This window comes from Lactuca virosa, chromosome 9 (assembly GCF_052849685.1).
Source record: "Lactuca virosa cultivar CGN04683 chromosome 9, Lactuca_virosa_CGN04683_v6, whole genome shotgun sequence".
Classification (NCBI taxonomy): Eukaryota; Viridiplantae; Streptophyta; class Magnoliopsida; order Asterales; family Asteraceae; genus Lactuca; species Lactuca virosa.
Window position 1 is genome coordinate 186,342,741 of NC_136434.1, and position 72,089 is coordinate 186,414,829.

Below are 72,089 nucleotides of genomic sequence, written 5' to 3' on the forward strand. Positions count from 1 at the left end.
GTAGGTTAGGCTAAAAAGCCTAAGACCTCAGACACTTCCAGCAGGGGCCAGGAGGGCCGTGGCCGGTGTGCCAAGTGCGGCAAACCGCACAGTGGGGCTTGTCGAGCGACAGGCTCAGGATGTTATGCTTGTGGCCAATCAGGCCACGTGATCAGGGATTGCCCCAAGAAGGGCTTGATTTGTTTTCACTGCAACCAGACCGGCCATAAAAAGGCCGATTGTCCGAAGTTGCAGGGAGGGGGAGGAGCAGTGGTGGCGCCCGCGCCCGCCACAATGAGGATCACAGATGGCCGCCCAGCTAAGGCGGATGCTCCAACAGTGAGGAGCCGCGCCTTCTACCTGACTACCGAGGAGGCTCGGGTAGAGCCAAATGTCGTGGCTGGTATGTATTTATTCTTCCCTGCTCTCTATTTATTTGTATTGCTTATATATACATTCTGTTTATGTATAGGGACCTTTTTGGTCAATGGTGTGTCAGCTCATGTTTAGTTTGATTCGGGAGCTACTCGATCATTTGTGTCTCTTTCACTTATGAAGAAGTTTCGGGACACGCCGGGAACCTTGGATTCCCCGCTTGAGGTAGAGATTGATGACGACCGCGATGTAAGTGCTGCGAGGGTGTATCGAGACTGTGTCCTGAATGTGCTTAGAGAGAGGTTTCGCGTTGATTTGGTTCTGATGCCGTTGCGAGGGCTGAAGGTGATTATCGGGATGGATTGGTTGGGGGCCAATGGGTCCATGATCGATTGTGAGCGTCAGTTAGTGAGGGTTCGAACCCCAAGTGGGGGAGAATTGGTTATACATGGTGAGAGGGCCTCGCATGGACCGACCCTCTGTTCGGTTGCGAGGGCAAGGAGATTTCTGCAGCAGGGATGTACGAGATTTCTGGCTTATATCTCAGATACTAGGGTTGAGACCAAGACAAATGTGGGTTGTGTACCGGTTGTACAGGAATTTCAGGATGTTTTTCCCGAAGAGTTACCAGGAGTGCCTCCCGGGAGGCAGGTTGAGTTTCACATTGATTTGGTGTCGGGTGCCGCCCCGATAGCGAAGGCACCATAGCGACTAGCACCGCCTGAGATGCAGGAGCTATCTACACAGCTTCAGGAGCTGCTAGATCGAGGGTTCATCCGTCCGAGCAGTTCCCCGTGGGGAGCTCCGATCCTGTTTATGAAGAAGAAGGATGGATCACACAGGATGTGCATTGATTATCGAGAACTGAACAAACTGACGGTGAAGAACCATTATCCGTTACTGAGGATCGATGATTTGTTTGATCAGCTACAGGGTGCGTCTTGGTTTTCCAAGATTGATCTTCGATCGGGATACCATCAGATGAGGATTCAGGATGAGGATATACCGAAGACAGCTTTCAGGACTCGGTATGGGCATTACGAGTTTGTGGTGATGCCTTTTGGGCTCACCAATGCCCCAGCAGCGTTCATTGATCTCATGAACAGGGTGTGTAGACTGATGCTGGATCGGTCGATGATCGTTTTTATTGATGATATCCTGGTCTACTCTAAGACTAAGGAACAACACGAGCAACATTTGAGGGAGGTATTGGAGACTATGAGGGCGTAGAGGCTGTATGTCAAGTTCTCCAAGTGTGATTTTTGGCTGCGGGAGGTACAGTTTTTGGGGCACATCATCAATCAAGAGGGTATTTCGGTTGATCCAGCTAAGGTTGAGGCAGTGATGCAGTGGGAAGCACTAAAGAATGCTTCAGAGATCCGTAGCTTCTTTGGTCTAGCGGGCTATTATCGGAGATTCATCCAGGATTTCTCCAAGATTGTTGTGCCCTTAACCCGCTTGACCAAGAAGAATGTGATTTTTCGATGGGGTGCAGATCAACAGTTGGCTTTTGAGACCCTGAGACAGAAGTTATGCGAGCCTCCGATTCTAGTACAACCCGGGGGTTAGATGATTTGGTGGTGTACTGCAACACGTCGATTTCAGGGTTAGGTGCGGTACTGATGCAGAGGGAGCATGTGATAGCTTACGCCTCGAGGCAATTGAAGTCTCATGAGGCGAATTACCCCACTATCGACCTGGAATTAGGGGCAGTGGTGTTTGCCCTCAAGATTTGGAGGCACTATTTGTATGGAGTGTGGTGCACCATTTACACCGATCACAAGAGTTTGAAGTATTTGATGGATCAGCAGAACCTCAATATGCGACAGAGGAGGTGGTTGGATGTGCTGAAGGATTATGATTGTAAGATCCTATACCATCCAGGGAAGGCTAACGTGGTGGCCGATACGTTGAGCTGCAATACGGCGGGGTCCTCAATTGGGAACATTTGTATGAGGATGAAGGTGCTTTCTCCTTTTTTGGATATGATCAAAGAGGCTCAGGTCGAGGGGGTGAAGAAGGAGAATTGGAAGATAGAGCGGATTCGGGGGCATTATCCTTTGTTTGTTAAGGATAGTCGTGGGCTTTTGACACAGTGCAACCAGTATGGGTACTAGTGACTGGGGGGGGGGGGGTGAGGCAGAAGATATCGGAGGAGGCGCAAAAATCCAAGTTCTCTATACATCCAGGAGCTACGAAAATGTATAGAGACCTGAGACTGAGTTATTGGTGGCCCTGCATGAAGCGGGAGATCGCCTGTTTTGTGGAGCGGTGCTCGACCTGCAGGAAGGTCAAGGCCGAGCATCAGCGGCCTCATGGCAAGGTTCAGCCACTACCCATTCTCATGTAGAAGTAGGAAGAGATCACCATGGACTTCATCATGAAGTTACCGAGGACGGCGAGGGGTGTGGACGCGATATGGGTGATCGTGGATAGATTGACGAAGAGTGCCAACTTCATTCTGATTTCCGAGAGTATATCTGTTGAAAAGTTGGCGGATATTTATGTGCGAGAGGTGGTGGCTAGACACAGGGTGCTTGTATCTGTAGTCTCTGAAAGGGATGTTCGGTTTACATCCAGGTTCAGGAAGAAGTTCCACGAGGAACTGGGCACTCAACTGTATTTTAGTACAGCGTATCACCCTCAGACAGATGGCCAGAGCGAGAGGACGATTCAGACACTAGAGGATATGCTGCGAGCATGTTTGTTGGATTTTGGAGGAAGCTGGGATACGTACCTTCCACTGGCATAATTTTCATACAATAACAGTTACCATGCCAGTATCGACCGACCTCCATTTGAGATGTTGTATGGCAGGAGATGTAGGACTCTGATTTGTTGGGACGAGGTTGGACACCGGGTCATGGGGAGGACTGAAGTAGTGCTCAAGACTACCATGTTGATTCAGCTGGTGCGCGACTGGCTGCGGGTCGCGCAGAGCCGTCAGAAAAGTTATGTTGACTGATGGCGATCGGACCTTGAGTTTTAGGTGGGGGATTTTGTGTTACTGAAGGTGTCGCCCTGGAAGGGGATTATCAGGTTTCGGAAGAGGGCAAGCTGGGGCCTCGGTTCATAGGACCGTTCAGGATCACGACCCAGGTGGGAAAGGTGACATATCGCTTGGATCTGCCAGAGGAACTTAGCCAGATTCACAACACCTTCCATGTGTCTCAACGTTGGAAGTGTGTCATTGACGAGTCCGCAGTCGTTTCACTGGACGATATCCAGGTAGATGGGAGCCTGAAATACATCGAGAGGCTGGTTTCCATCTTAGACAAGAAGTGAAGCTTGTAAAGGTGCAATGGCAGCATCGAAAAGGCTCCGAATGGACATGGGAGTCGGAGGAGGAGATGCGGGAGCATTATCCCGATCTATTCGCAGCTATGGACTTCGAGGACGAAGTCTAGTTCAAGTGGGGGAGAGTTGTAAAACTCTAAATCAGGTATGACCTTATATCCCTTGAAGTATTTCAAATATGACCTAAGAAGCCCTTGAAGTATTTCAAAAATGACATAAGAAGCCCTTAAGTACGCTGGGCGTACTTTTGAGTACGCTTAGCGTACTTGGCGAGTGGATCGTGGAGGGGCAGCACGTACGTTGGGCGTACGTGCCGGATGTTCAAACCCTAAAATCCGGACTTGAGACCTATTTAAACACCCTTAACTCATTTGAGCCTCACCCTAGACAACCTCCTTCACCTACAAACTTTTCTGAAAACCCTAATACCATTTGTGAGTGCATTTTGAGCCATAAGAGTGCATTTGTGGTCCTTATAGTGTTCATTCAAGAAGGAGAAGTTGTCAAGGAAGCTTGGAGTATCTTTTGGCTTCAAGAATCTACATATAGACGACCTTGAGGAGCTTCTGGAGATATAAAGCTTAGACCTTTCCTTCTTAGTCTCTAGATCTAGCTTGGGTTTTCTAGTTTTGTCCCTTTGGTTGATTTTGGACCTCCACTTGTGAGTTAAGCAACTCTAGAGGATGGAAATGTCAGATCTGAGGTCCCTTTGTCGTTTTTCAACATAAAAATGGAGTCTTGGTGGGTGTTTTGACCTCATGCATGGGTTAAGAACCCTAGAAAGGTCTTAATGGGAGTATTGGGAACATATGAGGCATGCAAAGGCATAAAGTTGCCAACTTTATGCCCTAGGTCATCTTAATAAACTTCGATCTGACTTTTAGACGTAAAAGAATCGAGTATTAATCACTTAATGGAAAAAGTGCTTAACCTATTAGTACGCTGGGCGTAACCCAGTGTACGCTGCGCATATGTCCCAGAGCCCCAGTACGTTGCGCGTACCAGGGTGGTACGCTAAGCGTATGCATCAGATGAGCTTGGATCTGTTTTGGGCCTTTCATCTGTTGGTCCTCATTTGGTTGCTGGACTTGGTTGCATTCTGTGACTTGTGGGCCATTTTATCTGTATTGGGCGATTGGTGTTATGGTAGGGTCTTATTGGGCCAAGAGGCCCATTAATTCTTTTTGGTCATGGACTTTGGGCCCATTAACAAAGAAATGATATTTTGTCCTTCATGGAAGGACTTGGGGTTTGGGTTCCCTTTGATCAAATGAAGTCCTTACATTGGTTAATGTTATTATTCAGTGCGGGTTGTTGCGGACCGTTAAGAGAGCAGCTTTCGGATTCTTCGGACAGAGGTGAGTCTCCTCACCATACCAATGGGTCTTAGGCACCAAGGGCGGGCCATTTTGTGATGTGTAGTATCCTAGCTGAGATTGTATTATGTGACATGTTAGTTGGTATGAGCTAGGAAGTATGCTATTGATATATGTGGTATGTTGTATGGAAGACCATGGGAGATCCCATGGCACTTGGATGTAAGACCATGTGGGGAGCCGATGGCTTTCCTATCAAAGACCATGGGAGAGCCCATGGCACTTAGGTGTAAGACCATGTGGAGAACCCATGGCATCCTGGTGTAAGACCCTGGGGATGAGCCCACAGCATCCTTATCGGTTGTATGCATGGCTTATGTGATATGTATAGCTGATATAGCTAGTATGATATGGTGTATGTGGTTTGTGTGTGGTATGCTCTGGGGAACTCACTAAGAATTAGCTTACAGTTTGTGGATTTGTTTCAGGTACATCTAAACCCAAGGGCAAGGGCAAGGGCAAGGCATGATGGCGCGACTTGCACTCTCACTCGGAGATTTTATGGGACACTCTGATATTTTGGAAATAAAGTTGTAATTGATATGGTTTTGAAAACAATTGTAAATGGTTTTGTGGATGAGAAACATGCATTTTGGATAATTATAAATGAAAATTTTCTTTTAAAATTGGGTCGTTACAGTTATAAGTGGTTGAGTTCGTGGCTGGGATTCGAGAGCTTGATCTTATCACTATAGTTCGGCATTTCTGAGGTGAGTTCTTCTCACTTTATCAACAGGGTCTACGTCACCAAGGCCGGCCCTTTATGATTTGTATCCTGGTTATAGGATGGTTGCTATGTTAGTGATCTGTTAGATCGGTATCCTGGTCATAGGATGGTTGTTATGTTAGTGATCTGTTAGATCGGTATCCTGGTTATAGGATGGTTGCTATGTTAGCGATCGGTTAGATCGGTATCCTGGTTATAGGATGGTTGCCATGATTAGTGATCTGTTAGATCTACATGACTATCTGTACTTGCTAGCTAGCGTATGATATTTATGTGCACATGTTTGTTGGATTGAGGGATTGGGTTGAGGAAGGTCCTGCTTTGTGCTGTAGGCCAAGATACCCAGGGCAGACCGGATAGACTACAGACCCGGCTAGGACATACTAGTTAGGCCGAAGGCCCGAAGAGCGGTCCGGATAGGCTGAAGGCCCTGAGAGGCGGTCCAGACATGTCGATGGCTCTGAGAGCGATCCAGATAGACTGATGGCCTGTGAGGTGGTCCAGTCAGACTGATGGCTCATTATGCATGTTGTGTTTGTTTATATGATATGGTTATATTTGTATGGCGTTGGTATTTTGGGGGAACTCACTAAGCTTCGGGCTTACAGTTGTTAATTTTGTTTCAGGTACTTCTGATGATCTCGGGAAGGTGAATGCATGATTGTACACCTCCTTATGTTTCATGATTTGATTCTGGGATACCCTGAAACTAAACTATTTTGAAAACAAGTTTTGTAATAATTATTGATTTTGAAATGTTTTAACAAGTTTAAATTTGGCATGATTTTAATGGATGTTACAAGTTGGTATCAGAGCCTTGGTTTGATTGAATTGGAGGAAACAATCGTGTGTATCCAATCTCAAACAAAGGACAAGATTTTAAATGAGTTTTTTTAAATGGTTTTCAAAATACTAAAGGAGGATGCAAGTGTACGATCAGCCGGAGCTCGCGAATAGACCCCAACATACCTTACGGATTACTTGATTTTGTGATGTGTTAGAACATCATGCTAGTACTAGGCTAGGGATCTTCAGGAATTTGCATGATAGAACTCCCTGATTGTATGATGCCTGATAGCCTAGGGTTTTCCTTATATGAAATTGACATCATTACTATAGTTGCTTAGTGTATGCATCACGGCCGTACATAATTAAGATCTTATAGCCTGAGAATGGTTGGTTTGCCCTTATTTCCTGTTTGTTTGATGAAGGGTTTAGGGTAGGATCAGGTATTCGAAAGTCTATAGGGTCCAGCGTTATGTATGGCTAGCATACACTAGTGTTGCAGGGTTGTTGGAAGTTTTACGGATGAGTTGTTAGGGATTAGTCCGCCAGTTATGAGATACTTAGCCTTCCTCTAGGGGCAAGGATTGAGCGTATGACATGCTTACGTATAATGCTAGGGCGTTGTGGTGATACTTGAGACAAATATGGGTAGGTGTGGAAGGTAGTATGGGCCCGTACTACTGAAAGCACAGGACCCATACGGGTAGCAAGGAAGTCACAACCCCTAGGGTTTTGTTGGGAGTTGGTTCCCAGATTGTTATATGGAATATCTGATATCTTCCTGGTATATTTTCAGCATGGTGGTTACTCGACGATTTTTGACTGGATCCGGGTCAGGATCAGGAGGCAGCGGACAGGAGGTACCAGCAGTGCTAGAGACTATCGGCTATATGGGGCCATACGAGATGGACGCCAGGATCCGGGAGATCGTGCATGATGAGGTTGCTGCGCTGTTCCGGGCTCAATTACCGTAGATGTTTGGGTCTATCAAGACCGCCATTGTGGAGTATTTCGATGAGCGCTATGCAGCCCTCGCTGAGGCGGCTGCCTCAACAGCTTTAACAGCGGAAGGGGGATGAGCTAGTTGGGCTTTTTAGTATCGAGACTTTAACAACACGAATCCCCCTACTTTTGATGGGACTTAGGACCCCATCAAATCCATGAGGTGGCTATCTGAAGTGGAAGGGTGTTTCTTCACGTGTTCATGTCCTACTGACCAGAAGGTCAGATGTGCCCTGAACCTGCTGAGGTCTGGGACAAAGGACTGGTGGAGGTTGATGACTGGATCGTATTCTTATGATCAGAGAGCTGTGGTTACTTGGGAGCAGTTCAGGGATATATTCCGCGCTCGCTACATTCCACGGGTCGAGCGAGAGCGGCTAGCTCAAGAGTTTCTGGATTTGAGACAGGATGGTGAGATGGTGACAGAGATCACTCGTATGTTCACAGAGAGGGCGATGTTCTACCCTGAGTTTGCTTCTGAGTAGGCTCAGATGACACGTTCTTTGACCATGCTCAAGACTGAGATTCGACAGTTAGTGGCGACCCAACGTTGTGATACGCTTCTTAATTTACAGGAGGCCGCTAGGTGGCGTGAGTTAGAGATTGAGCTGCAGTTGAGGGAGCAGTGGCAGGCCCCGACACAGTCACAGCCGGCGCCAAAGCGATCTAAGACCGCTAATTCTAGGTCGGGAGGACAACAGGGCCGCACTTGTGGCAAGTGCGGGAAGGGTCACTCTGGGGTTTGCAGATCGGGTTGCACGTGCCGCAAATGCGGCAAGGAGGGGTACTTTGCGAGGGATAGTCGCCAGCTAGCCCCGGTTCAGGATATGAGGATCTGCTACCACTGTCATCAGGTTGGTCACGTGAAGACCAACTGTCCACAGCTTGCTGCCAGGCCGACACAGGCTCCAGCGCTAGCTACATTGAGGATCACTGATGGGGGTCAGGGTAGAGCAGCGCCCCAGAGGGCTCAGGGACGCGCCTTCCAGCTTACAGCAAAGGAGGCCAGAGCAGCACCAGACGTGGTTGCTGGTATGTTTTTATCCCTTATCTTACCGATTATATCTATTTTATGCTTATATGTTTGTACCTGTAATTAGGTATGTTTTTAGTGAACTCCTTACATGCTTTGGTATTATTTGACTCGGGGGCGAGTCGGTCATTTGTCTCTTAGACATTTAGTAGGGAGTTCGGTTTGCCAGTAGGAGAGCTAGAGTGTCTGTTGCGAGTCTCTATCGCCAACGAACACGGGATTTCCGCTTCTTCGGTCTATCGGGGTTGCATATTGGAGATCTTCGGGGTATCTTTCCCGATAGACCGGATCCCGATTCCCATGGGGGATGTATGTGTGATTGTGGGTATGGATTGGCTTAGTTGCTTCGGTGCCATGATCGACTGTGAGGGTCAGCGGGTGGTAGTTCGAACCCCAAGTGGGGGAGAACGGATTGTCTACGGTGAGGACACCGAATTGGGATCAGGGTTTTGTTCGGCTGCCAGGGCTCGACAGTACATTCATAATGGGTGTGCGGGTTATCTAGCGTACGTGGTGGATACGCGGGTCAGGGACCAGATTTCAGTTTCAGAGGTTCCAGTAGTCAGGGAGTTTTCTAACGTGTTCCCGGTGGAGTTACCCGGAGTGGCTCCTGAGAGGCATGTCGAGTTTAGGATGAACCTAGTGCCCGGTGCGGCCCCTATCACCAAAGCGTCATACCGATTGGCACCACTAGACATACAGGAGCTGCTGGGAAAGCACTTCATTCGTTCTAGCAGTTTTCTATGCGGAGCACCGATTCTCTTCGTCAGGAATAAGGATGGTTCACACCGGATGTGCATTGACTACCGAGAGTTGAACAAGTTGACGGTGAAAAACCGTTATCTACTCCCGAGGATAGATGATCTTTTCGATCAGTTGCAGGGAGCATCTTGGTTCTTCAAGATAGACCTGAGGTCCGGGTACCATCAGGTCAGGGTTAGGGAGGAGGACGCGGAGAAGACCGCGTTCCAGACTCGTTATGGACATTACGAGTTTGTGGTGATGCCGTTTGGGCTCACCAACGCGCCAGCAGTATTTATGGACCTGATGAATCGGGTCTGTAGACCGATGCTCGATTGCTCGGTCATCGTGTTCATAGATGATATCTTGGTGTACTCCAAGACTCGAGAGCAGCGTGAGGAGCATCTTGGAGAGCTATTGGGAGTCTTGAGGCGAGAACATATTTATGCCAAGTTCTCGAAGTGCGAGTTTTGGTTATGGGAGGTTCAGTTCCTTGGGCATCTCGTTAACCAGGAGGGGATTTTAGTCGATCCCGGCCAAAATCGAGGCGGTTATGCAGTGGGAGGTTCCAAAATATCCCTTTGATATCAGGAGCTTCTTGGGATTGGTAGGGTACTACCGGAGATTCATACAGGATTTCTCCAAGATTGCAGTACCCCTCACTCGTCTGACGGGGAAGGGGGTGGATTTCCTGTGGGTCCCCGAGCAGAGGGCGTTTGAGACCCTCAGAAAGAGTGTATGTGAGGCTCCAGTCTTGACTCTCCCGGAGGGAGTTGAGGATTTTGTAGTGTTTTGTGATGCATCCATCATAGGACTGGGAGCAGTTCTCATACAGAGGGGACGGGTTATAGCATATGCATCCGCATGAGACGAGATATCCTACTCAGGATCTGAAGTTGGGGGCGGTGTTGTTCGCTCTCAAAATTTGGAGATATTACCTCTATGGGGTTCGCTGTATAATTTACATGGACCACAAGAGTCTGAGGCACATCACATATCAGCCAAACTTGAACACGAGGCAGCGCAGGTGGCTTGACGTGGTCAAGGACTACGACTGTGAGATCCTTTACCACCCATGTAAAGCGAACGTGGTTGCAGATGCTCTGAGCCGCAAGTCAGCTAGGTCTTCTACCCTAGTGGCATGCATAAGGATATCAATAGATTCTCCACTTGTGAGCCTGATCAGGGAAGCTCAGGCAGAGGTTATGCGTCAAGAGAACTGGAAGCTTGAGAGGATTAGGGGTGAGAACACCCAGTTTGTGTAGGATAACGGGGGATTATTGACTTGTTGCGTTCGGGTCTGGGTTCCGATGTCTGGTGGGGTCAAACAGACTATACTGGAGGAGGCTCATAAGTCTCATTTCTCTATTCACCCTGGGGCCACCAAGATGTACCGAGATTTGCGATTGACTTACTGGTGGTCGTGCATGAAGCGAGAAATCGCTTGGTACGTGGAGAGGTGCTTGACCTGCAGGATGGTCGAGGCCGAGCACCAGAGGCCGCATGGAAAGCTGCAGCCTCTAGAGATTCCCATGTGGAAATGGGAACAAATCACGATGGATTTCATCACCAAATTGCCGAGAACGGCAAAGGGGTTCGACGCTATATGGTTCATCGTGGATCGATTGACCAAGAGTGCTCATTTTCTGCCCGTTCGGGAGAGCTCATCGGCCAAAAAGCTGGCCGATGTGTATATACACGAGATTGTCGCTTGCCATGGGGTTCCAGTCTCTATCGTTTCAGACCGTGATGTTCGGTTCACCTCCCATTTCTGGCAGAAGATCCACGAGGAGTTGGGCACGCGACTGCACTGCAGTACAGCCTATCATCCGCAGACAGACGGCCAGAGTGAGCGGACCATATAGACTCTCGAGGATATGCCGAGAGCCTGCTTATTGACTTCGGTGGGAGCTGGGACTCCTACTGTGACATCCCCATTTTCACGGCCAGAAAAGATCGATTTTGTTTATGCTTTATAAAAATCAGAGTACCTCTTTTAATAAAAATGTTGCGGAATTAGTTCCCAGAAAAACATGATAAATACGTTATCAAAGCATTTCCGAAGAAATGTATTTTTATTCGTTTTAAAACATTGGGATGTCATCGTCAATACAGAAACATAAGCATAAACAGAACTTACATTTATTATCACTAGTGATTTATATCTCCTTAATCCCTCAGTGTAATGTAACATCATATCGACACCTGATACAAATAAACTGAGTGGGTCAGGTTGGGAAACCTGGTGAGTACATAGGGTTTTCAACCCACAATAATATAATTATTATGTTTAATCATCAAACAGTTAACCCAATTACCCATCCCCATTATATTCTTTACTCCTAAGGATTTACCCTAAGAATTAGCTATTCCTCGTTCATTCTTACCTAAGGATTGTCCTAAGGAATAGGCACGAAATCCATCGTTGCCAGGATTTACTCAACAGGCACTAAATCCATAGTTGTCAGGGTTTGCTCATCAGACACTAAATCCATAGCTTCCAGGGTTATCTCGTTTATTGACAGTATCGTTTCCGAGAATCCACTCGCAATACATGTCAATGGGTCTTTATCTCGTTTATCGACAATATCGTTTCCGAGAGTCCACTCGCAATACGCGTCAATGGCTTTTTAGAGTACAGCTGGTGAATACACAGTTCAAAACACCTATAGGTTGCGAGCATGCTAGTGTCCACTGGACTGTCTAGAATAGTCCGTGGTTGTCATCCATACTCTGCTGAATGACGGGGCCAACACATGGGTAAAAGGCTTCTCTCATGGTTTACCTCTCACCCTTATCTCATGGTCTATATCACCTCTCATCATTTTGTTTTTGTCACACATCAACTATTTCATCTACCCATGTTTTACCCAACACATTTTGTAGATATAAAATACATATACAGTTTAAATCATTTAAAACATGTATAAAATTGGTCATCCAGCATAGATAGCAAGTATACAGATAATATTCACACATAGCACATAATTTATATTAAATACTTCATATCTATGTGTAAGATGAAAGTAACTATGCACTCACCTGGAAAGGTGGTGACTGGATACTCGGACAGCACTTCGTTATCTCAAAACAATTTCCCTCGGACAAAACCTAGTATCATTACCACTAGAGTTTAGTCTATCGTTAACCGAGACTAATTAATAGTCTAGCTATTATTACTATTATATAAGCGTTGAGCAAAACTCTTATATAACTCATAATAATAGCCCAAATAATTATTTTAAGGTCCTAATAATGTTACTATATTAAAACATAAGCTATACTAAAGATAGGGTAGGCATAACTCACTCACAACGGGTTTTTCGCAAAACCGGGCTTCGCCGGAGCAGCGTTCCCGAGCCGAAAGGCTCCTTTCTCGGGACTCCGGGAGTCTCGGGGCTTCCTTCGGGTGCTAAGGAGGTTCCCTAGGCTTTTGGGGGGGGGGGGGGGGTTTGGGGCTTAGAGAGATGTTCTAGAGAGAGAAAGTGAAGTTGGGAGGGTGTGAAGAATGACGGAACCCGACACCTCTATTTATAGGGGGCTGGAGGCCGTTTCACGTCGTGAAACATAAATTCACGTCGTGGCCCGCTGGAGACAGCCAGGCACAGCCTGGTGCTGACACGTGGCATTGCATACATGGTGGAAATCAGCCGATTTTCAAAAATTCATAACTTTCGCATACGAGCTCCGTTTTCGACGTTCTTTATATCCACGCGTAGGTAAAAATAAGATCTACAACTCTCATTTTGACTCCGTCGGCTAATTCTCGACCGATCTTAAATTTAACAGTAGGAGGAGATTAGACTGTTAAATGACCGCGAAGAATTCGTAACTCCTTCATACAGACTCCGTTTTCGCCTGTCTTTTTACCATTGAGTTCCTATTAATGAGATCTTCAACTCTCATTTAGGTCGCGTAAGCCAAAAACCGCTCGAACTAAAATTCGAGTTTCGGGTCGTGCACTACTAAGCCGAATCTTAGAAAAATCATAACTTCCTCATACGAAGTCAGATTTGGGCGTTCTTTTTTTGTATGTTCTCGGTTTGACATATACTACAACTTTTGTTTAGATCACTAAGGCTAAAAAGTCATTTATCAAAAATTCACTATTTACGTCTCCCGGTGTCGTGCCGGTTTTGCCGAAAAACTTGGACGGGCCATAACTTCTTCGTTATAACTCGGATTTCGGCGTTCTTTATATGTACGGAACCCTTGAGACATATTCTACAACTTGGTTAAGATTATTTATTCTAAATAATCTTTTGTCGAAAAGTCGTTTTCGACCCCTATTATCTCTAAATTGACTAGCCCGGATCTACGGGCGTTACACCTACCTACCCCTTGCAGAGTTATCCTACAATAACATATTTCATTCCAGTATTGGTGCTCCACCATATGTGCTACTGTATGGGCGGAGATGTCGCACCCCAGTCTGCTGGGGCGAGGTTGTTCACAGGGTGATGGGTTGGACCGAGGTGATTTCTATAGACTACCGAGATGATTCAGCAGATCAGACAGCGGTTGCAGACCGCACAGAGTCGGCAGAAGAGTTACACCGATCGGCGCCGATCTGAGTTGGAATTTCAGGTCGGTGACATGGTACTCCTGAAGGTCTCACCCTGGAAGGGTGTGATTCGCTTCAGGAAGAGGGGAAAATTGGGTCCCCGATACATAGGGCCATTCAGGATTATTGCCAGGGTTGGCAAGGTGGCGTATGGACTGGACCTCCCAGAGGAGCTCATTCAGATTCACAACACTTTTCACATTTCGCAGTTGCGAAAGTGTATACCGGATGAGGAGGCGGTAGTGTCGTTAGATGATATTCAGGTTGATGAGCGCCTGAATTATGTGGAGAGGCCGGTGGCCGTTCTTGAGAGGAAGGTAAAGATTCTACGGAACAAGGAAGTACCTCTGGTAAAGGTACAGTGGGAGCACATGAGGAGATCCGAGTGGACGTGGGAGCCGGAGGCAGAGATGCGGGAGCACTACCCAGAATTGTTCGCCACAACAGATTTCGAGGACAAAGTCTAGTTCAAGTGTGGGAGAATTGTAACATCCCGACTCCCAGGTATAAATTTTAAAACCTTATATACATATTTATGGACCTACTCGACGAGTTGGTTGCCCCAACTCGTCGTGTAGAGGCAGGTTAGCCCGCATATACGTAAAATTTGCAACTTTACGTGGAAACCATGCCCTATGAGGTTGGATCTGCAATATGGAGCTTTGGGGTAGCTTAAAAACGTCTGGATGAGAAATGGACTGAAGGGACTCGACGAGTCGTATAGCCGACTCGGGGAGTTGGATGAAGATTTCCTGTATTGGTCCAGCATGAACTCGGCAAGTCAGTAAGAAGACCTGACGAGTGGGTTAGGGTTTTCACGACATTTGGACACGCAGGGACACGATGAGTTGGTTGGAAACTCGGAGAGTCAATTAGGGTTTTTATGATTCCTGAGTTCTTAACGAACTCGACGAGTTGCTAGTTGCACTCGACGAGTCGGGTCAACATGGACAGTTGACTTTGACTTTGACCAAGGGTTGACCGGTTGGACTTTTGAGGGTATTTTGGTAATTTGGGATTCTAATGGACTTGGTCCTAAGTTGGTTATAGGTGGTTGAATTCGTGGCTGGGATTCAAGAGCTTGATCTTATCACTACAGTTTGACATTTGTGAGGTGAGTTCTTCTCACTATATCAACAGGGTCTACGGCACCAAGGCTAGCCCTTTATGATTTGTATCCTGGTTATAGGATGGTTGCTATGTTAGTGATATGTTAGATCGGTATCCTGGTTATAGGATGGTTTCTATGTTAGTGATCTGTTAGATCAGTATCCTGATTATAGGATGGTTGCCATGTTAATGATCGGTTAGATCGGTATCCTGGTTATAGGATGGTTGCCATGATTAGTGATCTATTAGATCTGCATGACTATCTGTACTTGCTAGCTAGCGTATGATATTTATGTGCACATGTTTGTTGGTTTGATGGATTGGGTTGAGGCAGGTCCTGCTTTGTGATGTAGGCCAAGATACCCAGGGCATACCGGATAGACTACAGACCCGACTAGGGCATACTAGTTAGCCCGAAGGCCCGACAAGCGGTCTGGATAGGCTGAAGGCCCTCAGAGGCGGTCCAGACGTGTCGATGGCTCGAAGAGCGGTCCAAATAGACTGATGGCCTGTGAGGCGGTCCAGTCAGACTGATGGCTCATTATGCATGCTGTGTTTGTTTATATGATATGGTTATATCTGTATGGCGTTGGTATTTTGGGGGAAATCACTAAGCTTTGGGCTTACAGTTGTTGATTTTGTTTCAGGTACTTCTGATGATTGAGGGAAGGCGAAGGTGTGATCGTACACCTCCTTATGTTTCATGATTTGATTCTGGGATACTCTGACACTAAACTATTTTGAAAACAAATTTTGTAATAATTATTGGTTTTGAAATGTTTTAACAAGTTTAAATTTGGCATGATTTTTATGGATGTTACAATATAGAGAACACTTGAATTTGACTTCATATGAGGAAGTTATGATTTTTCGAAGTTTCAGCACAACAGTCTGCGATACTGGAAATGAAATTCGAATAGGTTGATTGCTAGCCGAAATAATCTAAACGAGAGTTGAAGATCTCGTGAATATGAACCCGTCGATATAAGGACAGTCAAGAATGGATGTTGTATGAAGGAGTTATGATTTTTATACCGATCTTAAAAGTCTAAGCCCTTTAAAAATATAAATTTAAAAATAAAGTGAGAGTTAGCCGACGTAGCCTAAATTAAAGTTGTATTACTTTTCCGATAGCTACGTGTGGATACAAAGAACGTAAAAAACGGAGCTCGTATAAGAAAGATACAATTTTAATAAGAAAATTAAATCTCGTACGTGTGGCGCGCGCATCTCGTAGAAGGAAGGAGTGGACCATAGGAAAAGCAAAACGTGGCAGTGAAGTAGAGGAGAGACATCAACGTAGCGCGTAATGTGCATGGTAAGTACGCGCGACCCACACCCTTTTTATTCCTATAAATAGCAGCTTTAGTTTCACTTTATTCTCACAGAAAATCCTCTTTTATCTCTCCCAAAGATCTGGTTTTTTTGGAGTTTTTGCGATTTTACAGAATTATACTTTAGCGAGACTCTTGATCAACAAAGAGACGGGTAGAAAGAAGTGCTCGGTATTGAGGTCCTACCCGCGACTTTTCGGCTATTAACTAGGAATCTTTGTAAGTTAGGCAACATTTACCACACTTTAATTTTAACTTATATTTATATTTATAGTCGTTGTTACGAATGTATAAATAAGATATATCAGTAATTCCAGTCATAATACTGATTGGTATGCTTATGGGAGAGACGTGTAAAATGGGTACGTTGGCTTGGTTGTTGGATTTTAGGAAAGGTATATGCCGAAATGATTATGTCTCCCAACTGTTCTTCCTGGATGATCCTTATTTAATAGAACTCTCGGTATTCATTGGAATTAGTGAAAAGATCTACCCTCCATTATCAGATTTCCATAAGGACTAATAAGTTATATTTTTATAGGTTAATACTCATTAGGTGTGTTGCTCGCCAAAGGTATTACCTAGATAGCTGTTAATCGTTTGAGTAATTGTCTAGGTGAGTTATCTCACTATACTGTGTATTATAATGCATATCCATGTATGATAGGATAAAGAGCTAATAGAAATTATAGTCTCTATGTGCCTGTATTAGTAGAGCAAAAAGGGTAATCTCTATGTGCGTATTTATTATGGTAATTAGGGGTTGACGGCAGAATGGTGGCAGGTTGGGAGCCTATAGACCCAAGTGTTGATGACGAAATGACAAGTAGGCTGTATGTATATATATAAATATTATTGGTGGATTGGCGAAAGGTCGTGATCTAATTGGTGGATCGGGCGAAAGGTCATGAACTGTTGTTTGTATATTATTGGTGGATCGGCGAAAGATCGTGAGCCGTTGTTTGTATGCATGTATATGTATTATGATATATGGTATTTTGGGGAACTCACAAAGCTTTGTGCTTAACAAGTTGAATATAAATGTTTTTCAGGTACTTCATTGATTCGTGAGAAGGGAAAGGCTTGACTATACACATGCGCATTCGCAACATGTTTCCGCATAATGTAATTATAGTATGATTTATTGAATAAATAAAAATGAAAAAAAAATTGGGTTGAAAATTAGGACGTTACAAGTTGGTATTAGAGCCCTGGTTTGAGAGAATTTGATGAACACTTGTGTGATTCCAGACTCAAACTAAGGATCTGAGTAATTGATAAATCTTTTTATAAAAAGAATAATACAATGAATGTGATGCGTGCAATCAACCAGAGCTCAGAAAGGAAAGTGATTCTAAAAAATTCCCATATTTGTTATATACGACCTAGTAGTAATGCATGCTATTATGTAGGCAAGGGATAATTTTAGGAATTGTAAGTTAGAAATGTTTGATACTTAAGATGCCTTAGAGATTTGTTTGTTATATGTTGCTTAGGACCTATATTGATATTAATCATTTATTTGAAAAATACATTAGGTTGCATGCCCCATAATTAAATAATTTTCGATTGCTTGATTTGGGCTATTGTGCAGCTCTTTTCTGAGTCCTACTGTTATAGTGTCACATCATTCAGTCGACGGACTGTTTGATATTGGCAGCATGTAATTGTATTCGTCCAATAGTTAGTCAATATTGGTAGAAGTTCTTCCTCGACTGATAGAAAGGTGGAGTGGAAGGAATCCTAGAAGGATAGTCTAGGAAGTATAGTATGTGCTTGATAGGGCATTTATTCATAAGGTAGGGCGTCCATAAAGACGCAAAGTCCTAGTGAAATCTAGGAAAAATCTATTATTGTATGTGATCGTTGGGACACACACACACACACACACACACACACACATATATATATATATATATATATATATATATATATATATATATATATATATATATATATATATATATATGTTTAGTGATCGTGGTGTGTAGTGAAGTACGTGAAGAGAGTGTGTCTCACAAACTGTACTAACGGTTTATGTGTAATGTAGTGTAAATCTTTTCTTTTGTATGTAGAGGCATTTCCCTTCCATAGTAGTTTTATAGAGTGAAAAAATTATAGTTTAAAATAATTATTTATGATAGGCCCGAAAACTGATAACTAGTTTCAATGAACCACAAACTATACCCATTATAGTTTAACGGAAAAAGTTGTAGAGTTAGTGAAATGTAAACCCGTTTATACAAAATAATAGGTTTAGAATATTCATAATTTGGTTAAAACCCAAGAGACTATTGTCTTAGAATAGTTATGAAAACTCAACCTTGATAGAAAATTTCCTTTTATCATAAAGGTCATAATTTTTCCCATTTGTTCATGTAATATATTTTAAACTTGTTTTTATTTAGTTATATACTATAACTTAGCCGTATGGTGCCTGAAAGCTTGAAATAACTAGTAAAATCACATAGTATGCACATAAAACTTTATACACAACATATAGATGAACACATATAACAACATTTTGCTATAATATAGTTTTTCTTGTACTCCCCACCCCCCTCCCCAAACATGAAAATCTCGAAAAAATGTGGGTATGAACTCACCTTGGGTGGATTGTGTGGATAAGAAGATGAAGATTTCGAGCCTAACTTATTGAGTGGGGTTGATGAACTTTTTGGAAAAATTAATATCCTAGGAATTTAACACATAATGATGTGTGTAAAGATGGTGAACTAAGGTAAAAATGCTTAAAAACACTAGGGCATTTCGCAAATACTTACCAAATACTAAGAATCACTTGAAGAAAATCAATCCTTGGAGGGTCTTACACGTTTTTAGAGAGAAAGAGGTGAGAAAGTGAGAAATTTTTTATTTTTGGGTGTGGAAGAAGGCCTCTTCGGCCGTAAGTTTTAAACGGAGGAGGAAGATGCTTTTCTTGTTGTTTGTTAGTTAATAGCATGCCTTGCATGGAGACTTGGTGGTTAATGGTATGGTTTGCAGGGGTATATGATGGGTAATTGTATGCTTAACATAGAGGTATGTTGGGTAAAGGAGTGTAAAGTTGTTTGGGGTTAATTGTGTGCTTTGTATGGATGCTTGTGGGGTAAAAGCTTGTGTTGCATGGATATGTGTTGGATAAAAGGATGTAAAGTTATGAGGTCAAGTCACTACACCGAAATCCTTTTTGGCTTAACCGAGAATGGCGTCTTCAAAATTAGTGTGCCATCGAACTTAGTGTGCCACCGAGAACTGAGGAGTTTTCGGTCCAAGGGTGACCGAAATCACCCCTCGCATAGGGTTTTCGGTCTGAGGGTATGGGTTCTAGGTTGCGAGCTTATTGGCCTAAGGGTATTCTCGGTCCACTTTTAAACACTCCTAATGAAAATTGTGATCTCGAACTTCTTGATTTAACTTAAAACATTCTTCATGCAATTTAAATTCTAATATTTGACTTTTCAAATGTTTATTACAACAAAGTTGTGATGTGGTTTCTACTTTGCTTGACCCGAAATTCTCCACTTGTCACATAGGATGATTAAGGAATAAAAATGTGTCTGTCTATTAGAAGTTGAGTGTATGAATCAAGAGTTGGGACTGAAGGTCCATTGGAGGATGAAGGAAAATGTGTAGGTTCAAGCACCACCATCAACGAATGGGTTCAGACCTATTGATTCTCGCATAATAAACTAGAGAAGTTATGATCAATGTAGATAGTATAAAAAGGCACATGCGAGCGTCTTTCGTGTGATTACACCCAAATGCTTTAGAGGTGTTAGGAGGATCATTACAAGCATGATAATTGGAACACGACAAGGTGACTATCCCAGAGAAACGAGAAGGATGGAGTAGACCCAACAATCGTCGTTGTTGTTAGTAGTTTGACTATGTTAGTAATACCCACTTATACCATTTAAACATGCGTGTGCTTTATAGCATTTCTAGGCAATGTTGTGCTTTTCTCGAACTTATCTTGTTTTGGTCGTGCTACGCAAGGAGACCACTTACGGTGGGCATAAGCAGTAATGCTACAATTATAATGTTGAAAGTCATTAGATATGAAAATCATGTGTTTCTTTAAAGTCAAAAACAGCTACGAATCACATAAGTAAAGCCAGTTTGGGATTTGATCAGTTACAAGTAGGTGCAGATAATGGGTCGAACCCAAGTAGGGGAGAACCGACTCTTAAGGATAAAGTGTGAAGGGTAGTTCGAATTTTGATTTCAACGTCAAGGTCCAAGAGAGTTGCGACATAAGTAGTTGGAGGATGTTAGTTTCAGTTTTGTTATGCATGTAACAAAAGAAGGAAGTCTTCTGCTAAAGTACACATAGGCTATGAGTTTCTTAGAGTGATTCTCGAGGAAAGGTTAATCTTTCCTCCCAAGTGATCTGGCCCGATAGGGATGATGACAAGAGCGATCTGGTATTGTAATCACAGTAGTTGGATAGTACCACGACGTGTCGTGAGAAGGCATATGAAAAAATTGTTCGAGCGATAGTGATACCTTGATATAGGTAAAGTAGTTAGAGCCTTTCTAGAAGACTATTGGTGACCTAGTGTTCATTATAATTTAGTAGGCTGGAAGATAAGCAAGCCTTATATGAGTACGCCACCAGTACTAAGTATTGGTTCTAGAGTTTTTGAACCAATATACCTATTATAGTGGCTTTGGTTGAAATTCAGGTTGTCAGAACACCTGAACTGGGTATAAAGACTATTAGCAATCTAGGTTCTTTGTATTTTCGCGATATACCATAAGCCTTTTATAGAAGCATGTTCCATAAAGTGGAATCAATTAGGAGTCCTGAAAAAAAAATCCCTAGTTACTCCCTTTATAACGAGTCGACAATGTTCTTAGTCAAGGGAACAAATAAAAATTTTACATTTAAAGACGATCATCAGTCGTAGAGCATAAATTCTGGAAGTCTAGACCAACGAATTCTCAGTTTTCGAAAGCTTTGCGAGAAATTCGGAAGTTCGTCTAAGGTAAAGAACGAAGTTTTACAACTTATTAAGCATAGAGGTGAGGAATCAACGAGGAGGCGTTGGCCAGGTCCCAAGTTAACCTCGAGTACCCAAGTAAGATGGTGTGAAGACACTGTCTTAAGGCATGCTAGGAATAGGATTTCGGGGACGAAATATATGTAAGTGGGAAAGAGTTGTAACACTCCGTTCTCGCCATACAATAGAATGTTCTACAAAGTAGAAATATAGTACTTATTAGCCTCGGTGATCTAAATAAAAGTCGTAGTAATAGTAAAAGCGAGAGCATGCATATAGAGAACGCCTAAATATGACTTCGTATGTGAAAGTTATGATTTTTTAAAGTTTCAGTGCAATAGTCTGCAACACAGGAATCAAAATTCATATCAGTTGATTGTTAGCAAAAACAATCTAAATGGAGTTGAAGATCTCGTGAATATGAACCTGTTGATATAAAGAAAGTCAAGAACGGAGGTCGTATGAAGGAGTTACAATTTTTATACGGGTCTTAACAGTCTAAGCCATTTAAAAATATAACTTTAAAAATAAAGTGAGAGTTAGCCAATGACGCCTAAATGGAAGCTGTAGTATTTGTCGATAGCTAAGCGTGGATATAAATAACGTTGAAAACGAAGCTTGTATGAGAAAGATACGATTTTTAGAAGAAAATAAAATCTCGTACGCACGACGCGCACAACATCTGGAAGGGAGGCGTAAACCACAGGAAAAGAGACAGATGGCAGCGAGGCATAGGAGAGACGTCGCCGTAGCGCACGACGCACATGGTAAGTACGCACGATTTGCACCCTTTTGATTCCTATAAATAGTAGCTTTGGTTTCACTTCATTCTCACACCAAAGCCTCTCCTATCTCTCTCTAACATCCAGTTTTTATGGAGTTTTTGGGATTATAGAGAATTCTACTTTAGCGAGACTCTGGACCAGGATAGAGCCGCACAGAAAGAAGTGCTCGGTATCGAGGTCCTGTCAGCGAGTTTTTGGCTTTTCACAAGGAATCTCTATAAGTTAGGATGCACTTACTACGCTTTAAGTGTAACTTATATTTGTATTCATAGTCATTGTTATGAATGTATACATAGTATTTATCAGTAATTCCAGTCGTAATACTAATTAATCTACTTATGGAGAATGAGCATGTTGGCTTGGTTGTTGCATTTCAGAAATGCTATATGCCGAAATGATCCTGCCTGGCTAATCCTTATTTGATTGAACTCTCGTTATTCATTGGAAATAATGAAAAGATTTATCATGTATTACCATATTGACATAGGGACTATTAAGCTATAGTATTATAGGTTAATACTTGTGAGGCGTATTGCTAACCAATTGGATTACCCATATAGTTGTTAATTGTCTGAGTAATTGTCCAGGTGAGTTATCTCACTATACTATATGTTATAATGCATATCCATCTCTGTATACATAAATGTTGATATGCTTAAGTTATTTATTACGGTAGTTAGCGGTTCATAGCGAAACAACGACATGTTGGGAGCCTATAGACCCGGGTGTTGATGACGAAATGGAAGTTGTACCCTCAGTCAACCAATCTTGGGGGAGAAGATCTCTCCCTAGAGAAATTTTTTTAACAAAAAAGTATCTCATTTTCCAATCATGATCCACATGAGAACTTTTTAAGACAAGATAAGGTTTACCGGTCTCTACTTTTAGAACAACATGGGAAAACCAAAAGTCTGAATATTGTAGATACTCACTATTTTAGATAATCCAAGATTTAAACCTTTTGATTCATTTAGATGATGAATCTAAAACAAGATATGACAAGTAACTAGCATGACTTAGGCATAAGCAAGTTTGGTGACTTGGAAAAATTCCGAAATCAGTGGGGGAAAAGGGAATGACAGAACAATAATAAAAGGAAACTCATAAAGACAAACCCAAAACGAAGAAAGATAGTCTTCTCTCAATAATGACTTAGGAACCCTAAAGATGGTGTCTTGTGATTAGGTCTTGTGGAAACTTGCCTGATGATCGAAGCAAATCGATATCGACATTAGAAAAACCACCAACTTCACTCTCATTACCAAGTAATAGCCCTAAATCTATGAAATACTCAACGATAGGTTTCTCTGACCTAGCCCTAACCCAAACAGTTTTTTGCCCATGATCGCTTCCACTTTCACTCTGATTCTCTCGACACTTAGAGCACTTTTACACAAATTTTAAGATCAGCTAGCACTTGTAATTTTGTATCGATCAATATTAGTTTTATGGCAAGTAATTTCATTACCTCCTTAGGTTTTGTGCCGGAGATCCAAAATATTAAGATGTTACGTCGTAATTTACCGTTTTCTTGCATTTACTTATTATTCTTTGATCGATAACAATTTATTTTTGTACTTATTTGGTTGTTTGTTTGTTTTCACTTTTCATTGCTAAAAATATCAAAGAAGAAAATGTCATTATCTTAAATTCCTCATTCAAAATCATCTTAAATTCCTCGATTCAAAATGATATTTGAGTGAAATTCAAGCTGTAAGTCAAATTGCTATTTAGATCATGTGTCGAATCAGATACTTTAAATGTATAATATCATTCTTAAGCATATTAAATTAAAAAAAGTAATAATCTAAATAGAATAAGAGTTAAGACTTTGTTACTATTTAGGGACACACTTCTATATCACAAATTTAATTGTAACTAGAAAAGATTCTCTGGCGTTGTCGGGGTCGGAAGGTATTGCTTTGTAAAGTAAAGTAGCATGTTGGTTGCTTTTTGTCCGTTAATATGAGGGTAATTTGGTCTTTTCAGGTAGTAGGGACTGAATTTGTCACCATAGGTAAACCATATGGACCATCTATGTAATTTTGGCGGTGGCGGTGGTGGTGGTGGTGATGGCAGATGGTGGGTGAGTTTATGGTATTGGGTGAGTATTTTCTAATAAATAGAACATTAATTTAAAACCAAAAAGAGAATGTTAAATCTGGTAAACCACAGGGACCAATCGTGTAATTTTGTCTAACAATAATAATAATAATAATGAGGGACCATTTCTGCCAAAAGACTAAATACTAATAATATGTAATAAAAGGCCAGGGTTATGAAAAATTCAAACCAAAGTGAAAGGGTTGTTTGTGAACAAAAGCATCAATAAATAAAACATTAATTTAAAACCAAAAAGAGAATGTTAAATCTGATAAACCACAGGGACCAATCGTGTAATTTTGTCTAACAATAATAATAATAATGATGAGGGACAATTTCTGCCAAAAGACTAAATACTAATAATATATAATAAAAGGCGAGGGTTATGAAAAATTCAAACCAAAGTGAAAGGGTTGTTTGTAAACAAAAGCATAAAGATGAAGGGTCAATGTTGTAAGTTGGAGGACCAAAATTGACAAAAAAATGTCTGTTAAAATCTTTCATAACTTTAATATATACTAGATGAGGAGCCCCGGGTTGCGGGGCATGGAGCTAAACAGATACGATCGAAAGTTTTACGGGAAAAAAATTCAATAAAAACAGGAAAGATTTTTTAAATTTGAAGTACAGTGCTATTCACTGCATCTATAACGTAAAAATGGAAAAGTCACCAAAATGACAATGCAAAAAACAGAAAAAAAAAAATAAGTAGAACTTGAAAGTACATTGTTATTTAGGGCATTTTAGTACAAAAAAATAAAAAATGTACCTAATGGCAATGTAGTTAAGTTTTTGCGAAAAAAAAATGGAAAAAAAAAAAACAGAAGAAAAAATGAAAAGTCAAAGTATGTTGCTATTCACCGCAATTATTCAAATGCTTCCATGTCACATGCAATATTAAAAAAAACAATTATTAAAAATGAGTAGTTGTAATTGGGGGTCTATAACAAACAAAATGATAGTATTAGTTTAATATTTAGCAAAAAATAAAAAATGTTGCAACCTTGCAATTATAGCTCCAAATCTACAGAATTTAACCGGGTTGCAATGAGAGTTACCTTGCATAAAGATGTGTTACTTAAAGTTAGAATCGCTTCCGTTAATCTAAAAAGTATTTTCAAATAAGAATATACTTTCAACTATTAAATGTTCATAATAACAACCTTCTTTCAAATAAGAATATACTTTCAACTATTAAATGTTCATAATAACAACCTTCTTTCATCTGTTGATGCAAGTGTTTTGCTTTCTCTTCTTTCAACCACACGTACCCCTGCCATCTCACCAAGATACACAACGACCTATAAAATCCAGAGTATGTGTTATCATTATTTGTAATATTAATATTTTTTAATGAATATAAATAAATCATACATACATACGATTGTAATATATCGTTTTTAATCAAATTATTGAACAATTTTTCATTTTTATAATACCGTAAATGCATAAAAATACCTCTACAATAGCATCAAAATAAAAAATGTCCCAACTATTCAAAGATTTTTTCATTTTTTAATTAATTAATAGTTGTCACACTCTCTGTTAATATATCTAGGAATCATGTAAACCAACCTTAACAGGGCATCTGGTTCAAACGTGGAGCAAGGCAGCAGGAAGGTTATTCAAATCACCTGTACAATAACCACAAACTAAGAAACCCTAAAATCTAAAAAATCAAATGAAAAATTATAGATATTTGAAAGAAGAATAGAAGCTTTATATTAATCTGAGCACCATAGCATCAATTTGATTAAAAAAAAACTAACCACATCGATGTCTTCTTCTTATTACTGCTCCAAATGGAAAAAATGAGAGTAATAAAAAAAGAAATATTCACCTTCCAGTCAGAACCCTGAAGAAAAGAATCCATGGACAAAACCAAAAACAATATTCTGAATACATAATTGAACTAACCTCATAGATATTTTTGGCAAAAACTCATAAAACTGTAGCTAAATCTGTGTGCTCATAAAACCGCAAACCCATCTATCCGTACTAATCTGAGGAACAAACAGCAAACCAAACGTTCTCAAATCTAGAAAAACAAATTAAAAAGGCAACAAATCAGTGAACATACCTGATTTCATAGCTAAAGGTGGATCTGGCACTATGATTAGCAAAAGTGAGAAAAAAAAACAAAGGACTGACTTGGACATCCACTGTTTTGATTATCTGATCTCATCCAACATTTCCCTTTCCGGAACTCCAAGAAGGTGCAGATGTGTTTATCAACCAGCTTCGAGCTTGATTACAAAACAAATAGATTGAATGCACATTAGAAAAGGATATGCAAATTACCATGTATTTCAATTACACTATTCTTTTTCCACCAAAAAAACCCTTTTTTTGACATTTTGTATATCAGTTTTCTATTCCTTCATAGCTGATTGCTGTTAAGAAGCATGAAGAATAGTTAAATAGGTCAACATTATCACTATGTAGTTATACATTCTTCCAAATGAATGTCATTAACCATTTAGGTAACATTGAGATATAATAATTGGAATTAATAGAAGCAATTTAATTTAGTAATTCTAACCTTAATTTAAAATCTTTACATTAATTTTTACATTTTTAGATGATGATTAATTTGTAAATTTTTTTTTTGAAACAAAAAATTACACAGAGCTGGCTCAATTCCCATGAATTGGTGATAAAATATACTATATACTAATGTTTATAATGGGGCATTAATAGTCAGTTTTGTTGATAAATTGAAAAAAATTGGAAAAAAAACATAAAGAAATAGGTGTAACTGCAAAGTGAGTTGAGAAAAAATTGTTAATTACGATATGGTAGTATCGTCAGTCAACCATTTCTTGAAGGTGGACCAAAATATATATGACTTCCATGTTCTGTTTTCATCCACATAAACAGTTTTACTCTTCAACTATCAGTGATATTTACTGTATCAATAACCAAAAAACGGAAAAATGACCTGATAGCATTGTATTTTGGTTAATGCAAAGTATGTTGCTATTTGGGGCATTTTACTCCAGAAAATGAAAAATGCACCTAACGGCAATGTAGCTAGGTTTTTGGAAAAAATTAAAAGAAATTACAAAAAATATGAAAAAAAACGTGTAAATGCAAAGTACATTGCTATTTACTGCATTTACCATCTAAATATGGAAAATGCACTAAATGGCAATGTACTTTGGTTTTTGGTAAAAGAGTCGTAACAAAAATGCAAGGTACATTACTATTTAGTATTCGCTAACCGTCGTTTCAAATTCCACCATTTTATCCCAATTGTATGTGTTTTCATCAATTCAGATCTCAATTTTTCAATTTTCCAAAAATAAGCAATATCTCCTATAAAACACAAAACAAAAATCATATAAACATAGATTTTTTTGCTTACATACCTTAACAGCAGGCACACTTCCCAACTCTTTAACATCCTCAAACTTAATTACCTACAAAATAGATATGTTGTGTTTATGATTTTACTTAAAAACCATAAGGGTATTTTTGGAAAATTATTCTAAGAACTAACTTATTGGTGATTATTTTACTTAAAAACCAGAAGGGTACTTTCAGAACATGCATAATGAGTTTGCATTTTTCTGTCAACAGGCATAGAAAAAGGTTAGAAATTTTAATGAATAATAGATTATACCAACTTATATAAATCTTTCTTTGTACAATTATAAGTAACAAAAAATTAGCAATTAAAACATAGCAAGATACCAGTGATAACGGGTTTCTGTAATCTGAATGGCATGAGTTTCATTCACCGATTTGTAGTCAAAAGCAGAGGATGCAGTTTAAGATTGGAAAATCTTAACATCAAACACCATGCAATTTTTGCTACACACCAATATATCTCAATAGATATATAACAAATATATATTTAATTAAAGTTTTTTTTTAAAATTTTTTTGAACGCATGTGTTATTGAAAATAATATTCATAAAAATAATGTGAAATTACAATATATCATTCCATTATCAAAAATAGAAGAGAAAAACACATTCTTCCATGAAATGGAAATCACTACATCCGAAAAAATCACCATTTGTTATATGTTCAGTTTATTGCTACATGTCTAACAAACATGGTTTTGATTTTTGCATACAAAAAACAACAATGAAGAATTGTAAATTTCTATGTATTTGAACATCTAACCTTTTTTATCCCAACAAAAATGCCTTTATAGTGATCCTAGAGAAGCATCCAACAGAAGTTCCAATTCCTTCCTCCAATCTTCAAATTTAGCAACCTTCTCGACTTGTTCTTGTTTTGGATCACGACCACACCCTGCTTTCTGTTGTTGAGCCTCCATCAATAGAATCTGCAACCCAACATTATAAACAAACAATAATATCACGAAAACAATAATTTTAGGGATTAATTACACTGTTTAAACCCATGTTTTGTAAGGAGTTACCTTCTTTTTCAGTTGTCGAATTTGTTTGTCAATATCATGAACGTGGTCCGTTGTAGCGGAAGTTTTCATTGAACTGGAGGGAGGAGGAGCAGCGACACATCCGGAAAATCGTGATCTCGTTTATCTGGGACGCAATCGACCCAAAAAGTTCAACTTGGAATCAGAGATCTGCGAAACAAATCAAAACAAAAGCAATAATCGGTCATAAAAAAACAGTAAAACATTTCATAGAACACCTTATGTACATACCATATATACATCTCCAAAAGTACAAATAGAGAGATATAGAGAGGCGATTACAGTTGATGTTCATGCAGATGAATTCGGAGACTCAGATTTGGAAACAGGAGATATTCCGGATCTATGTAGATCACCTGTGAATCGTTTACATGTCTCTGATTAGAGACGTGATTTTGAATTTGAAGCGATTTATTTTTGTAATGTTTTGGAAACGAACCTATGAAACGTAGGAAATTCTATTGACGATATATGAGCGGGATGACGGAAGTCGGATGATTGTTTGGTTTTGTTCGTCACATGAGAGGTTGAAACCGGGGAATCCGCAGCGGGTGGGTTGCCGGCCGAGGATATGGAACGGGAAACGTATTTCTGGTTGGTGGGCGCCGCAGGAGGCCACCAAGCAGTCGTCGTTAGCACCGGCGATGGGTTTCAGTAGAAAGAAGGAGAAGAGGATCAGAAGGCCTATACATCTGATGAGAAGACTGGAGCGAAAAAGGAATAGAAGAGGGTGGTCGTGAAGGTTTTGTGATCATCGATTTATACAATTTCTTGATTTAGGGCTTTTGGAGGCCGATGGAGAACGGGAGTCGGTAGAACGAACACAACTTGCAGGAATGAACTGAGAACAAAAGGGTAATTGAAGGTACTGGAAAGAATAACACGATCAAATGGAGGCACGGTCGCGGTCGTGCAGCCAGACGGCTGCATGAAGTAGAAGAACCATCGACCTGATGAAGATGATAAAAGGAAGACGGTGGAAATCGGAACAGATAAAGGAAGACGGTGGAAGTATGGGGAAGGAATACGCGTAACCCTGTGGTAACCCAAGGAACAGTAGGTACTGTTCCTAACTCTCATTTCCTTAATATAAAACAAACGAAGGACCGAAAATATAATTTAAGTCTTCTCACGTTTAGTGTGCTTTTTCTTCACAACTTTAATATATATATAATAATAATGATACCAACTTCATATTCATCTAATTATGTTCATAGAAGTTTCTAATTACAATCCAACGCCGTGTCATGTCAGCTCAATGCTTGTGTTGCCAAGTCGTCTGTGTTTATGAATGTCCCATGGAAACCATAAGGAACTCTCGTCGGCAACTTCACTGTTGCCTCTAACTCCAATGTCTTTGAGTTCACAATCTGAATCTCCGATTCCCATGTCTTCTCATCGTGAACGAAGGCTAGTACATGACCATCGTCTTCGTTCTCTGAATTGGGAAGAAACAGAGGCTCGCCGCCGTATTTTGAGTCACCGTAGATGAACTTACTGGTTTCTCCGGTGGAGAGGTTCACTTTAGCGAAGCCGGAAACCTTTGGCCATGGCTCCGCCACTGCAAGATAAGCGTAGGTTGTTTTCCGGCCGAGGAGGTTTTTGTTCACCATTCCTATTTCCAAATTGACGTCATTTTCAGGTGAGATTATGGCTCGACGACTTGATTCCCCTGTTTTAAGGTTCAATCGGATTTCTGATAAGACGCTTTTTAATTCTTTATCACTTTCATTGAAGATGGAGTCCGCCGGAGTCATGCAGGATCCGATCACGACAACCTCGCCGGATTCAGGTTCTTCCCAGGCGTTCCAGAGGTGGAAACAGAAACAATCCGGAACTTCGATCCATTTTATACCCGACCCATCCGAAGCGTATTTATCTAAAACCCCAAAACGTGACACCTTCTCATTGTCGTAAACCACCGGTGATCCACCGGTGATCATCTCCGACATATTAAAAACCACTTGGTGGTCGGGAATCACCACGAAATTCTCCGTGATCGCGAAATCATGAACCATTGTCGGCGTTTTCAAATCAATTGCCACATCTTCTGACTTCTTTCCCTCCGGCGAAAACCTGAAGTATTTCAGGTAAGGCTTCTTGATGACGTCGTAGCTCAATGCGAATAACTCGCCGGAAACAGGGTCGAGTTTAGGGTGCGCGATCATGGTGGAATTCAACTTCAATTGATCGTTGAAGCTGTATCTTCCAACGGTTTTTAAGTCGCCGGAGGGTGTGACACGAACGTGATAAGGTAAATCGTCCTCCGACATGGCTAAAAGGTGGTTATTGAAGTAAACCAAGCCGGCGTTAGCTACGCCGATTCCTTGACTACAATCAACCAATCCACACAATCCACGAGCGTAGAAAAGGAGAAGCTTAGCAATACCAGAATGACCATGGAGTTCTCCGATTGCTTTAGGGAAAATTGGTTTCCCAATCGCACGTTCTTGAACATGTCTCTGCGTTTCAGTAAACCGGCAAGCGTAGCTAGCAGAACCTTGATCAAACTTCACGGCGTAAATCATACCATCTCCGTCAAATAAATGGTGACCAGAGGTAGGTTGGAAGAAGGGGTTAGCTCCATTTCTTAAGTAAACGCCTTGAATATCATCAGGGATTTTTCCGGCGACTGGTAAAAAGTGCCGAACTGGTTGCTCCGGTACAGGTGAGAAGTTTCCGGCAATTTGTACATCCGGGTCTACTGTTTTCGGTAATGGGTGTTTCTTTTCTCGCGTTCTCAACCCGTTTTCAATTGCATCCAATGCCATTGCAGCAGCCTTCTGGAACAAGTTCCAATTCCGTGGTGCTACCGGAGAATAAGAAAACGACGAAGAAGAAGGTGATTCAGGGTGACATGTGGATGTGGATTCTTTACATGGAGATCGATTGGGAAAATGGATGATCGATTGTGTTTCAATTGCACAGTGAATTGTTTTAGAATTGAGCTTTTTACTGTAACAAATGGAAGACGAACCCAATCGGCGTCTTGGAGATGAAGAGAATGTGGGTCTAGTATTAACCCAATTCGTACTTGAAGAAGTAGAAGCAACAGCCATTGTTGATTCTGCAACCGAATTTGAAGGTTTGTGTGAAATGTACAGAAGAGAGGGAGGAGAGCGGTGGCGGATATGGTGGGGGAGGAGAAGATATAAATAGTAGGGGAACGGTCACACCCTAAAACATGTAAAAGACGTCCACGTGTTGGGTAGATAGCGACAGGCTGTCAATATGTTCACAAATAAGTGTTATTTTATATAAATTTAGGTTTGAATATTAAATAATTATAGATAGATAAATACATTTTATAAATTTACAAGTTTTTATACAAGAAATAGATTATTCATCGTTTGGTTATAAAAAACTATGTAACATGAAGTTTATACAAACATTAAAGTATTGTCAATAGATCATACAATTAAAACATTAATAAGTATATGTAATTAAGAAATACATAATTTTTTTAATTCAATTATAAAGATTTTATTTTAAAATATCTTATCATATTTTCTGTGAACTGATGATAGGATATTTGCCCTCTTAAATTCATGATGTATTGTATACGTTTAACGGTTTATGTAAACCCCTAAACATTCATAGTTAATCAAAGAAATTTATTAAATATGTTTTAGATGATATTACAATTCTGAATATTTTTTTTAAGTGTATTTCATGATTAATTTTTAATTATTTGTAACTATTACAATCGGAATGTTCAGCTTTTTATATAACTTATAGTTAATGTCCTGATAGCAAATTTGCAACTTCTAGTTTATTCTTACTCTAAAGCTCTTTCTTCTTCTCTTTAAAATTAAAATTAAGTGTTGAATTTTGATATGAACGAGCTCCTCAACTACCAAATATAGTTTCATTCAATATTTGAAAACTCTATTCTTTACATTGACGCAAGTGCCCAAAAATTGATATCCATATAAATAGTCTATATTTTTTTTCGAACAATGGAAATTTTTTGTTAAAGGAACCTAGCAAAAGACTAACCCCGAATAAACTTCTAAAGAATAAAATTTAGTTTTTTAACAAATCCGAGCAAGAACTTTAAGCTTACTATATAACAAGACGTAAGTCAAGAATACGGCCAGAAGAAACTTTTTTTTTTTTAAACAACAAAACGATATTAGAAAGAAAGAGAAAAAGACTACATGGTGTGAAACATTGAATAATCAACCCCATAAACTCTATATCAAACCCCTACCCCATTTTGATATATTCTTAAGCTATAAAAACCCCGTTTTTTTTTCACTTCAAAAGCCAACATAGAGATTGGTTTCACCTTACATTTAAAAACCATACCGTTCTTATGTCCAAATGACCCATAAGAACGCCCTAAGTCTCTAACCGCATTCGAACTACCCTAAAGACTGTAATTATGGTGCATCCATGAGTCAAACAACAAAAAGAACAACCTTTAATTATATTATTATCACAAAAAAACATGATTATAGTTTGAGTTTCTATTTCACATATTGGGCAAAGAAGCGATTGCAAATCCAAATCACGCCTATCAAATTTATCTCTAGTCATTGTTTTTTAATGACAGACAACCTAAAGGTTGAACTTTATGAGAGTCGAATATAATATCATTTTAGTTTTGAGTGTTTAAATTCAAAGTGATCACCACTAAGCCACGTTGGTGGTAGTGTATCTAGTAGCCATCTGATTCAATCTTTCCGGCCAAGCAAGAATGTTTACTTACATTGGAACAAAAATTTTCCTGTACACCTTCAAAATTACTATCTAGAAAGTACATTATGGATTAAACAGAAGCATCCTAGATCATCTAATTCCCGTTGCTAATAATCTTCCATATATGTAAGAACCTTACATGTGACAAGATTCGAAAATTCGACAAAAGTCGAACCCTTGCTGTTTAATCGCACTTCCTTTCTCCGATTCAAAATCTGATCTCATACCTCAATAAAGTGGTGCAACTGATATGTCTTTAGTCTTCTATGCATAATGTAATGTAAGACAATAAGCTAATGGGTTAATAGTCTTAAACCAATCCACACATCATTCCAAAACTCAATTTAAGCTCCATTACAAAATTTTATCAAACATCGTCTTCTCTAATTGGAAATTTCAATCACCAAAGACTCTAAAAAATCAAAATTCGAATATAAATCATAATATACCTCTCCTCCGTGTCACTAATCAAAATTCTCGTACTTACAATGTATACTTATTATCAAATTAACAAATAACAGTTTTATCCTTTAAAAACTTGTCATCTTTGTTTAGCCAAAAGAGTTTGATTAATGGCAAAAACACTACTAACCTCTAAACCATAAACAACGAAAAGTGTTTGATTAGTAGCAAAAAACACTACTAATCTTTAAACCATCAACCTCCTTAGGAGCAAGTTACATCTCTTACTTCACCAAATTCAAATATTTATCATTTCAATGTATTCCCCAACAAAAATTACATCTACACCACTTAGGAACATTAAACACGGAAAAAAAATAGTTTTCTAACTTTTCTTAAATTCATTTGACAAAGTATATCAACCCCGAATGATAAAGCATGCACTTTCCAAGAAGATCACTATCGTTTCAAACTTTATAGTCTAGCTAACTCTAATTGTCTGAATTTAACATATTATTGTTGCATCATGTGTCGAAGATTGTTTTCTACTATATTGCTAATTATATGGAGCATATCAGATCATACACAAAGAGCAAATAAAGATATAAACGAAGAATAATTTATATGGAGATAAATTTATTATTTACCAATTAGAATGTATAAATATGTAAATATAATGTTTATTTTTTACTAATTAAATAAATTGAAAGAAGGAAATAAATTAATTTATTAAAATAGATAAATAGTTATTTATTAATTCTATAAATTGGTTTAAATAATCAACTTGAGAGATTAACTAATCCAAAGGTTATTTATGGGCCTGATTTAATATATAGATAATAGCTAGCTAATCGCTTCATGAATTAAAAGTTCATTGACCATAGTAGTATTTAAGAGGAAGACTTTCAGGTTTATGGTAAATATTAAGATGATGTCATATAAGTCTTAATCAAATAAAATTTATCACTGTTCGAATGCACTAAATGATAGCACATGAAAGCAGTGTCGAATATTCATGGACACAGCCAAAAACTCAATGTCTTTTTTGCGTAAGGCACATACAAGTCAAACACAGAAAAATGTAAAAATTGGGATTTTTGATTATTAATTAAACCTAAAACAGCAGTGAAATAAAGTAAATAAAATTCAATAATAAAGAGCGAATTCAGTTCTGGTGCAACTTTCCTAATCATGCAATCAACACAAACCTGGTTATTCAAAATGTGTTTTATCTATGCTAGTCCTGAGAACAACTAACAAACTCTAGTATATTCTCTTTTACCTAATTAATTAATCAAAATAAGCTTTTCAGTTAATCCAAACTTTTTACTAATTTAATTAAACAAACTCTTAATAAAATCAGAAAAGCAACATTATGATATGTGTAAAATTCCCAACAATATTCGATACGTTTCACAAGCTTGGAAGCTTAAAAATATAAAATTTCAATTTATATAAGTTTCACACCCCTGGCTGGTAGCGGAAGCGTCAGGCTGTGCAACATTAGAGATGTTGGGATTTCAGGCCAATATATGCGTTGAATAATAAACAGGATGTACTAAACTACATAGCTATTTATTCATTAAATAAAAGATATTATATAATTGTTCGAGGTACAAGTAGGTTCTGAAAGCAAAGTACAAAAGAAAAGCACATAAGTTCCGGACTGCGTCACCGGGGTTGTCTCCTTCGGTCGGGTTTATTCTCCTGAGAATACATGTGGTTTCAGAGGTCAACATAATGTTTGTGAGTCCACGGGTTTTATTGTTATAAAAAGTGTGTAGGTATTTTAGTTGTTTTGTTTATCCTAAACTCGCTTCCTTGAGTTTGTGAGTTCCTAGTGGTAGTCTAAGATAATAGACGTTGGTTGACCTAAACTCGCTTCCTCGAGTTTGTGTGTACTATCACTACTAAATTGAATTAGTTCCTTGTAGTAGTTTATGATAGGTAGTTTTAGTTTGACAAAGTTATGATGAGTGTCACTCTCGTATAGATCTATACATAACCATCTCGCTCACTTAAGAATTAACGATTATAGGTCGGGTGTTAGCTGAAAATCTATCAGCGTGTTGATGAATTATCTCTCATCTAACTCTTGTCGTTGGGGCCTACGCTTGTTGTCCGTGCTGTCTCGAGACGATTTAGAGAGAGAATCGAAGAGTAGGTAGGGAAGAATGAGCTGGTGAGACCTACTATTTATAGCAAGTTTAGAGCGCACACAGCACAAATGTGTGTGAACTGTACGATGGTGCCATGTGTCCTCATCTTAGCGTGCCATGTCATCCCGTATCTCAATGCAATCGTGTGTCAGTTTGCGCCGCGCACTGCACACGAGCGAGCGGGACGGTAAAAATTCAACTTCGAATTTCCGTAACTCTCACATACGAACTCCGTTCTCAACAACTCTTATATATCCGAGTAGGTATCATCATTCTCTACGACTTTCCTTTTGGTCGTTTTGTCTAGTTTTGAATTTCGTTTTTCGACGTGTTTCTATTACAGTTAAAATTTTATAAAAATTATAACCCTCACACGCGACGTCTGTTTTGGGCGTTCCTTTCCTCATAATTCCTACTTTAAGTAGTACTATGATTGTCTAGTTGGTGACTTTCTCCAAAAGTCGACCAATATCCTTGTAGTCTTCGTCATTGTAACTTTTTAATTATGATGGATATTCATTTACCATAGATGACATATCTCACCCATATTGTGTCGGATTCTTACAAAATTTATATTTTCTAGAATCACGGTAGCTTAAGGAGTCTAAATATGCTAACATGCTCTCAAAGGGACGCGAATTTTTGTGCACTAATTTTTGAGCCTAAAGGTTAATGTAATTAAGGACGAAAATTTCAAATATATTAAAATATATCGGGTGGTTACAAGGTTGACCTTATTACATTCTTACGTCCTATCGTTAAATGTTAACGGTGGTTGGTGACGTATTTTTTTGGGTTGTCACATCCCCCCCCCCCCGGTTAAAAGAAAATTTGTCTCAAAATTTAGCATGTAGTTGGGACGTTCTTGTTCGATTAGGTGTCTAAGTCCATAACTATAATTAGTATGTATCTGACCCGAGAGTAGCATGATCCATTTCGGGTTACCTTCACCAAGACAATTTGATAGGATGGATATTTGAGTAAGAAGATATTTGTGATTTATTAATATAATTATAAATATAATATATTAAGTGAGGAATCATATTATTTAATTAGTATTGATCAACAATTAATTTGGAATTAATTTAGTGATCAAAAGAGACTATTTAAATATATGGGGATGAATTTAGTAAATCAATGATTTGTATTGTGTGGGCCAATTGTTATTTAGGATGGGCTAAACCAATATGGTGGTCCATGGATAGTCCATGGAGGTTTAACCCATGGAGCCTAAGTAATATGAAAGGTCATGGAGCATTAGGGTTTGCATGGTTGTAACCCTAGTTATGCCACACTATAAAAGGAGTCCCTAAATCACCAAATGGGCACCCTAGTGTTCTAAGAGTTCATTGAGCTGATTTTTGTGCTTCATAACTTCTCTCTTAATATTCTCCAATTGTTCATGATGTTTGTGACTTGTTTGAGGCACAACACTTGGGGTGCTAAGCTCTTAAAAGGCCAATGTCTACAAGCGACAACAAAGAGGTAATCTTCTAACTTACTTTTATGATTTATGTGTCAAATTGTATCCTAGTTGTAGGCTTAATGCTTTGGAAACAATATTGCATGTATAATTAGAGAAAACATAGATCCAAGGCATTTAGGGTTCTATGTGCACCATAGGATGTTGTAGTATACCAAAACCCAATAGTAGTATCAGAGCCATGAGTTGTTTTTTATTATATGTGATGCTTGCTTAATTTTCAAAGCTGGAAAAATCGATTTTCTGCATTCTGTCTGATGAACTCGTCGAGTCCATGAACAGACTCGAGAAGTCCACTCAGTAAAGCATGAACTCGGCGAGTCCAGTTCATAAACTCGTCGAGTAGGTGCTCCAGGGTGCAGAATTTCGAGTTTTGGCCAAAAATTGGATTAGGATCAATACCCCAAACTGTTTTTTGAACCATGAAAACTGTTTTGTCATAAGGTAATGATCATGCTTGTCCAATTTAAAGATAATTTTCATAATTTCAAGATTTGTATTAGTTTATATGATTAGGCTAATTTCTTGAAGATTGATGATATGGATTATCTTGTTCTTATGAGTTTAGGTAGATCATGAATAAATTATTTGATGATTTTTGTTAGTTAAAAATATGATCTAATTGCCTTAATGAAATCCATAACTTGTCCTCAAGTTATGGAAAGTGAAAAGTTTTTCTTTTAAAAGGTTATTAAAACTCATAGGTTATGGAAAATGAAATGTGTCATTTTTAAGAGTCATTTTAAATGGTTTTAAAGTCTTCCATAACTTGTCCTCAAGTTATGGAACATGAAAAGTTTTTCATAAAAACCACATTAAACTCATAAGTTATGGAAACCAAAAGTTTTGACAAGTTTTGAAAACTTGCCCTCAAGTTTTGGAAATTGTAAAGTCTCACTTTTGAATACTATAATTCCAAACCCTAGAGTTTTAAAAGTTAAAATTCAACCCTTATACTATTATATTTTTATAAGTTTAATAATTATATATATATATATGTATGTATGTATGTATGTATAAGAATAAGTCAGTCTTACCGTTAGTAGGCCTCATTCACGAAGTCGGTCTATAAAGGGGGTATAAGGTTATTGCCTATAAAATGACAGTTTAATGGGTGTCCACTCTCACCCACCGCTTCCTTGACTGGTGGAGGGTCGTTAGCCGAACGGGTAGGATAGGACATTAATTCTCCCTCATTAAAAGTAAAATGATAAATATAAAGTAAATAAACTTTTATTAAATTCCCAATCTTAGTTACTTTAGGAAAAATGTGAAAATAGTGCTAATACATGAAATTACACTTTGCACCTTGTTAAGTCGTTAGTGCAGCTTGTGTGGTTAACCGGCACACTAATATGGGACTGACAATGTGTGGCAAAGGGTAACTTGATGTTAATCATAGATCAATGGAGCGTGTGTGGTTAACCGACACATTGATTAGGTGATTTGTAACAGTGGGTGTACCAAGCTAATTTGCATGGTTATTCACACCTTGTTTGTGATCCTTGACATCCCAGTCACAAACTTGAAGGGCGCAATGGATTTTTAAACATGCCATTGAAAAGTTCAATGAATCTCAAAGGATCTAGGAATTTCAAATCCAATTAAAACTTAATAATCTATTTCGTTTTTCATGGTGGAAATGGGTAAATCGTCATTTACCTACCTTCAAATATTCTACAATTGGATTACGCCATCCCTTTTCGCAATTTTAGAATATTGTGTTGGGTCCTAGCCTTAATATTTCCTTTTGGGTGTTATATTAAGGACTTAAATCAACTAACTTGAATTTCTCCCTCATAGATGTCTAGTTCTGACAACTATGGTCTTCCTTATCCTTTTGGAAATAGCTTTCTAATGAAGATGATATCCCACATGGCGATCAAGGTGAAAGATTAATCCCTTTGTCGTGCATTAATAGGACTGAAAATCATACTTCACTTCCTCCACCTCCTCCAATTATTCTCCCTAACCCACAAGTTCAAAGACTTGAAAAGTTTAAGGTCACTCAAACCCTATTGGCAAACAAACACAAAGATGGAAGTCTGTATGTGCCAACATCTTGGAGATGAAGTTACATATTGACAGGCTGGGAGAGTTGGGTGTCGAAGTCTCAAGGAAGTTGGATGTTGACTTGGTTCTTCAATCACTTCCTAAGTCATATAGCGGGTTCTTTAAGGACTACTATATGGGAGATCACGACATGACCCTTATTGATCTAACATATTTGCTTGTTGCTGCTGAATCAGCAATGATTTAGCGCACCGGTAATGCAAATTTGATTGGAAGATCTATTTCCCAAACTTCCATGGACATTGACAATGGTAACATTGGAAGTACAGAAAAGCTTTCTCTTCCCAATGGAAAGGGATCGGCCATGGTAAAGTCCAATGACCAAATGGTAAAGAGAAAGGCTAAGCCTGAGATAGTCCAATATACTATTCCCAAAAGGTTCATATGTTCCTATTGCCAAGAGAAGGGGCATTGGTTGCGAAGCTGTTCTATTTACCTGAAAGATTAAAAGGATGGTAAAGTCAAAAAGTTTGACTCTACTTCAGGTAAGTCCAATATCTAACTCTATTAAGTTCTTATTTGGAGATTCTTAATACATGATGTAATGTAATTACATTTTGATGTTTTGGAGAATCGAAGAAAAGAAAGGAAACTGAAAGGAAGAATAAGTTGATTCTGATCATGAAGAGATGGATTTCGATCGCATGGTTCGATGATCAGAATTTTGAGCTGTTTCTTAAGAGTTGTGGTAGATTTATTAGGAATAGATAACAACATAGTTTTCATTTGAAATTGCATTGTAAGGAAAAGTTTTTCTGCAGTTTTATAAATAAAGAAAAGTGTTTATTTTATCTTATTTTAAGTTTCCTTACAATGACATTTGTGAAAATTGTTGTTTATTTGATTCCCTTAATAGCAATATTGGAAAATGGATTTGATTCTTTCGTTTGTGGTAGTGTCAAAATTTACCAAATAATGAAAGATTCTCATCACCCAAGTTTCAGTTGGATAGAGACTTGGAATCATGCAAGTTGTATTGTGTGATGAATGAGAATTTCTATCTTTGGGAAATAAGACTAATTACTTATTCACATGTATATGTGAGTCAAGTGAAGGACTAGGGGATTGGGTACACTTGGTTGTGCGCTGGTCAGGTCCACCACAAAGAACGATAAGACTATTCGTTATAATTTACTAAAGTTTAGTAAATATGGTTATGCTTACAAGTTTAAGTGTAATTCTGAAACATTGGAATAGTTTTAATGTTCGACAGAACGAATGAGAAGAATCAAATTAGGCCAAAGATAAAAGTTTCTCCAATCTGAAAAGATGGGAGAGTACTCTAGTATCATGTTTTATGATCATCTTAACGATTATGGAAAACCATATCACAACTGATACTCTAAGGATATCTTAGTGCATTTGTATGGCTAAGAAGAGGAATCGTGAATTGTTGAAATGGTTAAGTCAAGAAGATGAGTCATACTTCGTCTTAGAGTCATACTCCAATATTGTGCCTTGAGTGACATAATCTTGAGAAAGGTTTATAACACTTATCAAATGTAGAGTAAAATGTTTTCTAATCTTGTACATTTGAAATTGGTAAGTTGTGATGTTTACGATAAAACAAAGACCAACTAAGGCAATTTGTGTGAAGGGTTTGTCTTGATAAGACACCGCACTAACTCTTGAATATTTGTTGTTAAGTAATGTTTCTTGAAAAAGATAATCTTATATGTCAAGTGGTCAGTGGGAGTCTTAAAGATCTTGAAAAGCTTCAAGAACTAATCAAGAATAAACTTATTGTCAATCACTAGCACACGACTTGAGGGTTATAACCTATCGTGTTGACATATTCTCGTTTCTGTGCCCATTCCAGTGGAAGTTGACTATGCATGTGAGTTCTATGAGTTCTCAATTGTCTGTATAACAACCTGGAAGCAATGGTAGGCCTTTGTGTTGCCAAGTGGCAAGAAATTAAGATTGAACAAGTTCAGTCCATATGAGTTTGGATTTGTCACTAACCTTGTCTTGTGATTATGGTTTTGACAAATTCACATGGATAGGAACACATACACCATAAAAAATCTAAGTGTCATAAGGTTTCTCTCCAATTCATGAAAATGATTGTGAGGAAACGCTTTCACTAAGTAGATTTTAAGGAGATAGCAATTATGATATTTGCGTTCTCAAATTCGATTATGATTACGGCATCCCTCTCCATAGTTTGAATTGTGAGAAATGGCAAAGGTCTAAACATTTGAGACTTATTGCTGTAAGTTCTAAAATTGTTTAGACACACATGTGAGCTATCTAAGGAAAGGTGTATGAGTTTGAGAACCCTAGATAAAGTCTTATCGAAGCATCTCGTATCAGAAATCTGAACTTTGGTAAGAAAGTCAATAAGTATTAATTTCTAGAAGTCCACCTGATTTCTGAGTACATGTCAAAGCTAGTGGGAGCATAAGTGTTATGCTAATAAGAATGTAATTATTATGTTAGTGGGAGCACAATTATTACGCTGAGTGTTGCAAGTTAGCAATGTTAATTATAGAAAACAAAAGTTTCAATTCGCAAAGTTGCAGAGGTTGAAAAGTTGTTTTGCTATAATTAAGGGACAGGAATTTATACTTCATTTCAAATCTAAAAGCTTAGATTGAGATTTTAATCAAATTTAGTCAATGATATATATGAATGCTGTGTTGGAATGGTTCAACATAAGGAAATTCTATATATATGGAAATGTTAATTGCGTGCTCAAATTTGATTATGATTACGACATCCTTTTTCATAGTTCGAATTGTGAGAACATGGCAAATAGAAATATTATTGCAAAAGACTGATCAAGTATCATGCCTTTATGTAAGACATTATGAATCGTGTCCCATATGCTTCGAGTATAGGATCGATTGCATATGCTATAATATTATCATGTTCTAATTTTTCCAAATGCCTATGGCATTAAGAGGGAAAAAGAGACTAGAATAAGATATAACTAAAGTGGTTAAGCAATTGTCGAGGACAATCTGAGGTTTACCAAAGATTGGTTGCTCATTGACAGTTGGAAGTATTTTAAAATTTTTGGAAGGACCATGTTGACATATTCTGAAAAGAGGTGACTCTTGTTCAGAAGTGATAGTCAAAATGGGAATATGGAATTGTTTCCATAAGTGGAAGTTATTCTTTAAATCTGCGTAAGATTAGAAAACTTAATGCAAAAAGGATGTTCAAAGGAATGTACTTTGAATGTGAGACTTCGTTTCCATGGAATTGATCTCCATTGGAATACTTTGTAATGTCTTTTGCCAAGTCTCTGTGACTTTTGTGCATAGTCATTATAGGAGAATCATTGCATATAAGTTTAGAATCTAACGGATTTCAGTAAATGGCAAGAATTTGGTATTTTTACATTTATCATAAGGATTTGGGATTGTGAAATGAGCATCATTGAAATGTTATCAATTGATCTATTTCACAAAGAAAGGACCATAGGAAAACATAGTGTGCATGCTTGGAGCATGGGATAACTATTGTTTTAATTCAAGTATTAAGTTGATTATTCGAAACATTATACAATGAATAATGAGTAAACAATATGGCGATTAGATAAAAGGTGTTTTATTTACACTCAAAAGTTTTGGGGCTATATAGGATTAGTATTATTCTTGTGTTTCACTTTGCATGTTTTGAATTCCCGAATAACTAGGTTATTCAAACCATCCACAGTTAATCATACTTTGGAAGTTTGTATTGAGGCAAGACTGTCATGAATGGGTCTGTAGGATTGTCTAAGGTGTTAGACATAGCACAAGTTTGTTGCAAAATTCATGAGTACTCCTGTAATAAGATTTGAATATTGGATTCAACCCACGCTCATTTGTATCACATCATGGATTTTATCACGAGTTATCATGAGGCGATAATATCTTATATTCTTGAAACCAAGACATGTGAGTTGTAATTTACACGTTGGTTGCACATTGACATATGTAAACGCACCAGTAACTTGGTGTTATAAAACATATCGCTGTGTATGATTTGATGAGTAAGTACAAGCAAGCATTTGAGTCGAAGTTTATCCATTCCTTTTACCCTTAGAGGGATAAAAGCGATATATGTGGGTCCTTCGATGATTTAGTGATGACAACCCTAAGTGCTTGGCCAAGCCTGGACTGATTTGATTTGTTCAATTAGTCAGTCGTCATAAATCAAAAATCGGGAAGCAACACATGAACAGAGAGAATGATTATAATCCATGTCTCAGTTCATACGATATCTAGAATGGAGGAATATATGATCCCTTATCTAATGGACGCGTCATTTGATTAGTTCAGAGTTTGACATCGGCTTTTGAGAGCTAATATTGCTAGTCGGGTTTTGGAGTCGTACTTGCAATAATAGTTATTAGACTTATCCAAGTGGGAGACTGTTGGATTAGGTGTCTAAGCCCATAACTATAATTGGTATGTATTTGACCCGAGAGTAGCATGGTCCATTTCTGGTTGCCTTCATCAGGACAATTTGATAGGATGGATATTTGAGTAAGAAGTTATTTGTGATTTATTAATATATTATAAGTATAATATATTAATTGAGGAATCATTTATTTAATTATTATTGATCAAGAATTAATTTAGTGATCAAAAGAGACTAATTAAATATACGGGGATTGATTTGGTAAATCAATGATTCTTATGGTGTGGGCCAATTGTTATTTAGGATGGGCTAAACCAATATGGTGGTCCATGGATAGTCCATAGAGATTTAACCCATGGAGCCTAAGTAATAGGAAAGGTCATGGAGCATTAGGGTTTGCATGGTTGTAACCCTAGTTATGTCACACTATAAAAGGAGTCCCTAAATCACCAAATGGGTACCCTAGTGTTCTAAGAGTTCATTGAGCCGATTTTTGTGCTTCATAACTTCTCTCTCAATATTCTCCAATTGTTCATGATGTTTGGGACTTGTTTAAGGCACAACACTTGGGGTGCTAAGCTCTTAAAAGGCCAATGTCTACAAGATACAACAGAGAGGTAATCTTCTAACTTACTTTTATGATTTATGTGTCAAATTGTATGCTAGTTGTAGGCTTAATGCTTTGGAAACAATATTGCATGTATAATTAGAGAAAACATAGATCCAAGGCATTTAGGGTTGTATGTACACCATAGGATGTTGTAGTATACCAAAACCCAATAGCTGTCAAATAAATGGGGCTATTTAATCTTCATGTTCCTATGTGTACTCTGGTCCTTGCTTAGAGTTCCATCGTACCTTGACTATGGGAATGTGGCTTTGCTTAATCCTCTTGACTTCGTGATCTATGATCTCGACTGGTTCCTCGACGAAATTGAGCTTCATGTCGATCTGGATTTCGTAGAGACGTACGTGTCTTCAGAGAGACATTTTTTTAGGTTTGAAACGTGGAAGACATTGTGTAAGTTGTTGAACTCTTGGGGTAGAGGGAGTCGTTCAGCTATTGAGCCTATTTTGGCAGGCATCTCAAAAGAACCTATGTATCTCGGATTGTGTTTGCCTCTCTTGCCAATCTTAGAATTCCTTTCCATGAAGATACCCTTAGCATGAATTTATCTCCAAATTGCAATTCAAGTGGTTTTCGTCAAAAGTCAACGTATTTCTTCTGACGATCATGAGCCGTTCTCAACCGTTCCTTTATTTTCACGATCTTCTCGGTTGTCTCGTGAATAATCTCAGGTCCAGTTAGCAACGTGTTCCTTGTGTGTTTCTTTGCTAGTTGGGTATCACTGACTTCTACACAACCCAATGGTGAACGACAGTTTCTTCCATAAAGTGCTTCGAATGGTGCAACCTTTATGCTCGTGTGGTAACTATTGTTATAGGAAAATTAAACCAATGGTAGGTGAATATCCCATGCATCTCCAAAGTCTATCACACATGCTCTGAGCATATCTTCCAAGGTTTGTATGGTCCTTTCTCTTTGACTATCTGTCTGTGGGTGGTAGGAGGTACTCATATCGAGTCGGGTTCCTAATGCTTGTTGCATTGATTGCCAGAACCGGGAGGTAAATCGTTTGTCCCTGTCCGATATGATCGATGTTGGTACGCCGTGTAGCTGGACTATTCGCTTAAGATAAGTCCTGGCTAACTTCTCCGGTTTGTCCGTTTCCTTAATAGGTAATAAATGGTCGGACTTAGTCAGACGATCGATTACTACCAAAATCATGTCGTAACTGCTAGGCATCTTGGGTAGTTTTGTGATGAAATCCATGGTAACTTGTTCCCATTTCCATTTGGGAAATTCGGGTTGTTGCAGTATTCCTGATGGTTTCTGGTATTCCCCCTTGACCTTAGCGCAGGTTAAGCACTTTCTCACATAGGTGGCGATTTCTACCTGTAATTTCGGCCACCAGTACCTTTTCTTTAAGTCAAAATACATCTTATCAAATCCTAGGTGAAGTGAGTATCTTGTCTTGTGAGCTTCGTCCACTACCAGACTCCTGATGTCCCCGTATTTTGGTACCCAAATTCGGTCCATGAAACAGAAGGTTCCATTTTCTTTGTACTTGAACTGTTTCTCCATGCCTTGCAGGTATTATTTTGCTTTGTCCTCTTCCTTAAGTACCTCTACTTAGGCTTATCTAATTTAGGTAGGAAGGTTTTATTGGATGGTTATAGTGAGTGCTTTCACTCTGCGAGGTTTGACTTGTTCCTTTCTTCTTAGGGCATCAACTACTACGTTAGCCTTGCCTGGGTGGTATCGAATCCCACACTCATAGTTGTTAAACAGTTCAAGCCATCTTCGTTGCCTCATGTTGAGTTCCATTTGGTTTAAGATGTGTTGAAGAATCTTGTGGTTCATTTATATAACACAATTTGTGCCATACAACTTGTGTTGCCAGATTTTTAAAGCAGAAATTACAGCTCCCAATTCCAAGTCATGGGTAGTGTAATTATTCTCATGAGTCTTGAGTTGGCACGAGGCGTAAGAGATCACTTTGTCTCTTTGCATAAGTACGCATCCCATGCCCTAATGTGATGCGCCGTAATAGACAACAAAGTCTCTGGTTGCTTCCGGAAGTGAAAGAATTGGCGCACTACACAACATGTGTTTCAACTTCTAAAACACAGATTCGTGTTGTTATTTCCATTCGAACCTTGTATCTTTCTGGGTAGGTGCCGCGAGGGGTTTTGCTATTTTTGAGAAATTTTCTATAAATATCTTGTAATAGCCTGCCAATCCTAGAAATTGACGCACCTCTGTTGGCGTTGTGGGCGCTTGCTAATTCTTTATGGCTTTGATCTTGGAAGGATCTACGTGAATGCCCTTATTGTTAACCACGTGTCCTAGGGAATGTCTTCTCTGATCCAAAATTCACACTTCGAGAATTTTACGTACAATTTCTCCTTCCTTAACAACTCCAAAATGATTCCAAGGTGGTGACCGTGTTCTTTATTTCTCTGTGAGTATATCAATATATCATCTATGATATGATCACAAATCTGTCAAGGTAAGGCTTATAGAGGCAGTTCATTAGATCCATGAAGACTTTTGGAGCATTGGTTAAGCCAAAAGGCATAACGAGTTCTGAATGTCGTCTTTAGAATGTCGTCCTCTTGCATTCGAAGTTAATGGTATCCATACCTTAAGTCAACTTTCGAGTAGAATCTAGATCCTTGTAGTTGATCGAATAGATCATCAATCATTGGGAGTTGATATCTATTCTTGATCGTCAACTTATTCAGTTCTCAGTAGTCGATTAACATTTAGAAGGTTCTGTCCTTCTTTTTGACGAATAGCACTAGGGATCCCTATGATGAGAAACTCGATATTATAAAGCCTTTATCCAAAACATCATGGAGTTAACTGGACAACTCTTGCTTTTCCGAAGGGGCTAATCAGTAAGGTAATTTTACCACTGGAGCTGCCCCTGAGACTAGGTCAATTCGAAATTCAACTTTGTGAATTGGTGGTAGTTTGGGCAAGTCCTCCCAAAATACATCGGTAAAATCACATACTTGGGGTATGTACTTGATTTCCTTCTTATCGCGGGTGCCATTTCTAGATTCCTAAAGTTAGTGTCGAGACGTGAGTTAATTTGTCGGAATTAGCAAGTTTGTACTCTCATGTTTAGGTTGTGGTGTGTTAGTGTTAATGTTAATAGGATCAACAATAACAACACATATTTCATGCAACTAGGTATGTATAATATGTATCGTATATATCATGTTGCAGTCACCAAAACCGTGTGTGGTTAGGATAGGAAAAACCCTGTGATTACAAAACATACATTTGTAGGTTTTCCCATCACCGTAAGCCAAAAGAAAAGTATCCATATCACTCCTAGCTACCATGCTAGGTTCAAAACAGAAGAAAACTAAAAACCACAGTACACTATTAGAAGTTCCATCAGTTGTACTAAATGTCTATATACAAACTCTAGCCAGATATCAGAAAGAGAGACTTGAAACTCCACCTTATCCACCTGGAGCTCTAATCGATCTGCATGGCTAATCACCTCCTCCAGCACCCAACATTGATCTTGCATGAGTAAGGTCCTCATCTCCATCATGTCTCTCTCCTACTCCAAGTAATGCACCCTCTTTATGAGCTGCATTAAAGCTATCCTCAATAAGAAGAGCTCAGTGTCCATCGCTCCAATATGGTATGAGTGATGGGAGGTGCGGGACACCAAAAGAGAGATGGCGTACTCCGTAGGGGTATTCGGGGTAGGGGAGGTGCAATGGATGACTCCCCCACCTCAAATCATGTGCCGATAGCCTCCTCATGCACCCTGGCTCGTATCTAGGGCATCCAAACGGCGTATCCGTGATATTTCTTTTCTATCGGTGGTGATGATGGTGGGACGCCGCCCTCTTCTGTGAGGGGGTAGCAGCAACCTTCCTCGGGGTCTGCTTCACCCGAGTACCTGTGGGTGTACTGTAAGACCAATATGTGGGAGTGGGGCGAGGTGGTGAGGTCTCTGGTGAGGTGGCAGTGTCCTCCTCATCCGCATTGGGCTCGTACTCGGAAATAAGAAGCTCTAGCCCAGCCGGTGTGTAGTCGGGTGATAGGGTTGGCTTGGACAGGTGCTCAGTGGGAGTATAATCGGGCTCTAAGTCATCATCGTCCTCGAGGGTATCAACTGAGTCATCAAGTGTTGTACGTTCCTCCTCTGATAAGGTAGTTGCCCTCAACGATCCATCACCTGCCATGCTCTCAACTGCATAAGACATCAAACAGGATGATTTTTCTGAGAGATGTGAGGATCAATTAAATACTATATAATGTCACATTATAAGTATGTAATAGATAGTACCTGTAACTCCTTAGTCCCTCCACTATTTCGTAAGTTAGAGGTTCCTAGGGCGTAAAATCCTTGAGCGTAGATGTCTTTGAGTTAGCCATCTCCAGAAGTAGAAGTCTCTAAGAGAAGCTTCTGAGTATAGAATCCCCGCCTAAGCATCCAATCCAGAAGTCCTCAAGCGAGTAGATTGCCAACCACCATATCCAAGTTCGGTCGTGCATCGGTCAAATCATAATAAAACTTAGTTGCGCATTCTAGGTCTAATTTGTTGGATATATATGCCCAAGAATCATTATGGAGTGATATTGCTAATAATATATGATCCTATAGGGTCACACCTTTATCAAGTTGGCACATTTTGTATATTTATTATTAATATGATTATTAATAAATAATATCGATTCTTGTATTTTAATTAGGGAATAATTATTGTTTTATGAAAATAATAATTATAAGAGAGTATAACTAGTTATTATATCATATGGTATGATTTAATAAGTCATGTACAAATTTTGGACACTTTGGTTAACCATGATTAAGTTAAGGACTTACTCTACCATGGTTAATAAAGTTGGAGACAATTTTTGTCTCTTTCTTAGCCTTATGGCCGAAAGTTTATGACAAACATAGGAGGTTGCTTATCAACTTTCCTCCCATGCTCCCCATGCTCCTATAAGCTAGTGAATACTTTTTATTATTATATGGTTTTGCTTTTGCTTTTCATGGACTATATAAGAGTGTCTTATGCATGAGAAATGAAGTAAGTTTTTGGTCTTCTTTCTTCTCTTGAAGCTCATGGCCGAAACTCTCTCTTCTTTTCTCTCTCTCTCTCTCTCTCTCTATATATATATATATATATATATATATATATATATATATATATATATATCATGACGTTAGTTTGGTGGTTTAGAAGACTTCTTGAGTTGTTCCCTTTAGTGTTTAATTGAGTTAAGCACTTAAAGGCTTTATACACTCAAGAATACAAGAAGGAACTAGCATTCCAAGTGCCTTACTCTTGATGGTGGATACTTGTAGAGAAGATCATACACTTTGATCTTTTGTTATCTTCATCAACACCCCAAAACCAAGTGGGTTCAAAGGCTTCAAAGGTTATCTCTAAAACATCTTATGGTTGTTTTTTAATTCATTCTAACCTCTATAAATGGATCCATGATGGTGTGGTTTTGTTATGAACTAAAAATAAACTTGTTATTTTTAAAGCCTTCTGTTGACGGTTTTTGTGAAAAACAAACTTTTATTTCGTATCAAAATCCAACAGTAGTATCAGAGCCATCTTTTATATGTTAGAATGATTTTTTTATGTTTGATAATCTTTGGTTTTTGGAAAACAAGCATGGATTTCATTTTGTTAAGAAAAATTCATATTTGTCTTCTTTGGCAACTTCTTGGTTAAAATTGTTTATTTTTATATATAACCATTTTTCATGTATTTTGGTTATATAAAAGTTGCCTTAGAAAAAACAAATGGTTGTTTGTTATAATATTTGATATGTTATTGTGTATAAACAAGTCATTTGGACATTGTGTTGTGTTTGGTTGATATTTATTTATTCAGAAGATGTAATAGATAAATAGTTATTTTTCATTTGTTGATTTGATGTAATAAATTAGTTAGACTAGTTGTATTTACTTTAAATAACAAGATGGAGAAATTACCACCTTGAAGACCTTTTGAAGTGTCCCTTAAGTCCTTTAGGAAATACTTAATAATTCTTGTGATGGCTCACAAAAATTATTACTAGACGTGACTTGGTTTATACACATTATAATGCATGCTTGTGATGTTTATTTTATGTTAAATGTATGAAAATAGTTTTTACATGTCAATTAACATTTTTTCATAAGATAATACCACTTGGAGTTTGAGTAAAAAATATTTAAAAGATAATACAAGATGTTTATAAATGTATATTTATAGAAACGTTTACCAGTTACCGGTTTACCGGTTAAAACTCAATTTTGTTGAAAATAGTTTTATTGTAAAACTTATAAATACCCAACTTTAAAATATTTGAAATGGTTTAAAAGATCTTTAAACTTTAAATAAACTCCATCTCTTTATAATAAATAATGAGTTTTTATTAAAAAGACTAAAATCGGTTTATAGCGTTATAACGGCAAATAATAAAATTAGTGATTATTTTTGCGTCGAAACTTAATATATGATATTGGTGTTTTGAACATAACGCAACATATTGATATTATGTTTTATGCATGCTAAATAAGATATAAAACATAAGTATCATCACCCAAGTTCTGGTTTATAAAAATTTGACTTTTATCATAAGATGCATAAAATTAAGTTTATAAAATAAAATGAGTTTATTTTGTAAATTCATGAAGTCATAAGTTTTTTATTGTTAAAAGGAGATTTAAAATAGTGATTTTATAACTCATCCAAAACTTCAGGTCTTAACCATAAAATAAAGTTTTATTAAGATTGTTACCGGTTCTTAAAACCGATCTACGGCTAAACTTTAAAATATCGGACTTTAGTTTATGATTAATCGCGGGTAATGGAAAATAAAATGAAATTTTATTTGGCACCTAAAGAACCTCATAACAAGTGATATAAATTTTACGAAATGGTACATGAATTGTTGGATGCATGCAATATTCATGAGACCATGTTTATATAAACTATAATTTTAAAACATATATAAACCCTTATTTACAAAACTTCAAATCTATGCAATCCATTTAAAATTCACTTGGGATTTTTGTGCAGTTCATATGGATTTTTGGGTCACCATATTCATTTGGGTTGTCAAAAATAGTCAATGTGTTTTTGTATTTGCTTATGGAAAAAGGTCACCTAACCATTTGTGAAATATAACTCACATGTTTTTTAAATGGATGATTTGATCAATTTCTTATGTGATAAAGGTCGCCTAAGCATAAGAGTTTTGAGGCATAGATGGGATAAACATGCCAAGCTAAACAATAGTTGTTTAGGATCCCATAATCTAGGAGTTACATATAGTATGCAATTAGTAATCGCTACCTACCGAGTTTGATTAAGTTTATGGGATAAACGTCACCTAACCATTTACTTGTTTCGTTACTTGGATCCTAGACTTTAATAAATTAGTGTTTGAAAAAACAATATAAGGTATTAATTTTTAAAGACTAAATATTGAAAATACTAAATGAAACTTTGTTAAATTCTGTTGAAAACTGTTAATAATTTTACGCCCTGCAAAATCTCTCTCTTGTTGAGTTTCAAGAGACAGTAACATTTGATAGTTATAATTTCTATAACTGGTATAATATCTTAAGGTTCTACCTTTAAGATAAAAAGAAATTATATATACTGAAAGATCTCATACCTGAATAACCTATGCAACCAGTAAGTTTGATCATGATACTTTGATGAAAGTATTATTGTGATGATGTTGATGTGTCTAACATCATACTGAAAAAATTAACCATGACTTGCAGAAAGTCTTGGATAATCATGAAACATAACAGATGTCTCATCAAGTAAAGCAAATATTCAATCAGAACACTAGAAATAGCTTCAAGTTTGTTTAAGCATTGAATAAAATGAAGTCTAAGAGATTGTGCACTCATATAGACTTATAGTTCAGTTAAAGGAAATACAGCATAAACCCAGAAATTAAGAAAGGACCAAATGATTAGTGTTGTTTCTATTGTGGAAGAAACTGGACACTAAATGAGGAATTACTCCTCTCATCTCATCGAGCTGAAGAAGTCTGACTTTACCAAGTCCCTTTTACTACTATTGCTTTATGTGCTAATTTCATCCTTGGCTTACCCTCGGATAATCTCCGACCCACTCTCCAACATCAGCTGCATAAGAAATCCCTGCTACCTCTCCCTAACTAGCTCGCGAATACTAATACGTGTCATTAAGACCAGATAATTCTGCGAATGAGAGGTCCTACCCTACAACGATTGGAATCAGACAAGAGTTATGGAATAGGGCTAGACCTAACCTTCATAAATTATTTAGTCCTCGTAATATGTAACTTAACGTATTCGTTTACTAGTTAATTAAAGATAAGTAGAACTCCTAAAAGCACAAAGCAAGCAGCATTCGAGCATTGAGTAACCAAAACCAAGCATATCTTAATCGAGTCATCATATCACTGACTAATCATTACTAGCATGCAGTTCAATAAGCTCATATAATAGGCATACAAGGCATCATTCCTAGATCCTTAGCCCTAATCTAGCATGCAGTTCTCATACACATACAACAGGCATATAAGGCATCCTTCCTAGATCCTTAGCCCTAATCTAGCATGCAATTCTCATAATCATATTATATATCATAACAAACATGTATGGGTATCTTGGGGAAAATTACTTGAGCCCACGTCTCGGTAGTCTGCTGTAGGTCGTGAAACTCCCTCACAAGCCTCGGTAGTCTGCTGTAGGTCATGAAACTCCCTCACAAGCCGTTGCACCTCAATAGGTGGTGCAAACTCCTCATCGAATCGTCGAACAAACTCGGCCCACGTCATCTCAGCCACACCAGCCGCTCCCACCTGGTTGGTCACCTCTTCCCACCAATCTCGGGCTCTGTCTCTCAGCATACACGAGGCAAAACCCACCTTGGCCGTATCCGGGCAAGAACTCGTGCGTTGGGCGTTCTCAATATCCGCCACCCAGCGTCGGATAACGATAGGGTCCCTGACCCCGAGGAACTCTGGCGCTCCGCACGCCTTGAACTCCCAGATCGTGGGAGTTCAGGCTCCGATATGTCCTGCAGCAATCTTAGTTCTGAATGACCTGAGCCTCTCCTCCATTATCTCTATAATACCCTCCTTGACTGTCCCAAAGATCACTGGGGTAGCGTCAAGGATACCCTTCATAACCTCGGCTGCAATGATCTCGTGTAGCCTCTTATCAACGGGATCTGCACCGCTGCCCGATCCGGATCTGGATCCTGATCCTGATCCCCCTGTCCCAAATCGTGTCACCACCATGCTGATCTGGAATGTCATAAACCATAGTAATTAGGACATCTATACAGGGGATCTTCCCACATCGGTCCTCCTTAAAGCTGTCATATCTAGCACTAGTTCGGGTACAAGTCATGTGCTTTCAGTAGTACGGGCCCAATACTACCTTCCACACCTACCTGTACCTTTCCCCAAAGCTCTACCTGACAACTCCAATTCATTCCACAATAAATCATATACCACAAGCCACCGCATAACCCAAATCCCAGGCTGTCCTAAGATTTGCTCTACCCGCATCAAACAGACCAATCATGACATGTTGCCTTTATGCAAATTATACATAGATAGGATCAAATAGACTTTCGAATAAGAGATTCTACCCTAGGACCACAACCAGACAAGGAACAGGAAATAAGGCCAAATCAATCATTCTAAGGCTATAAGCTCCTAACCGTATATAATTTTAAAAGCATACACATAGCAAGTTCCATACGATTATAATAGCTCAAATATCAGTATAACATGGCTAACATATTGGGGAACTACTTACTTGGCTCAGCTGATCACGTGCATTGCACTCTCATCTTTCCCATTCCTTAAAAGTTTTTAGCTTTTATTTTGAAAACCATTTTTACCATTTCCTTAGTTTGAGTCCTGACACACATGAGAGTATGCCTGAATCCCTCAAACCAAGGATCTGATACCAACTTGTAACGACCCAATTTTAACAAAGAAAATTTTCATTTTTGAATAATGAAACACATTTCCAATATCAAGAGATCCAGTTATAATTGTTTTCAAAACATAATTCAAATACAACTTTTATTCCAAACATCAGAGTGTCCCACAAAAGTACGAAAGAGTGCATGTCGCGCCTTTAAGCTATGCCTCGCTCGTGTACGCCGTGCGTACACTATGTACGCCTAGCGTACGGTCCTTCTCACAATATTTCCATATTTAAACACTTACATAATTCAAGGGAAATACCTAGTGACTCGATGTTACAAATCTCCCCCACTTGAATTAGACTTCGTCCTCGAAGTCTTCTGCTGCTGCTGGGAATAACTCGGGGTAATGCTCCCTCATCTCGTCCTCTGGCTCCCACGTCCATTCCGAGTCCTTACGGTGTTGCCACTGCACCTTCACCAGTTCTACTTCCTTGTTTCTTAGAGCCTTCGTCTTCCTGTCGAGAATGGCTTCAGGACTCTCGATGTAGTTTAGGCGGCCATCCACCTGTATGTCCTCCAAAGGAACCACTGCGGAATCATCGGCTATGAACTTCCGCAGCTGCGAGACATGAAAAGTGTTGTGGATCTATCTAAGCTCGTGTGGAAGGTCCACGATATGCTACCTTGCCCACCCGGGCTACCACCCTGAAAGGTCTGATATACCTAGGGCCCAACTTGCCCTGTTTTCTGAAACAGGTGACACCTTTCCAAGGTGACACCTTCAGAAGGACCATATCCCCGACCTGAAACTCCAAGTCCGATCGGCGTCTGTCGGCGTAGCTCTCTATCGACTTTGGGCCGTCTGGAGTCTACTCCGGACCTGTTGGATCTTCTCTGTCGTCTTGAGTACCACTTCAGTACTCCCAATGACTCTCTGGCCCACCTCACCCCAGCATATTGGGGTCCAACACTTCCTCCCGTAAAGCATCTCGAAGGGAGGACGGTCGATACCGGCGTGGTAGCTATTATTATAGAAAAACTCTGCCAAGGGAAGCTAGGTATCCCAGCTACCACCAAAGTCTAGAACGCACGCCCGCAGCATATCCTCCAAGTGTTAATGGTCCGCTCGCTCTGACCACCTGTCTGCAGGTGGAAAGTCGTGTTGAAGTGCAGACGAGTACTCAACTCGTCATGAAATTTCTTCCAGAATCTGGAAGTGAACCGCACATCCCTGTCCGAAATCACAGAAACTGGCACCCCGTATCGAGCTACTACCTCTCTGATGTAGATGTCTGCCAGCTTCTCGGCCGAGATACTCTCTTGAATCGGTATGAAATGGGCGATCTTGGTCAATCGATCCACGATGATCCATATCGCGTCAACTCCATGCGCCGTCCGAGGTAACTTTGTAATGAAGTCCATAGTTATCTCCTCCCATTTCCACACAGCGATATCCAACGGATGCATTTTTCCATGCGGTCTCTGGTGCTCTTCCTTGACTTTCCTACAAGTCAAGCATCTCTCATCGTACCAGGCTACATCCCGCTTCATGTAGGGCCACCAATAGTTAGGACGAAGATCCCTATACATCTTTGTCACCCCGGGATGGATAGAAAATATGGATTTATGCACCTCCTTCATCAGAACCTGGTGTACACCCCCAAGATATGGAACCCACACTCTACGATGGAGTGTCAATAGCCCGCGGCTATCATAGTCGAAGGAGGAAATCTTACCAACAATACGCTCACTCTTCTGATTTTCCTCCTTCATAGACTCCTGCTGAGCCTCCCGAATCTGCTCCAAAATCGGAGTCACCACTGTCATCCTCAAACAGATGTCTCTGATCGGGGCCGCGAATGCTTTGCGGCTAAGTGCATCGGCCACAACATTGGTCGGGCCAGTGGTACCGCTATCTTGGAGAAATCCTGAATGAATCTCTGATAATAGCCTGCTAAACCTAGGAAGCTTCGAATCTCAGATGGAGACTTCGAAACCTACCATCTCATCGCGTCCAATACCTTGGCCGGATCGACTAGTATACCGTTCTGGTTGACGAGGTGCCCCAGAAACTGCACCCCGCGCAACCAAAACTCGCACTTGGAGAACTTTGCGAAAATTCACTCCATCCTCAGTGTCTGTAGCACCTCCCTCAAGTGCTCCTCGTGCTGCTCCTGTATCTTGGAGTAGACCAAGATATCATCAATAAAGACTATCACACACCGATCCAGCATCGGTCTGCATACGCAGTTCATGAGATCCATGAACGCGGCAAGAGCATTGGTGAGCCCAAATGGCATCACCACGAACTCATTGTGACCATATCGAGTCGGAAAGACTGTCTTCTGTACATCCTCTTCTATGACTCTCATCTGGTAGTAGCCTAAACGCAAATCGATATTGGAAAACCAAGATGCCCCTTGAAGTTGGTCGAAGAGATCATCAATCCTCGGGAGTGGGTAACGGTTCTTCACAGTTACCTTATTCAAATCTCGGTAGTCTATACACATCCGGTGAGACCCGTCCTTCTTCTTCACAAACAGAATCGGGGCTCCCAATGGCGAACTACTCAACCCGATAAATCTCTTGTCTAACAACTCCTGCAGTTGTGTAGACAACTCCTGCATCTCGGGAGGAGCCAACCAATACAGTGCCTTGGCTATCGGTGCCACACTCGGGACTAGGTCAATTCTGAACTCCACTTGTCTCTCCGGAGGTACCCCAGGCAAGTCCTCTGGGAACACGTCCGAATACTCCCGCACAACTGGCACATCATCCACGGTCACCTTACCCTCCTCCCGGGTATCCATAATGTAGGCGATAAAACCTATACATCCATGATGAAGGTAGCGTCTGGCTCTCACTGCCGAATACATGAGCGGTCCACACTGCGGTCTCTCACCTAGAATCACCAGCTCTCCCCCACTTGGGGTCCTGACTCGAACCAACTGCTGCTCACAGTCGATCACCTCCCCATTAGGGCTCAACCAATCCATGCTTATTATGACCTTCTTCCCACGCAAAGGAATGGGAACCAAATCCCCGAGGTAACGCTCTTCATGCATCCCCAGTACATAATCTCTATAAACCTCTGATGCCCGGATGGTTCGGTCGTCCGCAATCCCGACCTCTAAAGAACAATCTAACGTGCCTGAAGACTCAACAAACCTCTTTGTAACATTCATAAAATTCAAGCCAATTTAAAACTTTTTTTAGCATTCAAAAACCAATAGTTATTACAAATTGTTTTCAAAATAGTTTCATATTAAAGTATCCCAAAAATCAAAATCATAAAATATGAGGAGGTGCACGATCACGCCTTCGCCTTCCCGCGATCATCTGAAGTACCTGAAACAAAATCAACAAATGTAAGCCCGAAGCTTAGTGAGTTCCCCCAAAATACCAACGCCATACAAACCATAACAATATCATACAAACAAACAACATTCATAATGAGCCATCAGTCTGACTGGACCACCTCGCAGGGTCATCAGTCTATCTGGACCGCTCTCCAATCCATCGGCTCGTCTGGACCGACTCTCAGGGCCTTCAGCCTATCCGGACTGCTCGCCGGGCCTACAGCCTGACTAGTACGCCCTAACCGGGTCTGCAGTCTATCCGGTCCGCCCTAGGTATGTTGGCACAAGCACAAAGCATGACCGCCTCAACCCAACTTCCAATCAAACAATCATGTGCACATAAATATCATATGCTAGCTAGCATGTACAGATAGTTATACAGATCTAACAGATCACTAACATAGTATCATCCTGTAACCAGGATACCGATCTAACAGATCACTACCATAGCATAACCCTATAACCAGGATACCGATCTAATAGATCACTAACATAACATAATCCTATAACTAGGATACAAATCATAAAGGGTCGGCCTTGGTGCCTTAGACCCTGTTGATATAGTGAGAAGAACTCACCTCGAACGACAGATAAATCCCACAATTGCTGTAGCTGCTACAAACCGGCTTCCACGAACTGAACCAAACAACCAAACCATTATTTAATAACTACCCATGGCAAAACCACCCAACACTAATCCAATAAATGGTCCAACTAACCAAGCCCACAATTGGCTCAAGCCCATTGGGCCCAAACAAGGCCTAACTATATTGGGCCCACTAAGGTCCAATTCATCATCCAAGGCCCATTAGGGCAAGGCAAGCCCAATCAGAAGTCCAATACTCTAAAATCCTTAGTCCATTATGAGCCCAAACCAAAAGAAAAGTCCAACACCAAGCTAGCCAACAATCAAAGAGTCCAAAACTTGCACAGGAGCTGCTCACGTCGTGAGCTCCTTATGCTCACGTCGTGAGGTTGTGATTTCAACCCAGAAAACTTCCTCGAATACACGCTTACGTCATGAGGCTTCATTCCTCATGTCGTGAGTCTAGATCTGACCATAAATGAGCATTAAGCTCCTAATCCATTAAGACTTAACATGGGACAGTCTAGAGGGTCTTCCTTGACCACAAGGACCATAAAAATCAAATCTTTTCAGTCACATATGTCTAATACATGACTTAAACACTAACTTGGGTCAAAATGAAGGAAAAGGACCAATACTCAAACTTGGAGTCCAAAACTTGCACCAAAATCCAGATCCAAGGGTTCTAACACAGCAAATGACTTAATTGTCCATAAATTTGCTAAATTTATGGACTTCATGCATGATACTTCGAGATCCCATGCAAAGAACGTAACCATAACCTAGATCTAGCAAGATTAGAAGAGAAAGGTGGGATCTTTGAGCCCACCTTTGAGACTTACAGAGGCTTATGAACTCAGAAGTTCCACTAGAAGGAGCTTATCTCATCCAAAGGAACCTCTACAAGAGTTTCTTCTTCTTCTTCTTCAAGGAAATCAACCAGTATAACACACCAATACCACCAACAATGGCTCAAGGGCTCAAGAAGGCCGAATCTAGGGTTTTTCAGTGACTTGGGAGTGAAAGAGGCTAAGGAGAAACAACTCTAATCATCTCATACCTTTAAATACCTGAAAAATAGGTTTTTGGTGCATCAGACACTCCTCACGTCGTGAGCCTTAAATGAGCTTGGTCAACAAGTCAACGAGCACTCACTCGAACTACTTCAACTTCAAACAACCATGACTTCTTCGTTTCAACTCCATTTTTGACGTTCTTTATATCCACGGAAAGGTGGCAAGAAGCTCTACACATCTATCAACTTATCCTCACCTCAAAACCTTCCGAACGAAAATCCAAAATTTATAAAGATCTCGAACTGCCACTTTATCGATATACCCATTGGCTCTAAGACACAAACCAAACTTCAGATCACCTCAATTACATTCTCCGTACCTAAATGGGTCTAGACCTCTCTTTTACAAAGGCCCTAAACCTTATGGTAACCTATCTTCAGGCCACATTCCCGAATTAGGAAAGCGATTCGGAATAGGGCGTTACACTCTTGCTGAGTGCAAGAGAAACAAAAGATCGGGTAGCTCCCGAGTCAAATAACACCAACACTGGGATATCGTTCACATGGAACGACCCTAAAATAGAATACATAAAACATAAACATCAAAACTGAAACATAATAAAAGATAGGGAGAAGAAACATACCTGTCACCACATCGGGTGCGACACGCGCCTCCTCAGTGGTCAGCTGGAAGGCTCAGCTCCTCACCACATGAGCATCTGGTTTTCCCTGTCGGCCATATTTGATCCGCAGGGTCGCTGGAGCTGGCGCCGCCACGGGCGCTCCTGATACTAATCTCGGTCAGTTGGCCTTTTTATGGCCATGCTGATTGCAATGGAAGCAAATCAATTCTGATGTCTGAATGGTGGGGGTAGGGGCAGTACAATCTCTGCCAAAGTGCCCAAGCTTGCCGCACTTATAGCAGCATGATGCCCCTAATCTGCAAACTACCTCATGCGTCTTTCCGCATTTCCCACAGCGGCTCCAGCCCTGCTGGCCCTTCGACCTCAAGTCGAATCCCTTGGGTTCCTTTGCCGAAACCCCAGACGTCTACCCAGTCTCCGCCTTCCTCTTCCTGATGTGCTCTATATCAATCTCCCTCTCCCATGCCCTGGCTATCATGTCCTCCGAGGTCAGGCACGCTGAGTAACTGACATGTTTCCGAATGTCAGCTCTCAACATGTCATAGTACCAGGTTTTATTCATGTCCTCATCACCCGCGTACTGAGGCACCAACAAGGCCCTCTCCCTGAACTTTTCGGTAATCTCCGCCACTGTCTCAGTAGTCTGACTAATATCCAAGAACTCCCTAGCTAGCTACTGAATCTCCACAGCTGGCGCAAACTAAACCCAAAATCTGTTCACAAAGTCCGACCACGTCAAAGCCTCAATGGCTGGGGCTCCCAACGTATCACTAACTACTTCCCACCAGTCTCTAGCTCTCTCCCTCAAACAACCAGCATCATACCTGACCTTCGACCCCTCAAGGAAGAAGCTCTTCAACTGTGCAGACTCGATGTTTGCAATCCATCTCCTAGCCAAAATGGGGTCCTTCACCTCGCTGAAGTCTGGTGCTCCACATCCCCTGAAGTCCTTGAAGGAGAGTGTGCGGGTCCCAGACTAGCCAGGTTCCATGTCACTCCTGAATGCCCTAAGGCGATCCTCCGTCAGCTCAATGATACCCTCCTTGATCGACCCGAAAATCATCGGGGTTGCCTCAAGGATGCCTCTCATAACCTCGGATGCTATGAACTCGCGCAATCCATCATCGACTGGCTCGGAATCCATACCCAAACCTGACCCAGACCCTAAACCTCCTACTCTATGACGTGTCATCACCATTCTGAAATAAAACACACAATTGTTTGGGTCATACATAACCTCGAGAGGTCACACACATACTACAAGTTCCTTAGTTCTATCTCAGCACTCCTTGACTCGAGTACAGATCCTCTACTTTCAATAGTACGGGCCCATACTACCTTCCACATCTAACCATACTTTCCTCAAGGATTGATTTGATTTTACCAAGTCCCTTCTACTACAATTTCTTTCCATGCTAATTTGATCCTAGGCTTAGCCTAGGGTAATCTCCGACCCACTCTCTGCCATCAGCTGCATAAGAAGTCTCTGCTACCTCTTTAGTAACTAGCTCGCGAATACCATTACATATCACTAAGACCAGATAATTCTTCGAATGAGAGGTCCTACCCAACAACGGTTGGACTCATACAAGTGCTGCGGAATAGGGCTAGACCTAACCTTCTGAAATTATTTAGTCCTTGTAATATGTAACTTAACGTATTCGTTTACTAGTTAATTAAAGATGACTAGAACTCCTAAAAGCACAAAGAAAGTAGCATTCGAGCATTAAGTAACCAAAACCAAGCATATCCTAATCATGCCATCATATCACTGACTAATTAGTACTAGCATGCAGTTCAATAAGCTCATATAATAGGCATACAAGGCATCATTTCTACATCCTTAGCCCTAATCTAGCATGCAGTTCTCATACACATATAACAGGCATATAAGGCATCCTTCATAGATCCTTAGCCCTAATCTAGCATGCAATTATCATAATCATATCATATATCATAACAAACATGTATGGGTATCTTGGGGAAAACATACTTGAGCTCGGCCGATTGCACGCATCACACTCTTCGTTCTTTCTCAAAAACTGTAATTTTAATTTTAGTAAAAAAAAAATTCTTGTAAAAATCGTTCAAAGCATTGATTTGAGTCCAGACACCTCCGAAAGTGTGTCCGAATCCCTCAAACCTAGGCTCTGATACCAACTTGTAACACCTTTAAATTACAACCCGGAAATTTCGTTTTTAAGTTTAACAACCATAAAACAAACCATTTCATTTTTCCCAAAACCATGAAAACATAAAATAGTTTAGTTGTGCAATCCATGATAAATATAAAATTATCATTAGAGTCATTATCCCAAAATCACTAGTGCAGAAAATCCATTGTGTGATGCGATGCGATCAAGCCGACCCTTTCCCCTTCGAGCTGGAAGTACCTGAAACAAAAACTGAAAACCGTAAGCACAAAGCTTAGTGAGTTCCCTCATCACACCACATACCATACAATAACATACTGCCTAGCATATCAGGGTGTTGGCCTACCCCTTCGGTCTCTTTCAACCGGTAACCGCCTAGCATATTAGGGTGCTGGCCTACCCCTTCGGTCTCTTTCAACCGGTAACCGCCTAGCATATCAGGGTCCTGGCCTACCCCTTCGGTCTCTTTCAACTGGTTATGCGGACTATTTCACCACCTACCACTACCACATAATAGCATATATAATCATATTGTCAGGCATCTCTGGGTGCTCGACCAACCCCTTTGGTCTTATTGACCGGATATGAGGTCTATTTCACCCCTACATCTATCTCCTAATACCATAACATACTAACACATAAATCATAACAGATAGTGGCATACCAGATAATTATCATAAAAAGAACGCCCAAATCTGACTTCGTATGAGGAAGTTATGAATTTTCTAAGATTTGGCATAGCAGTGCACGGCCCGAAACTCGAATTTTAGTTCGAGCGGTTTTTGGCTTACGCAACCTAAATGAGAGTTGAAGATCTCATTAATAGGAACTCAACGGTAAAAAGACAGACGAAAACGGAGTCTGTATGAAGGAGTTACGAATTCTTCGTGGTCATTTAACAGTCTAATCTCATCCTACTGTTAAATTTAAGATCGGTCAAGAATTAGCCGATGGAGTCTAAATGAAAGTTGTAGATCTTGTTTTTACCTACGTGTGGAAAAAAAGAACGTCGAAAACAGAGCTCGTATGCGAAAGTTACGGGGTTTAGAAGTCGGCAGGGTGCTGCTGCAAAAGGGGTGACGTGGCTGATTATGGGCCAAGGCTTTCTCCCCAAGGCAAGCCACCAGAAGGTGACATGTGGCATGGACTCGACGAGTAGGAGGACCTACTCGACGAGTAGAGCTGTTTTCCAGCCTATAAATAGAGGTGCCGGGTTCCCTCATTCTTCACACATTTCCAAACCATTCTTTCTCTCTCTAGACTCTCTCTCTAGCCCCTAAACCCCCCAAAAAGCCTAGGGAACCTCCCTAGCACCCGAAGGAAGACCCGAGGCTCCTGGAGTCCAGAGAAAGGAGCCTTTCATCTTGGGAACGCTGCTCCGGCGAAGCCCAGTTTTTGAGAAAAACCTGCTGTAAGTGCGCTACGCCTAACCTATCTTTAGTATAGCTTATGTTTTAATATAGTAATGTTATTAGGACCTTATAATAATTATTTGGGCTATTATTATGAGTTATATAGTGTTGTTTAACGCTTATATAATAATAATAGCTAGACTATTAATTAGTCTCGGTTAACGTTAGACTAAACCCTAGTGGTATTGATACTAGGTTTTGTCAAGGGAAAATTGTTTTGAGATAACGAAGCGCTGTCCGAGTTCCGAGTCACCACCTTTCAGGTGAGTGCATAGTCCCTTTCATCTTACACATAGATATGAAGTATTTAATATAAATTACGTGCTATGTGTGCATATTGTCTGTATACTTGCCGTCTGTGCTGGGTGAAAGATTTTTATACATGTTTTAAATAATTTAAACTATATATGTATTTTATATCTACAAAATGTGTTGGGTAAAACATGGGTAGATGAAATAGTTGCTGTGTGACAAAAATAAAATGATGAGAAGTGATATAGACCATGAGATAAGGGTGAGAGGTAAACCATGAGAGAAGCCTTTTACCCATGTGTTGGCCCCGTCATTCAGCAGAGTATGGATGACAACCACAGACTATTCTAGACAGTCCAGTGGACACTAGCAGGCTCGCAACCTGTAGGTGTTTGAACTGTGTATTCACCAGATGTACTCTAAAAACCCATTGACATGTATTGCGAGTGGATTCTCGAAAACGATATTGTCGATAAACGAGATAAAAACCCATTGACATGTATTGCGAGTGGATTCTCGGAAACGATACTGTTGATAAACGAAATAGCCCTGGCAGCTATGGATTTAGTGCCTGTTGAGCAAACCCTGGCAACTATGGATTTAGTGCCCGTTGAGTAAACCCTGGCAACGATGGATTTCGTGCCTATTCCTTAGGATGATCCTTAGGAACGAATGAACAAGAAATAGTTGATTCTTAGGGTAGATCCTTAAGAGTGAATAAGATAATGGGGATGGGTAATTGGGTTAATTGTTTGATGATTAAACATAATAATTATATTATTGTGGGTTGAAAACCCTATGTACTCACCAGGTTTCCCAACCTGACCCACTCAGTTTATTTGTATCACAGGTGTCGATATGAAGTTACATTACACTGAGAGATTTAAAAGAGATGTAGATCACTAGTGTAAATGAATGTAAGTTCTGTTTATGCTTATGTTTCTGTATTGACGATGACATCCCAATGTTTTAAAATGAATAAAAATACATTTCTTCGGAAATGCTTTGATAACGTATTTATCATGCTTTTCTAGGAACAAATTCCGCAACATTTTCATTAAAAGAGGTACTCTGATTTTTATAAAGCATAAACAAAATCGGCCTTTTTAGCCGTGAAAATGGGGATGTCACACTTGGTGCCTTAGACCTATTGCTACCGGGAAGGTAACTCACCTCACAAAGCTAAATGCAGAATCTCATGGTAAGAAATCTCTAACGGCTGCTTCGAAGGCTCCCCGAGTTATCATTACCACAATAATACGTAATCAAAAACTAATAAACCTTCTTAGGGTAAATTGACCATTTTACCCCTGATCTAATTTGCCAATGCCTAAGCTCCAACACTATAACATGAAAGGACCAAATCTAAATAGCCTTCCTAGACCCACTAGTGTGCCACTAATGGCCCAATTTTCTAAATTGGGCCCAACTCCTCAAATGGGCCTTCTCTTAAGCCGAACATACTCTTAGCCCAAAATAAATGATTTTTGATGGCCCATTATGGCCCAAAAGGCCTAATACCATAAAATCTCAGTTCTAGGCACGGAGGCGTTAATCCACAGTGGGTCATTGTAACGGCCCAATTTTAACAAAGAAAATTTTCATTTTTGAATAATTAAACACATTTCCAATATCAAGAGATCCAGTTATAATTGTTTTCAAAACATAATTCAAATACAACTTTTATTCCAAACATCAGAGTGTCCCACAAAAGTACGAGAGAGTGTACGCCGCGCCATCAAGCTTTGCCCTTTCCCTTGGGCTCCGATGTACCTGAAACAAATCTACAAACTGTAAGCTAATGCTTAGTGAGTTCCCCAAGCATACTACACACAAACCACATACAACACATCATAATAGCTATAACAGCTATACATATCACATAAGCCATGCATACAACCGATAAGGATGCCGTGGGCTCGTCCCCAGGGTCTTACACCAGGATGTCATGGGCTCTCCACATGGTCTTACACCTAAGTGCCATGGGCTCTCCCATGGTCTTCCATACAACATACCACATATATCAATCGCATACTTCTTATCTCATGCCAACTAACACGTCACATAATGCAATCTCAGCTAAGATACTACACATCATAAAATGGGCCGGCCTTGGTGCCTTAGACCTATTGGTATGGTGAGGAGACTTACCTCTCAAAGGCTGAACTGGTAAGCTGAAGTCAAATATATCCCACACGCTGCTCCTGCTCAACTGCCTATAATCATCAAGTGATTAACTTATCACCATCCCATAAATACTCTCAGATCAACCCTGGTCAAAATCAAGGTCAAGTTCAAAGTTCATGGTCAAGGTTAACAGTCCATGTTGACTTTGACTCGTCGAGTATAACCAGTCACTCGCCGAGTTCCTTGCTTAACTCGCCAACTCGCCTAGTCACTTGAGTGACTCGTCGAGTTCCTTAATGTTCGCGGTTTCAAACCCTCAACCGCAAACCCCTGGCCGTAAACTCTTTGGCCGTAAACTCTTTGGCCGACTCGTCGAGTTGATTAAAGGACTCGGCGAGTTCCCTTAGTACTTCTCGTTTTCGGCCTTCTCCAGTGGGAGCCAGGGTCCCAAACTTCAGATCTAGCCTTCCCTAGTGAAGATGTCACATAAAGTTGCAAACTTTACATACATGCAAGGCCTCACATGGCCATAACACCAAAACTGGTCTTCATACAAGGTTTTAATGCATGGAAAGGGATTGAACTGCCTAAAGGAGACAACTTTATGTCATTAGGGACCTAAAGAGGTCCAGATCTGGAACCATATCCTTGTAATAAGTCCATATTTGAGTATGACTCCATTTTGCACCAAAAATGTCCATTTACTTCCAAGAAGATGGATCTAAGTAACTAAAGCTCAAGGTAATGACTTTATACCTCAAGATGGTGGCCAATACAGTGTAAATGTCGGATCTACTGCTTCACTCCTTGCTCCTTCTTCTTCAAGCTCTAAAAATCCTTCACAACCCACCAAAATCACTCACAAATGCTCTTACTCTCACTCAAGGGTGTTCACGGCCGCAAACTGCTTTCTGTAGGGAGATAAGGTGCTAAGGGAGGCCGCAAGTGCAGATAATGATCCTTAAACAGGGGGAAAATCCCGAAATTAGGGTTTTCTCTTTACAACTCAACTCGCCGAGTCGGGCCTTCCGACTCGCCGAGTTGGTCCCGATCCGCATCCATGATTAAATGCCCCTACTCGACGAGTTGCACTCCCAACTCGCCGAGTCCATGCACCAAAACCCTGAAATTAACTAAATCAAATAACTACCTAGAACAGGTGTTACAAGTCTCCCCCACTTGAACTAGACTTCGTCCTCGAAGTCTGCTGACCCAAACAACTCCGGGTAGTGCTCTCACATTTCCTCTTCCGGCTCCCAGGTCCATTCGGAGCCCCTTCGATGCTGCCATTGCACCTTTACCAGTCCTATTTCCTTATTCTGAAGACCTTGGTCTTCCTATCAAGAATCGCAACCGACTTCTCGATATAGTTCAGGCTCTCATCCACCTAAATGTCGTCCAATGAAACGACTGTCGGCTCGTCAGTGACACACTTCTAAAGCTGAGACACATGGAAGGTGTTGTGAATCTGGCTAAGCTTCTCTGGCAGATCCAAGCGATATAGCACTTTGCCCACCGGGCCGTGATCCTGAACGGGCCTATATACCGAGGCCCCAGCTTGCCCCTCTTCCGAAGCCTGATAATCCCTTTCACGGGCGACCCCTTCAGCAACACAAAATCCCCCACCTGAAACTCAAGATTTGATCGCTGTTGGTCGGCATAGCTTTTCTGACGGCTCTGCGCGACCCGCAACCGGTCGCGCACCTGTTGAATCAACCTGGTAGTCTTGAGCACTACCTTAGTGCTCCCCATGACCCGATGCCCAACCTCGTCCCAACAAACTGGAGTCCTGCACCTCTGACCATATCGCATCTCGAATGGAGCTCGATCGATACTGGAATGATAACTGTTATTGTATGAAAACTCTGCTAGTGGGAGATACGTATCCCAACTCCCTCCAAAATCCAACACACATGCTCGTAGCATATCCTCAAGTGTCTAGATCATTCTCTCACTCTGGCCATCTGTCTGGGGATGGTACGTTGTACTAAAATGCAGCTGGGTGCCTAGTTCCTCGTGGAACTTCTTTCAAAACCTAGATGTAACACTACAAGAAAAACGCGATTTTGCTAGGGAAGGTTACTATGGAATGTATTTTCGTTGTTAATCTGCAATGGATCGTGCTATAGAATGTCGTTCCATAGCAATGTTGTTACCACATTGTCTACGAATTTTATTTCTGGTAACGAGAGTGGGAGTTGCTAGGGAAAATGCTACCGACTCCATATCCGTTGGTATTATGCTACCGATAGTTCTATGGAACAAAAATCGTAGCAATTTTCCAACGACATTTGTTACCAAATCACTTTCTGTTGTACTTCTGCTATGGATTTCATCATCATGGTTAATATGCAATGGAGTTTGTGACGGAAACCAATTCCATAGTTGAATTGCTATGGAAGTACCATTCGTAGGTATTTGCTAGGAAATTCTGCTATGGAATATGATTTCGTTCGCTTGTTTTACTATGGAACAAAACGTGTAGCTAATTTGTGACGACATTTATTGGGATGTTGTATGCTTAATTAATTTTGTTATACTATGGATGAATTATTATTATGATCATTGGAGTTTGTAAGATATGGTTTGAATGAAATGTTTTTGAATTGGTAATATGTGGCATAAACTAATGGCTAAAAAATGTAAAAATGAATAGATATTGCTGGCAAGTAGACTCGAACTTAAGCTTATGCTAAAAAAGGGCGCGGTTAAGTCAGTTGTGCTAATCAAGTTGTGTATAATTTATTGAAAACAGTATTATAATGAATAATTAACAACGAATTCATTACAAAGTTATTTTTAATTACACTAACCACCGGGCATGTTAAAGTATATATAATCTCTGTAGATTATTTTCCTTAATAACGAATTCATTACAAACTTATTTTTAATTACATAAACTATACTTCATCACAAAAATAACATGGGTTTTACAAATACTTCATCCTACTCAAACAACATAGCAAGCAAAAATGACTAAAATGCCCTTTTAACAGAACCAAAATAAAATTATAGTAGTACTATACAACTTCATATATACCATACAATAAGAACACTAATATTCAATGTCCATTCTATTATCAACCATTAATATTTTTAAGAAATATACAAAACCTATCATACTCTACATACCAACGACAAACCGTGCAATATCTTTGTCGATCCTCATCCTCTTCATGGCCTATTGCCAATGCACCTTTAACAGAATGACGTGGGTCTTGACATTGGAATGTGATGTTATTCGCTGTAAGTCTATGAACAACATCAATAGCCCGCAACAACTCTTTGGCACTATCAACAACACCCGTGTACTCCCCATCATCCGGAACTGCCCAACCAAAATAGGCATCAAGTAATTGTAAACCTACACATTAAAATATCCATCAATTAATCCAATGTACCCTTTTCAATAAAACAGTAAATATTATACAACACAATACAACTAAATACTAACCCCAAACTACAAACATGCCTTAATTAACTATATATATAATTTAATTTACATATATACCATATATACATACCTTCATCACATTGATGAGGCCCTCCTGAAATGTATATCATTCCAAGCAAATAAATTGCCTCAATATGATCTTCATCTGCTGCTTTTCTCAACAAAGTCAATCCTAAATCAAAATTGTCATAATAAAAACACTCATCCTGTTGACAAAATAACAATATCAATATATAACATCTATGAAACAAAATATTAATAAATGGTATATTTAGATTACATATAATTACTGAAATTACACATACAATTCCTTGTCTATACATGGCTTCAATGTTATTATGCAATGCACATGTGCGTATAAATGAATCAGCTTTCAGAGTTTTGGGACCTATTCCTTCAAACATGTCAATGCATGCTGTTCTGTACACTTGAGGATCCCCCCTGCTTCATACATCTTCTTTGAACTTCAAAAATTTAAATACACGGTAAATAACAAACAAATAAAGTTTTATTTCATCAAATATACATTCATTAGTTGATGTTTATTGATAATTACCAAAGTCTTGCAGAGACGATGTCTTTCGCAGATTCTGACCCTAATACTACAAATATCCGACTGAAAAGCTCCAGTGGGAGATCATCTAACGAAAGGCGACTTCTAGTATTCGACATTCTACTTACAAAATACACATTGGAGTAGTTGATTTCAATTTCGTTTTTTTAAAATTAAGCGTAAATATGAAAGACAGTGTAACAGGGTATGGAAAAAAACTTACTTTATGCTGATTTTGTCGAGAGGAGTACAGGAGTCTCTATTATCGGAGAAAATCGTTTTTGAGAACGATTATTCTAAGACGATTTGGGGGTTTTAGTGTTTTTATACAAATTTATCGTCCGGAAAAGTTGAGATGTTATGAATGGTTGAAGAACTGGAACGCCGACATGACGTCAGATGTATGATGGCGTCTTAACAATTTAGAGTGCAAAAAGACCAAATTGCCCCTGAAATCATTCCAAATATGTGAATACTAAGGGTATTTGTGTCAAAACACATATTCAAATATTATAGCCTTTTATAGCTAGGTAATATTGGACTTTTGATTGTTAAAATGAAAAAGACAAAAATAACATATATATCATAATCCATAATGTAATACATTTATATTAACATTTCACCAAATTACTAGTATATATTCATGTACTAATATACATATTAAAAGTGGAAAAAGATTTTAATATTAAACTTATTTACATTAGATTTTAGACACAATACTTTTCTTTTGTTGCCACTTTTAGTCCCTATCTTTATAGTAACTTTTTTTACTTTGATTTCAGCCACAATAGTTTTTCTTTGTTTCCACTTTTAGTCCATATGTTTATTCCTTTACAATTTTACCTATGAAAAGCATGGGTACTCCACTAGTTGATATTAAACCAAATTACCAAGTCCAAAATAAAATACATGTTTGTTTATGCCTTTACAAATGTATTTTATATGTATTTAATACTAGGAAAGAACAAATATTTGCTACATACAACTATAATCACAATACAATATAAACACTAATATTAAAAGTCCAAAATACATTATTCAAATTTCAAACATTATTTAAACATCATTCAAACATCATTCCAAACTTTAACTCTTTTAGTCCCTTATATTAAACCAAAAGAATCAACATAGCATTAATTGTCATAATATGAAAGTACATATCAACAAAGTACTCATAAATTATACCAAACTCCTAAGAAAACCTAATGAAACAAGCATTCCATAAACAAATGTCACACATAAATACCCATTTGTATCCATTCACAAAAGCGTCTAACACACTACCTACAGACTTATGCAATGCACAAGATCTATGGAAGCCATGGAAGTGTACATGTTTCCTCCCCTCCCTATTTAAGTGGAGATGAACCTTAGAACAAGTTGCTCTAAGATTCCATTTACCTTTTGCTCTGCAGTAAGCATTGTTCAACATGTCCAAAGCTTCGTGCTTCCTATGTCTCCCTTCAGCCATCAGCATCATTCCCAGGACAAATGTTGAATCCAAATGTCCCAATGCAGATGCTTCTTCAAGCATCGTTTTCCCTTCATGTTCAGCTTCTAAGAAAAATAACTTCATCTGAAAAAAACATTAAACACATAATTTCTAGTTAAAGTTATGCAAAACAAGTAACAGATTTATTACTACTATGCATATATACAACAACGTACCAATCCATTCCTGAATAGAATATTTGGGTTTCTCATCTCTATGCATTTATTGACAATTGTATGTTTCTGGTTAGAGCAAACACAAAATCGTAATCCATCTAACTCCATATGTTTATATACTTCATCCGTTTTTCCTGCCTCGTTGAAGAATCTGCAACTGCAAATGAAACACAATATTTGCTCGATAATGTAAAGACAACTCAAATACACTTGTGAAATAGAATGATCAAAGACAAAACTTAGACACTCTTCATCCTGAAAGCCTCGACTACTGAAATTTTCGCCAAGTCGACTATTATTTTCTCCATCACTTCAAATGGCATGTCTGATAGCGATTTCGTTTGATTTCTTGATTGAATCTTATATGAAGTACTGGCTTCCATAATAATAAACATTCACTAAGATAACGATTCTGGGAAATTGATATTAGGGTTTTTTCTCTGTCAGAATTTTTAAGTTGGGGATGTTTCAAAGTGACTGAATTTCAGAGTGAAGAACTGAAACAACGTGTTTCGTCGGAAAACATTATGGCGCCTAGAAGATGTTCCATTACAAAATGACCAAAT

General features: G+C 39.4%; 1 long non-coding RNA gene and 1 pseudogene across 6 annotated transcripts; both read right to left on the reverse strand.

Annotated features, from left to right (window-relative positions):
- Nucleotides 1-25,112: 25,112 nt before the first annotated feature.
- On the reverse strand, nucleotides 25,113-29,748 carry LOC145136217 (uncharacterized). Of its 6 annotated transcripts, none has more exons than XR_013720315.1 (10): nucleotides 29,069-29,747; nucleotides 28,912-28,985; nucleotides 28,612-28,779; nucleotides 28,350-28,515; nucleotides 27,587-27,637; nucleotides 26,296-26,461; nucleotides 25,985-26,218; nucleotides 25,791-25,849; nucleotides 25,431-25,516; nucleotides 25,113-25,273 (listed from the first exon to the last, which is right to left on the reverse strand). It is a non-coding gene; the product is annotated as an uncharacterized LOC145136217 (long non-coding RNA). The 6 variants fall into 6 exon arrangements; XR_013720318.1 differs by lacking the exon at nucleotides 25,113-25,273 and adding an exon at nucleotides 27,718-27,787 and having other exon boundaries at nucleotides 25,330-25,516; nucleotides 29,069-29,748; XR_013720319.1 differs by lacking the exon at nucleotides 25,113-25,273 and having other exon boundaries at nucleotides 25,330-25,516; nucleotides 25,985-26,008; nucleotides 26,133-26,218; nucleotides 29,069-29,746.
- A 130-nt stretch (nucleotides 29,749-29,878) lies between these two features.
- On the reverse strand, nucleotides 29,879-31,740 carry LOC145136216 (9-cis-epoxycarotenoid dioxygenase NCED1, chloroplastic pseudogene; annotated as a pseudogene).
- Between the last annotated feature and the right edge of the window lie 40,349 nt (nucleotides 31,741-72,089).